This window comes from Hesperophylax consimilis, chromosome 28 (assembly GCF_061612785.1).
Source record: "Hesperophylax consimilis isolate HC1 chromosome 28, BYU_Hcon_1.0, whole genome shotgun sequence".
Classification (NCBI taxonomy): domain Eukaryota; kingdom Metazoa; phylum Arthropoda; class Insecta; order Trichoptera; family Limnephilidae; genus Hesperophylax; species Hesperophylax consimilis.
This window is the reverse complement of record NC_142863.1, coordinates 12,468,801-12,540,889: the sequence shown is the minus strand read 5'-3', so window position 1 is coordinate 12,540,889 and position 72,089 is coordinate 12,468,801. Positions and strand designations below refer to the sequence as shown.

Here is a 72,089-nt window from a genome sequence, read left to right as displayed (position 1 = left end):
CCAGACTTTTTCCAGCCAACGAAAAAAATGTTTGTCTACATTATTGAGTTCTGTGATTTTTTTCAATATTTTTACAAAAAAAAATTTTTTTTTTTACCATACGGTTTTCAAAATATTTCATGTTCCTGAGGAAGAACATTGGGGCTTAGGGGGTGTAAGTCAAAGAACGGGTAGTACAAAGAGCATAGATAATTTTAAAGAGTTTTTAATTGTTTAAATAGAAAATAAATACACAAAAATCAATTCTATTAATCTGTAAAGGCAAGCATATTAAATTGCAATTTAATATTATGCTAAAATAATTTTAGTAAAAAAGAAAAAATCAAAATAAATATATTTTTTAAAAAACGGACCATTACCCTACATTAACGTAAGAAAAACAAATAGAACAAAAAATAATAGTGGTGAAATAAAACAAAACAATTTCTTTCTCTTTGGAGACACACACCGACATTCGTGCTTTTGCCCGTGTAAATTTTAAAATCATAGACGAACCCACTGGCTCCCGCTCGGGAGAAGACTTTGATGTCTCACTTGTGTGGCTTGTTTTTAATATATTGTTTCAAATTACTTCTCCCTTTGAACGGTATCATGAGCTCGTCTACAGAATTGAATTCCTCAGGTTCGATCTTGGCCATATTTTCAAGGAGGGCATTTACCATCGGCATTATTTTAAATAATTTGTCGTAACCCTCTTGTCCTCTTGGAATCAACGAGCTATTGTCATTTAAATGAAGACACCAGCGTAACTTAGTGAAACGATTTCTAGGCATGACATCAACGATGAGAGAAAGCCTCGTATCATTGGCCCAGTAAAGGTGGAATGCCGGATACTTAAGGATACCCATCATGATGTGGTGTTGACGCTGGTGCTATTTTCTTGAACTGAATACAAATTTATCTGCTCAACAATATTTTTTATAATATTTTCATCTATGAAACATAAAAAATATTGTAGAGCAGATATATCCAGTGGTGGTTTTGAGAAAGTAACATCACAGTAGGAGTCCACATGATCGACATCTTTCTTGATCCACCGTAGATCGGTTCTCCGTCTATGGGAAGCTAAGGCTTCACTGGGCTGTCCTTGCGGCACGGTGCAGGACTCTGGCTCGTCTTCCACTGACTGCTGCCTCTCTTCCAAAGTCTATAATTAAAAATATATACTTTATGGTTTCATTTAAAACCCAAATTTGTTCATACTTAAATCTACTTCAAACGCAATAATCGCTGTAATATAACAAAAAGAAATAATGAAAAAAGTACTTACATGGACTTCCACATCCATTCCAAGAGCTTGGCTCAATGCCTCCACATTGGTTTCCTCTGCAGCATACTGGAAATATTCAACTGACCAGCTCTCTTCATCTTCATCTTCCAACTCCAACTCCACGTCAGAAATATTTCCTTCCAGCATCACGGTGATCTCCTCATGTGTCAAACCACGAAGCTCCATCTATAAAAATAAAATAAGTTTAAGTCTACTGGAAAATAATAAAATAAATTAATATATCTTGAAAGAATCAAATAAAAACAAGTAAAACAATATTAAAGGCCAAAGAAAGATTTCTATGAAAAACATCCACGAACGACCAAAGTGCCAGCTCATGAACATGAATGTTATTACCTAAAACCAAATGAAAAACCAATGTTTTTGAATGGAAATCATATTTACATATCAGATTAGACATGTATATACAATATAATAATTATTTTCAACAGAAATATGCGATATCTTACCTTTTAAATAATGTTGAAATCCAAGAAATGTCAAACCGTTAAAAGCTGCAAAACACGCGTTTTTAATTCGAAATAACAGTAATATTATGTGTTTCCAGTACGATATTTGTTCTATTCCTTATAAGCAATATATTCCTAAAGCGATATGCAAAATACGGAGCTATTTGGTTCGTAAAATCAAGAGAAATAATTTTTTTTCCTTCGTGTTCCTCCAGAAGAACTCTGGTAAGGAAAGGGTTAATAAACCGATGATTCTGACATCTATCGATATTCCACGAAAACAAATATTTACGACAACACAATGAATTGATAAAATATTAATATGGTGTGGGTCTCGGCTGGGTAGTTTTCCACTCTAGCGGTGAAAAATGAAACATCCAATTACGTTTATTTACTTCGGGGAATTGAAAACTGAATTTGGTTTGATGTTTGTAAATACGAAAATCAAATAGAATTATATAATATTGGCAGACAAACCTTTTGAATAGAACATTGGCTTATTAGATGTTTGTATTATGATGTAACTAAGACATTAAAGACGTAATTAAATAACATTTTCATAAAAATAATTCAGTGCCTGATGATACATTTTTATGAATTTACTGTACAAATCAACTGACAGAAGCCAGTGCGTTTAAGGCATACCCAATTATTTATGAAATGTTGTAATGCTGAAGGAATTGCAATGTGGAAGAAGATGGAAGAGAGGAAGGATAAAAAAACTTTATTTTATTTTGTTTATTATTTAAACATCGTATAAGAATCCAACTACCTCTAACTGTCTTGGTTACAAATCAAATTGTGATCAACTGACAAACACAACAACATAAACGTTATGCTTGACGGATGATTGCAACTTGATCGAAAGAAGAAACGGGCTGACAATCGGCAATCGGCATCGGCAGGGCCGAAAATTCAAAATAAGGGATTCAGATAAATCTTATTTGATCCATTAAACGCAACCTTTTATTACATGTAAACGAACACATTCAGCAATATTTAGGCCCAAAGGTATTGGTTAACTATCTAACGATTTACTTGCGAAAAAGCTATTAAAAATTTACATTACATTTCCTTCTTTCCAAAGCCACCAGTCGTAATTGATTATTTTGCAGATGATTATCAGATATAATTCTATTGCTATTTTCTATGTTTTTCATTTATTTATTTTCTAATATTTCTAATGTAGTATCAAACTGGTTACTTGTGTTACTATTTTTAAGAATTAGTAAAAAGACTAACTACTCAGTTAGACCCGAGAATATTTCTCTACTAACTGGGTAATTAAATAAGTCACTTAAGAATGTTTTACATCCTTATTTAACATAAATAAATTACACGCTTAAAAATCTTTAAATTAAAAATTGATATTCATCTACTGCTTAGTAAGCGAATTGAACAAATCCAACGGGTTCCCACCCAGACTTCGCGGATTCAATCCCCCGCAAGCTAAAAAAAAATCTTGTATTCAATTTTTTTATTGAAGATTTTCAGGAAATCGGTGTAGTGCTCTACTAAACTGAAATTTCCCAACTTTACAGGCTAAATCGACAATAATGCTATTTTATTTAATATTAGCACTCTAGTACACTTAAAAGTCACGAGCCGCCACTGTCGCTAAGTCCTACATATTTACAAAAGAAAATAATTTCTGCGTTTAGTGATGGTAGTATGAGGAATTCAAGTATTGTCATATTTTTCGAAACCATGGAGAAAAATTTGGAAGACACCATAAACGTACGTATAGCGTAAATAAATAATGCTGCTTAATAAATAAAGTTTTAAATTTTTTTGGAGTTAAATATATTTAAATATCTTGCGAGGAACGACGTATTATTCGGCCAGACTCGTCAGCTCTTTCCGCCCGGCAGTCAGAACTCTGTGCGGTATTTTACTAAAATTGGCAAAAGATTTATTTTAAATCATGATAATTTTCTTATTTGTAACGTTAGTATATTTTAATAATCATAGTAAAATAATTTTTTTATTATAAAAAAATTAGAAGACTTATTGAAGAATTTTCACTTCCTGAAATCAAAATCAATTTCGATCTTTCACCACTGTCGAGCGTTTATTTTTTTAACGTAGTTACCACCTACATACATAAAAACAGAATCATAAATTTCGTAAGTGTGACGTTTTTCTTTATAAATCATCGCAAAACGCTCAGTGCTCACGATCTAAATCAAAAACATGTTCCGAAGATAAAAATCACTTCCAGTTTCAACGGGAAAGTAATATATACCAGACTATTGAAAACACATTATCAGATTGCCATAAAACATAACGGGTAACATGGGCCTTTAAAAACAAGCAGTATCCGTTGAGCAAACCTGCACAGATTATTATTCTGAAGTAAGATGCCCGGAGTTGGTCGGGTCAATCTTGTGACATCTTCAAAAAGAAGAAATATAGAACACATTTAAAATACATTGGAAATATGCAAAAACCTAAAGAGAAATTTCAAGTTTATACAACCAAAAATAGCTCAACAACCCTCTTTGACTATCTACCCTCTTATAAACTATCTAATGTGAATGTCTTTCCATGAACTATTTTATGTGAGTTTCAAATAGAATGTGTGATCGCAATAGGCGAATCAAGAGTGGACTGTAAAATATTAACTGTGAACTTTGAAATTAACACAACTATGGTTGGAGATGGTGAACATGGAGTAACAAAGGAATCCGATTTGCCCCTTTGATATTCTTCAAAGATGATGATGGTTGGTTTCACTCACAGGAGATATGATTTATTTCACGCACAAGCTTCCATAACATCCAGGTTGGATACGAAAGACAATGAGGGAACCGAATATGTTCACTGCACAGGCCTTCTACCCTGAGTTGATATTAATAACAGCACTGATCACAAATAGGTGTTCATCAAACAGGCTCCATCAATAAATTGCTTTGACAGTCACTTTTATTGTTGTAAAATGTCACACAAACACGTGAGTATTTTATTTTATTTTATTTGGGATACCAACAGTTTACATTAATAAAAGCATAATAATAATTGAGTTACAATAATTAAACGATTTACAGGTTTCCACATAGGTATTGTATACAAGTGTAGTGATTCCGAGATATTTACTAAGGAAAATTACATTTCAAGAGACAAGTTATTTAGGGGGGAATAGGGTGGGAGTAGGATGAGGGGGATCGGTTAGGTTGAGGTATAGTAATAAAAATTAATAGAGTTAATAGAGTGGTGGTTTTATTAGATGGTATATGTAGTTATTGTTATTGTAAGGTATCGAGAGAGTGTCTGTGGGATTTTAAGGAGTGTGGTGCAGAGTTAAATATGTCAAATTGTGAATAGTGTGTGTTAAAAGTGTTGGACGCACTAGATGAAAGAATTCTGCTTAGAATTAGTGTTGCATCGATGGAGGCTAAAAATCATGTTTGATCTGGTTCGTCTGTTAGGAACTCGTATCTGTATTCGTTCTAGGAGTTCTGGGCAATCAACAACGGACCTGGCTATTTTTTGAAGAGAGATTACATCGGCCGAGCTACTTCAAACTTCTTATGGTAGTATATTGAAGTACGCTGCTGAATCTTGGTGACGTAGATGTTTGCGGTAGCTGCGAAAATCCAAGTATCGTAAGAAACGATTTTGAACACGTTCTAGAATATCTACATATGATATGTATTGAGGGTTCCAAACTTGTGAAGCGTATTCTAGTAAGCTGCGGACATTTTTTACATGTCCTAAGAATGAATCCTAACATTTTAGAGGCTTTTGATGTGACTTAGTCTACATGAATATCAAAAATAAGCTTAGAGTCCAATGTCACTCCCAAATCTTTGATTTCTGTTTTGTTGATTAATATTGAGCCGTTCAGATTATATTCATTGATAATGATATTTTTATTTTGTGTGAAATTCACAACGAAACACTTTTCAACATTAATTTTAAGGATATGCTGTGTACAGTAAATATTAAGATGGTTTAGGTTTTGTCAGATAATGATAGGTTGTAGGTAAAAATGGGATGGGAAAATGCAAGGACAATGTTAAAGGAAGATTGATAGTTGCGTCAACATAATGGTAAGGCTGTATATATTTAACATGTATTTTTGAGTTATAGTTGTAAGTTTATTATTATCATTCTTTGTGGCTACATAAGATTTGTGTATTCCAACAGTACTCTTCCAGTAGAAAAAAACAAATTTAATATTTGAAAGAAACAAGCACACACACATTTTACTTATTATATAATTCAGACCAGTACAGAGCGGTAAAGCACCCCTGGTTTTGGATATTCAGTGGTCCTCCCAGCACCCATTGTGAGAACGGAACAGCTTATAAATGACAGAATTATGCTAATACCGTACTTTATCTGCAGGCGAGTTTGCCATTTTAATTTGGTATGCCACTTACATCCTTGCGGTTCTGGTCGCCCTGAAGGGTAGTTGACTCAGACTATAATATTATATTTTGAATAGATTGGTTTACAATAATGACAATATAACAATTGTTAACCCTAGATTAAAAACCTTCGTCGTTAATATTTTACTAACGACGAAGGTTTTTAATAAAATATTAACAACGAAGGTTTTTCATCAGCTGGGCGTTGATTAAAAACCTTCGTCGTTAATATTTAACAAACGACGAAGGTTTTTAATAAAATATTAACGAAGGTTTTTAATCACCAGGGCGTTGATTAAAAACCTTCGTCGTTGATATTATATTATTATTTATTTATTCATTATCAACGCCCTGGTGAGCTTTTACATGATTTATTTCATTATACAAAGACACAAAACAAAGTTTTAAATGTTTAGATAACAAAAAAACAAAGAAATCAACATAATACATGGCAGGTATAAAGACGTAGACAAAATACAAAATAAACTTGTTTCTAAATTGCAGATGGCGTAACAAATAAATTAAATAATAATGTTTTTATTTTTATTTATTTATTACAAAATAATATAACATTTCAAATTATAACAGTATGCAAGATAATTTTACTTTCCTAATTATTCTACGATTTTCTTATTTATGGGAGCAGTACGTACATTGTACATACAAAAAGAAAATAAAGCTTAAAAGACGATGTGTAAACATTTTTTGCCATTACTTATTAGTTTTTTTTCTATAGATACAACAAACATTATTTTTTTCCTTTTTTTAACTTTGTTTATAATACATATCAATATATTATATTCTTATTTATTTTTTATATACCTTACGAGTAAATTATTTTTCTGTTTAAGACTGATCTTAGTGGTTGGCAACAAACATGAATAATTGTATGCATATACAAATGTAAAATGTACACACTTACTTTATATTTGAAACTTGGCTTTATTTACAATATCAGGTGTAATCATTTGGATTTGATGTTAATGTAAGTATTAACATTTAATATTTATTTTTTGTATGTATTTATGCTATTTTTTATGTATTATGTTACACTTACATACATTAATTGTTAATTTTCGCTGTAAAAGCCCGATAGGGCGTTAAAAAATAAATAAATAATACTAAAAGTGTTATTAAAAAACTTCAAACGTAATTCAACATATAAATTGATTTCAGAAAAAATAATAACAATAGCCAATTTTTTTTTAAATGCTTGATAACATAGATTGAATGCGTATATTAAGGGTACAATATGTCATTATCCAATTTCAGGGAGTTAATTTGCTTTTTGAATTGTTCGTTTTTCAAAGTTTAAGTTACATTCATTCTGTTTATGAAACATAATATACTGTACCATCTCACGCCTAAATACAAGAAGTGGTGTTGATCCGTGGTCGTTCTTAGCATTGATATGGCCATTAAGCCATTTGTTTTGAATATCTAAGGGGTGAATGCTATCAATGAAATATTCTTAATTTATTTGATTAAAGGCATTTTTTTATCCAATTCTATGATAGTTATTGAATAAATAAAAATTTTAAGTGTAGGTTCATGATATATTTTTAAATAATTTTTAACAAATATAAAGAGTAGTGATTGTCGATTGAAGTACTTGCACATATTGAATTATTTGGCGGGTTTGGAATAAGCCGACGTAGTTCAGTGGTCCAGAGCACCTGACCACACATCAAGAGTTTGACGGCCGGCATAGTCCAGTGGTAACGCATTGGACTGCCATTCCGAAGGTCGCGGGTTCGAACCCGGCGTGCGCAAATAAATTTTATTTGATTAATTTGTGTTATTTCACAATTAATTAATTAAAATAATATATAGTATATTTGCGGCACGTTCCAGAGTGGAAGATACTACCAGTATCGCCCTGGTGTAAGACCACCATTCAGAATTGAAACGTTGCTCCAAATGGCTTTAGCCGTGTTTAGTGACTAGATCTGAATAGCCAGGTACTTCCCCACCTTCCTCTTTCCCTTCCCCACTTACCTTCAGCCTCACAACATCCCCCAATTGGGGATGCCATAGTCTCACTGGCTCCAGACGGGAGCAGTTGGGACTCTTGTGAGATATTCACTATAAAAAATAATAAAAAAAGAAGGTACGGGTTCAATTCCCGTCGGCGGCATTTTTCGCTTACTCGGGAGATATTTTCAATTTGTATGGATATTTCAAGCGAGTAATTAATGTATATAATAATTTGTTATCCTTTGTGCTATGCATAAAACCTTATCTCATAAACATTAGTTTAGCATTAAAAAATAATAATATAAAAGATATTACAATATTTATATGTAATGGCTCTTAGCGATGCTCCAAAATAATAATTAACATAAAAACAGATAAAACTTTTATTTTGTTTCCATGTGTATGAAGGCCAAAAAAGGGGCATGTGTGTGGTAATTAGTCCCGGAATTGTCGTATTTTTTTTACAGACCGCTTTGGTGTACCGGGTGCATCAGTTTAACGAAATAACACATTACCAAAGTGTTGGAAGAAACTTTGTCGAACCGACGAAGGCTTATAATTATGTTACTTTTCACACATGCATTTTTCAATTAATTCGATAATTAGAATTTATTTATTAGATAACGATTAGATAAAAATACAATTACAGAATAGTGAATCTTTGACTGTCCAATTGGGGAGGTTTTCCGTTTCAGGACAATCAAATTGTTAGGTTTAGTTCGTATGAAGTACGAGTAAATAAAGTAACACAAATACATGACAATAAATTCATATCATTGGAGAAATTACTTTTTACATAACATGGCGGATATTACTTTTATATTTACAATATAAGAAATATATTAGGTAAACATATTAATTTATTTCATTGTTTCTTTGATGTGTAATGTTTGATTTGTATTTGTGACAATGGCGGCTCTTGACTTTTAGGTGTACTAGAGTGCTAATATTACTACAAAATTGTATTATTGACGTTGTTGTAGCTGAAAACGATTTCGTAGACAAAATGAATTTCTGCAACACAACTGGGCCTTAAATTAATTATCTACCACTAGAGAAATATACACCAAAATCAAAATAATACCCAACTAATATGGTGTCAATGAAAAAAAAACTTTTGTTTTCCCTTAGTTAAATAAATTTTTTTAAAGTATACGATTCCATATAACAATGGTGAGTACACATACGAATTCCTCCTTTGTTTGACAAAAGCCACACAATATCATTATCATATAATGGAATAAATTGTGGCTAGAGTACCTCCAGTTTACAAGTTTTGTCTTTAAACTTCGACAATAGCGCCCCAAAGCATTAATTAAGTTTGTGCCACGATTTTGACTAGACACCTAATAACTCGTTTTGTTATTTTATATTCTTTTTAAAGCATGGAGAACCGTTAATCAACCCTAGATTACAAGCCAAAAACAAGTATATTTTAATAAAATTGTCAAAACACACGAAACACGCGGCTTTAACCAACGAACATAAAACCAGTACAACATTTAGACAGAGAAATTTAAAGTACTTTGCGACTAAAATTTACATTGATCTACCCGACAAAAGAAGACAATTAAGAAATATAAAAAAAATTTAAAATTTAGGCAAAACTTTCGATCATCAACAAAAGTCGTGCTTTAATTAGTCACGCAAATCTAAAATAAAAGTTCTTTAATCCCATTATTGTTTTCAAATACCTATTCCAACCAGAATTACAAAATTATTTTTAATTTTTTTTCTTCCAATTTCTCTAAAATGTACATGTCGTAATTCAATTTAAAAGTTACTTTATTTAAATTTTTTAAATACAAACATTTTTCTCTAACTGCCGTGAACTTATAAAATATCTTCTAAAACTCAAAAAAATGGTCTGACTAAAGAATGAACCTGCCTTCTCAAGGACTGGAATCAAGAGAGCCAAATCTCAATTGAGTAGGACCAACATTTATTTTGTATATTAACTGCTGTAATGTCATCCAATTTCAGAGAAATATGTCGTATATGTCGACGTACGTATGCGTGATTGTCATCGACAACGAGGTGATTGTCATCGACAAAGAGGTGATTGTCATCGACAACGAGGTGATTGTCATCGACAACTAGGTGATTGTCATCGACAACGAGGTGATTGTCATCGACAACGAGGTGATTGTCATCGACAACGAGGTGATTGTCATCGACAACGAGGTGATTGTCATAGACAACGAGGTGATTGTCATCGACAACGAGGTGATTGTCATCGACAACGAGGTGATTGTCATCGACAACGAGGTGATTGTCATCGACAACGAGGTGATTGTCATCGACAACGAGGTGATTGTCATCGACAACGAGGTGATTGTCATCGACAACGAGGTGATTGTCATCGACAACGAGGTGATTATCATCGACAACGAGGTGATTGTCATCGACAACGAGGTGATTGTCATCGACAACGAGGTGATTGTCATCGACAACGAGGTGATTGTCATCGACAACGAGGTGATTGTCATCGACAACGAGGTGATTGTCATCGACAACGAGGTGATTGTCATCGACAACGAGGTGATTGTCATCGACAACGAGGTGATTATCATCGACAACGAGGTGATTGTCATCGACAACGAGGTGATTGTCATCGACAACGAGGTGATTGTCATAGACAACGAGGTGATTGTCATCGACAACGAGGTGATTGTCATCGACAACGAGGTGATTGTCATCGACAACGAGGTGATTGTCATCGACAACGAGGTGATTGTCATCGACAACGAGGTGATTGTCATCGACAACAAGGTGATTGTCATCGACAACGAGGTGATTGTCATCGACAACGAGGTGATTGTCATCGACAACGAGGTGATTGTCATCGACAACGAGGTGATTGTCATCGACAACGAGGTGATTATCATCGACAACGAGGTGATTGTCATCGACAACGAGGTGATTGTCATCGACAACGAGGTGATTATCATCGACAACGAGGTGATTGTCATCGACAACGAGGTGATTGTCATCGACAACGAGGTGATTGTCATAGACAACGAGGTGATTGTCATCGACAACGAGGTGATTGTCATCGACAACGAGGTGATTGTCATCGACAACGAGGTGATTGTCATCGACAACGAGGTGATTGTCATCGACAACGAGGTGATTGTCATCGACAACGAGGTGATTGTCATAGACAACGAGGTGATTGTCATCGACAACGAGGTGATTGTCATCGACAACGAGGTGATTGTCATCGACAACGAGGTGATTGTCATCGACAACGAGGTGATTGTCATCGACAACGAGGTGATTGTCATAGACAACGAGGTGATTGTCATCGACAACGAGGTGATTGTCATCGACAACGAGGTGATTGTCATCGACAACGAGGTGATTGTCATCGACAACGAGGTGATTGTCATCGACAACGAGGTGATTGTCATCGACAACGAGGTGATTGTCATCGACAACGAGGTGATTGTCATCGACAACGAGTTTCAGCACGATAGGATGCCGGGAAGAAGGTTAGTTTCCACCTCCTAGATTCCAATTCATTCATACATTCATTCAAGAAAACAGAGGTAAAATCCAAATAGATAAAAAGTAAAATCCAAATAGATTTAAAGCGAAATCCAAATATATGTAAAGTGAAATCCAAATAGATGTAAAGTGATACCCAATTTTTTTTTATTTTTTTTTAATTAATAAAGAAAGACAAACATTCCCGGGTTACGAATAACCTGACAATATTTGAAAATCTCCTACTGCCACCATAGTAAGCTGAAAGTGTTGCTTGTGTTGTGATGGAGGACTTAGCCAGCCGAGGAATTGAACACACTACGCCTGAGTGGGACCCAAGCGCGATGTCAACTCGGCCACCGATCGGTCAAATTAAATAGATGTAAATTGAAATCCAAATATATGTAAAGTGAAATCCACATATATGTAAAGTGAAATCCAAATAGGTGTAAAGTGAAATCCAAATAGATGTAAAGTGAAAACCAAATAGATATAAAGTGAAATCCAAATAGATGTAAAATGAAATCCATATAGATGTTAAGTGAAATCCAAATATATGTACAGTACAGTGAAATCAAAATATATGTAAAGTGGAATCCAAATAGATGTAAAGTGATATCCAAATAGATGTAAAGTGAAATTACGAACCGGCGGCATCTGAATCCGTAGAGAAGGATCTTTACAACTCGGCCAGGGATGACTTTTGATAATTAATTTTATTATTTATTTATTCATTTTTGGTAAATCGTCAGTTTACATTTAATCAGTTTGTACATAAGTATTATATAGTAAAATAAAACCAATTATGGATTTTCTCCTTGTGACTTTAACTCTACTGAGACAGCATAATATGGAATAAGTAAATTAAATTTGTGAGAAAGGAATATGAATTAAAAAAATTATACCTAACAATAGATTATATAAAACGAAAAATTTACAAAACAATACATTTATAGCCATGGAGAGAGGTTGTAGGTATAAATCCAATCATAATAGAGATATAAACAATAGAGACATAAAAATTATTCACAAACCATCAGAAAAATATTCTTTTATGGACCTCTTGTATTTGGTAAGTTCGCAACTGAAAATATCAACCTTAGATAATACGCTATTATAATTATTGCATAGTCTATTCAGGCAAGAATTCTGCTTAGAGTTCGTAGTCGTACCTGTTCGTATTTTCCGGCTTATACAATGTTTTGGTCACCAGAACATAAGTACCTATCTAAATTATCTTAACAAATAAATAAATAAAAAAATAAATAAATAAATAAATGAATACCAGAAAATATTTCCCGCACGTGTTTATTTTATATTTCGTCCAAAGAAAGTCAACAGAGTGGTTCATTAAGTTATATTTAAGCTGGGTTCCATTCATTCACTAAGTATGCAAAATTTTCGTATTTCTGTATTGCTCTTTGTTAAGATATATCACAATAAACAAGATAAGAGCATTATGTTTTCCATTATAAGTAGCTCAACTGAAGTTGAGGCCAACAACACAATACGTACTTGTATTTTATGTACAAATGAGTTCATTTTTTTAAATTTAGTTTACAATAGGTTAAGCAAAGAAAATACAAAAATTATTTAATTCTACACAAGGTTTTTGCTTTTTTGTAATATCCTTGATATTAGTATATGAGCTCACACATACACGGCACTAAATTAGAAATAAAATAATATTTTAGGTAAGAATAAATTAGGTAAGAACCTCAAGGTTATATAAATATAATATGGATTTTGTATAAAAACCTTCCTGAAAAAATTCTCCAATTTTTGGTGAAAACTTCTTACCTAGTTTAGATAAACTAATCAAACAAACAGACAAACACGGATGGCGACTTTATTTTATACTATTTATAGATATAATTTAATTAAATTTAATTCTTAATAAAATTGCAAGTGTTTTATTAATCAGAGAGTTTGTGTGAAAACCCCAGAGAAAGAACAGTTTTCGTAACATTTTCCAACATGGAAACATAATATTGAGCGTTGACAGTCACAGTTCGTATTTTCTCATCAAACAAATTAGACTCATTCACACCAAATTTGGAAATCGCACACCACACGGTCACTTTTGGGGATTAAAGAGGTCTCTCGTGAAGTTGCTTTTGGTTATTTTCAGCCCAGTACCGAAAATTTTGTTTATTTTCCGCTCCACAAAGATGGAAGTGGGCTTCGGCACCCCGTGGTTAGCGATGAAAGAACGGCTATTTTCGAGAAACTTGCGGACGGCGACAATCGGGGTCGTCCGCACCAAACCATGGTAAAGACTGAAAACGGAACAATCCTTTTGACACAATGAGACCCTTTCCAGGTTCTTACCTCCACCACATGGGATGTACCGGCCATTCAAACTGCACTGTCGGTTTTGCTGCACTCTGTACTTCCGACAGCTATGTTTTTGCGAGGTGTCACTGGTAAACAGCATTTTGTCGTCTTGCTTGTATATAGATAGTATAAAAGCTTTCAATTTGTGTTATTTTTAAATTATAATATTTAAACCGATACAATTTATAGTGATTTTCTATTCGGCGATCTTTAACTATGATCCTTGCTATTCCTCTCTTTTCTACGTGCATACTCCTAGTTAAGGCGACGCAAGACTCTAATAACGGGGGCTTGCATGAAGCTCACATTTTAATTAATTACGACGAATTCCTAACGATAATAGATATATTTTAGAGGAATCTCTACGGATGTAAATTATTTACATTTAAGATTACTGAAAACAGTTCCTTAAAACATTTTTCAACTATGAAATTAGCAGTAAGTACAAGATTTTATTTTTCTAGACAGTGAATTGGTAACTTCCCGAAAGATCCCTCTATAAACATCTGAGATTATAGTTATAAGTTTATCAGAAATAATTAAAATAAAAACCCACAAAAAGATCAATTAACTAGACCTGCTAGGGCAAAGTCGACCGTAGGTCTGTCCATTACGCCAGGCCGCGCGTCGAATATTGTTTTTACACGACTTCATCGCTTTTGTCGATTTGTTCAAATGTTCAATACACGAAATATTTGTGCGCATGTCGTTAAGATTCTGACTTTATTTTAGGGTATTGTCTCGTCTTAAGGCTTTACGTTCAAAGCCTTAAAGGCCACAAAGCACTTGACACGAACAACCCTAAGTAGATGGCCACTAGAACATTTGAGAGTGTGTTTCACAGACATGACTAATCTTGCTGTGCATTGGGGTCAAAAAAGTAAGCCTCCTTACGCCCTTCCCCTAGCTTTAAGTGCCTTTCATTAATATCGGACAAACTTTATAGAGCCATTCAGTAATTATGATCACCTCAGGAGCGCTTTACTTGTTTTAGATTCATCTCATTGAATTTAGATATAGTTTTCTTGATTCTGTCTACTTATTAGTAGATGTTTTGTAGTAAAAAACTTTGTTTTTCATTGGTTTGATTTTTTGCCAGTGATTATAATTTTTTTAGATCATTGTAGATAATTTTCATTGTGCTTTGCCACATTGCTGATGATGGCAATAACTCTTCAAGTTAATTTGTTCGGTTTTTTTAACCAACATCCGTAGAGTCAATGTGTCTCATAGCAATTACTGTTTCTCCCTTATAGTCATAGTGAAAATATAAACTAAATGATTTTAGAAAGAGAAAATACCAAAAAACCTAACCTAACCACAGAATAATTCAAATGTACACCTCTCTGACCGCAATTTAAGAAAAAAATATGAGTTTTTAAAGAATATGTTTGAAAATAAAACGACAATCAAGTGAGGTGGAAGTAATATTTATAACTAGCAGTTAAAAACCCGCTCCGCGGGTTTTTGCTGCTAGGCCCTGCGGGCGGCACTTAATTGGGCTTCACCCAGTTTACTAACAACAGTTACATTTAATAAGTAGATATTAGATCAATCCGAGCGCGGACAATGAGAGGAACACCCTTCACCCCAACATAAATCTCGTCAATGAGAAAAATGTTTCCTCTCCCATACCACCGAAATGATTTCATTTTTAAATCGAAGTTAAATTGAAAAAAAAAATATATATATATATATATATCTGATATTATTAATACTCTAGCGTCTGGACGGTGTAGGCCCTCTCATTGGTCAAATTTAAATTGTCTGTTTCAGTTAAATTCCGCTAACTTGAAAATTAAGGCACGATTTGAAAATGACACGATGCTCATATAATTTTTGGATAATATCGAAGAAAATATGTTTTAGAAAGTTGACAATCCATTGGATTCCATTACATTACAGTAAAAATTATCCACAATTACGTATTAAAATTTGACGTTTATCATTATTCACGCCATATTCACGCGAAAGACAGATTGTCCAGTGTTGCCAGCGTATATGGATTTCCAATCATTGTAAAAAACTTTTATAGCCAGTTAGTGTCAAGCAATGTATGTTAATGTGAGATATATTATAATTATAAATAATAAATATAATTAAAAATCCACCATTACCACCATTTAAAGCCGGCTGCAAAAATAACCAGCTCCACTCGATACTTTACGTAATTAATTATTTTTTGATATTACAACACCGACCCCATGCGCTGTCATGTTTAATATCTAGGTAATTTCATAATTATTGACGTGCTAACCTAGAAATTTGTTTTAAAAAGTTCCTGTGAGTCACTAAGAATACATATTTTGTTTTCAGATTATTATTTCAATTTAATAACTATGGCTAAAAGGAATGTGGACAATATTTTACCAGAATTGGCCGAATTTCGGAATGTTCGAATGAGAGAGGGACGTTTACCGAGCGATCGAAGTGCCAGAAGACGAATAGAATATATGACTGATAATCAAATTGAACACAATAATTCCAGAAGGCGGTTTTCCACAGCAAATAGATGTAATGTATTCTTGAAGTGTGCTTTAATCAATAATCCAAATTATGTGCTTCCAGAACAGAATTATTTCGGCGTCATGTCAAAAGAATGTACAATCGAGCATTGCAAGGCGCTTCATTTTGAAGTTGAAAAAGGTAAACTGTTACATTCTTGCTGTCATAATGGAAAAATAATACCACAAATTTTAGCTTATCCTCCAGCACTTAACGCATTATTGACAGGAGATTGTAGTCAATCTAAAAACTTTAGGAATTTTATTCGTCAATATAACAGTGCTAATGGATTTGCCTCATTTGGAGCGCAAATAGCTAATATCCCAGGTAATGGTCCATATTGTTTAAAAATTTCTGGTGAGGTTTATCATTTGACTTCCAGAAGTATACATGTTGAAGGTGAAATACCTTCCTATGCTCAGCTTTATGTATATGATCCTGATGAGGCTGTTAGAGTGCGTATGAGTCATCCATCTAATGCCGATTGCTATCAAAATATAATGCAAATAATTGATAGCGAAATACGCCAAATAAGCCCTTATGCTCATCAGTATAAGAAACTAAAAGAAGCTGTCGAGGAAGAAGAATTACGCATTGCGGCTGACGGTGGGCAGGTGAGAGATATACGTCTATTATTTACACGTTCATCAGCTGATGACCAACGGAGGTACAATGCTCCAACCAGTTCTCACGATATCGCCATGGTATATGTAGCAGACAGAGACGGGAATTTACCATCGGGTATAGATATCGCTGTTTATCCTAAAAATGTTGAAGGACTTCAAAGGGTGGCAACTTTATCAAAGCATTTAGATCCTATGGTTTTCCCACTACTATTTCCATCAGGTGAATGTGGTTGGACCCCAGGCTTTCAGCATCATGCTGATTTCTGTACTGCTCAACGTCATACTGTAACTGCCATGCAGTTTTATGCAAGTAAATTAGCAGTGCGAAGAAACATATTTAATCCAATCCATTATGCGGGTAAACTTTTTCAACAGTATTTAATTCATGCTTACATTATTTATGAATCTGGTCGCCTAGATTACATAAGGAAAAACCAACGACAACTCAGAGTGGAATGCTACCAAGGTTTGCAAGACCATGTAAGAAATTTAGCCACTGATAGAGGAGTACGTGCAGGTAATATAGTCATTCTTCCATCTTCATTTACTGGTGGACCACGCCATATGAATAAACTTTATCAAGATTCAATGGCAATGGTACGTAAATTTGGTCGTCCTGATCTATTCATAACGTTTACATGCAATCCCAAATGGCCAGAAATACAAACCGAATTGGAACATTATCAATCGGCCGCGGACAGGCCTGATATAGTAGCCAAGGTTTTCCATCTAAAAGTCAAGGAATTTATTCATGATATGACTGAGAAACATGTTTTTGGAAAGGTAATTTGTTGGGTTTATACAATTGAACAGCAAAAAAGAGGACTCCCTCATCTACATGGCGTGTTTACACTTTGCAGCCAAGATAAGTTGTATACAGCTTCTGATATTGATAATGCCGTATCTGCAGAACTACCCCATCCGAAGAATTCGGCTTTGTACCATATTATTTTAAAAAATAACATTCATGGACCATGTGGCGTACTTAATCCAAGGTCAGTCTGCATGGTAAACGGTAAGTGCTCTAAAAAATTCCCCAAATCATTTAAAGATTCTACTGAAAATAATTCCGCAGGCTACCCAGAGTACAGGAGACGTGATAATTTTTCTGAAAATCACGTTGTTCGGGATATACGTATCGACAATCGATTTGTTGTTCCATATAATGCATACCTTAGCAAAAAATATGATGCTCATATTAATGTTGAAATTTGTTCCTCAGTGGCCAGTATTAAATATATTCATAAATATATATCTAAAGGTTTTGATTGTGCTAGAATCGAAATAAGACAAGAAGCTGGAAATTTGGAGAGTGCGGTTATTCAATATGATGAAATTAAGCAATATATCAATTGTCGATATGTAAGTGCCCCTGAAGCTGTCTGGAAAATTATGGAAAATCCTATACATGATCAATCTCACTCAATTTTACTTCTGGCTTTACATTTACCCGACAGCCAATCTGTGTATTTTGTAGAGGGGCGGGAGGAACAGGCTCTCAGGGAAGCATCTACAAGGAACACCTATTTAACAGCGTGGTTCCAATTGAATCTTCAAGATATTGAGGGACGCTCTATTCTGTATCAAGATGTACCAAATAATTATGTCTTTTCAGCTGGTAAAAAGTGGACGAGACGACAGCGGGGAGGTGGCAAAATCATTGGACGAATACCTTCAATTTCTCCTAGAAATATAGAACTGTATCATTTACGGCTGATTCTTATAAAGGTGGCTGGAGCTACATCCTTTGAATCTTTGCGAACTGTTGATGGTAATTTACTAGCTACTTTTCGTGATGCGGCGCGTGAACTGAAGCTCATTGATGACATAGGAGAATGGACGCAGTGCATGACGGAGGCTTCATTGTATTTGATGCCTAAAACTCTTCGACATCTATTTGTTTTAATTTTAATACAATGTATCCCTTCGGACCCGTTGCAGCTGTGGAATGATTTCAACAAATGTATGTCTGAAGATTTTTTTCATAATGGTGTTGCTGAAGAAACAGCTATTAATCTTTGTCTTTTAAACATACAGGATATGCTTATGAAGGAGAATTCATCTTGCAGAATGCAGGGCTTACCTGAACCTGATGAAAGTTGCAGTTTTGGACAAGTGACTGATTTTAATGTAATTTCTGAAAACACTTTAGGTGAATTGATGGCTGCCAAACTCAATGACGAACAACTTCAAGCATATAATTCTATTTTGAATAAGTTTTTTTCAGATGAAAATGATGACAATAAATGTTTCTTCATTGATGGCCCAGGAGGAACAGGGAAAACATACCTTTACGAAACTTTAATTCACACTCTAAGAGGAAAAGGTAAAAAAGTTTTATCAGTCGCTTGGACAGGCATTGCAGCTATCTTGCTTCCAGGTGGGGTAACGTGTCATACTGCTTTTAATTTACCCCTCAGTTTACAGGACAATACAACATGTAAGGTCACATCAAAGAACCGGAAAATTATAACAGAAGCAGATATTATAATATGGGATGAAGCACCAATGGCTCCAGGTGTAGCTTTAGAAGTAATTGAGCGTACTATACGTGATATCATGGGAAGTGATTCTGTCTTTGGTAACAAAGTTATTGTTTTGGGCGGAGACTTTCGTCAGATCCTTCCAGTGTGTCGACGTGCTTCACGAGGACAATTAATTGCCGCTTGCATAAAAAGCAGCATACTTTGGTACCATTTCAAAACTTTTCAATTAAAAACAAATGTCAGAGCTTTAGAAAGTGAAAACATATTTTCTAAATGGCTTTTGGACTTGGGAGATGGAAAACTTCCTCCCGTAGAAGGAACATTAGAGTCCTCTGTGCTTATTCCCAATGTAAATATTTGCCAAGATATTATTCAATGTATATATGGTAAGACACATACCACTGCTGATGCCTTAGTGATGAGTCAACGTACCATTTTGTGCCCCAAAAATAGTCATGTTTGTGCAATCAATGAGGATGTACTTCAACGATTAGAAGGACAAATGAAGACTTTTCATTCTGTTGATACCATCATTAATGAAGAAGGAAATTTAGATTATAACGAGCAGGCTAACTTTCCTGTTGAATATTTAAATTCTATAAACCCAAATGGCTTCCCACCACACATATTAAATCTTAAAATTGGTGCCATCATTATGTTACTTAGAAATTTATCTGTTGGTGATGGCCTTTGCAATGGAACAAGAATGGTTATTAAAAATTTCAGCTGTAACTTAATTCAAGCCGAAATCATTACGGGGAACAGAAAAGGTACAGTACATTTCATTCCTAGAATTTACTTAAACACTTTGTCTGATGTTACAATACAATTCAATATGTGCAGGAAACAGTTTCCAGTTAAATTAGCTTATGCAATGACCATTAATAAATCTCAAGGACAAACTTTTGAACGGGTTGGACTGTTACTTCCTGAACCAGTATTTTCTCATGGACAGTTGTACGTTGCCTGTTCCAGAGTACGAACGCAGTCATCGTTATTTATACAGATTATTGACGGTTCCAGACAAGGGCAAATTCTGACTGATTGGTATACGGACAATATTGTTTATAAAGAGATTTTTTCCTAATGAAAGTATATAATATTAAGTTGTAAATTGTAAAAAATAAAAGTATAATAAATTGTAGGTACTTGCTTACAATAGTTTGGTTTTTCAGGTCAATTTATCCCACATGTAAGGTTTTTCTGCCTAAGAATTTTTTCTTTGAAAAAGTTTTAAGAGAGTTTTGTTGTATGAGTATTTACTTTGACAATCTTTTGGTAAGAACGTAATACTATTTCACCCAAATATGTAGATTTTTAGGAATTATCCCAATAAAATAATCCTTTATATTTAAAAAAAAAATTATTTACTTTGACAATCTTTTGGTAAGAGTTTATTATTTCAGCAAAGTTATATTTAATATTGTAATATGTTGATATTTTTTATTTCCGAATTACATATATTATATATATACTAGCAGTTAAAAACCCGCTCCGCGGGTTTTTGCTGCTAGGCCCTGCGGGCGGCACTTAGTTGGGCTTCGCCCAGTTTACTAACAACAGTTACATTTAATAAGTAGATATTAGATCAATCCGAGCGCGGACAATGAGAGGAACACCCTTCACCCCAACATAAATCTCGTCAATGAGAAAAATGTTTCCTCTCCCATACCACCGAAATGATTTCATTTTTAAATCGAAGTTAAATTGAAAAAAAAAAAAAAATATATATATATATATAATATATGTAATTCGGAAATAAAAAATATCAACATATTACAATATTAAATATAACTTTGCTGAAATAATAAACTCTTACCAAAAGATTGTCAAAGTAAATAATTTTTTTTTTAAATATAAAGGATTATTTTATTGGGATAATTCCTAAAAATCTACATATTTGGGTGAAATAGTATTACGTTCTTACCAAAAGATTGTCAAAGTAAATACTCATACAACAAAACTCTCTTAAAACTTTTTCAAAGAAAAAATTCTTAGGCAGAAAAACCTTACATGTGGGATAAATTGACCTGAAAAACCAAACTATTGTAAGCAAGTACCTACAATTTATTATACTTTTATTTTTTACAATTTACAACTTAATATTATATACTTTCATTAGGAAAAAATCTCTTTATAAACAATATTGTCCGTATACCAATCAGTCAGAATTTGCCCTTGTCTGGAACCGTCAATAATCTGTATAAATAACGATGACTGCGTTCGTACTCTGGAACAGGCAACGTACAACTGTCCATGAGAAAATACTGGTTCAGGAAGTAACAGTCCAACCCGTTCAAAAGTTTGTCCTTGAGATTTATTAATGGTCATTGCATAAGCTAATTTAACTGGAAACTGTTTCCTGCACATATTGAATTGTATTGTAACATCAGACAAAGTGTTTAAGTAAATTCTAGGAATGAAATGTACTGTACCTTTTCTGTTCCCCGTAATGATTTCGGCTTGAATTAAGTTACAGCTGAAATTTTTAATAACCATTCTTGTTCCATTGCAAAGGCCATCACCAACAGATAAATTTCTAAGTAACATAATGATGGCACCAATTTTAAGATTTAATATGTGTGGTGGGAAGCCATTTGGGTTTATAGAATTTAAATATTCAACAGGAAAGTTAGCCTGCTCGTTATAATCTAAATTTCCTTCTTCATTAATGATGGTATCAACAGAATGAAAAGTCTTCATTTGTCCTTCTAATCGTTGAAGTACATCCTCATTGATTGCACAAACATGACTATTTTTGGGGCACAAAATGGTACGTTGACTCATCACTAAGGCATCAGCAGTGGTATGTGTCTTACCATATATACATTGAATAATATCTTGGCAAATATTTACATTGGGAATAAGCACAGAGGACTCTAATGTTCCTTCTACGGGAGGAAGTTTTCCATCTCCCAAGTCCAAAAGCCATTTAGAAAATATGTTTTCACTTTCTAAAGCTCTGACATTTGTTTTTAATTGAAAAGTTTTGAAATGGTACCAAAGTATGCTGCTTTTTATGCAAGCGGCAATTAATTGTCCTCGTGAAGCACGTCGACACACTGGAAGGATCTGACGAAAGTCTCCGCCCAAAACAATAACTTTGTTACCAAAGACAGAATCACTTCCCATGATATCACGTATAGTACGCTCAATTACTTCTAAAGCTACACCTGGAGCCATTGGTGCTTCATCCCATATTATAATATCTGCTTCTGTTATAATTTTCCGGTTCTTTGATGTGACCTTACATGTTGTATTGTCCTGTAAACTGAGGGGTAAATTAAAAGCAGTATGACACGTTACCCCACCTGGAAGCAAGATAGCTGCAATGCCTGTCCAAGCGACTGATAAAACTTTTTTACCTTTTCCTCTTAGAGTGTGAATTAAAGTTTCGTAAAGGTATGTTTTCCCTGTTCCTCCTGGGCCATCAATGAAGAAACATTTATTGTCATCATTTTCATCTGAAAAAAACTTATTCAAAATAGAATTATATGCTTGAAGTTGTTCGTCATTGAGTTTGGCAGCCATCAATTCACCTAAAGTGTTTTCAGAAATTACATTAAAATCAGTCACTTGTCCAAAACTGCAACTTTCATCAGGTTCAGGTAAGCCCTGCATTCTGCAAGATGAATTCTCCTTCATAAGCATATCCTGTATGTTTAAAAGACAAAGATTAATAGCTGTTTCTTCAGCAACACCATTATGAAAAAAATCTTCAGACATACATTTGTTGAAATCATTCCACAGCTGCAACGGGTCCGAAGGGATACATTGTATTAAAATTAAAACAAATAGATGTCGAAGAGTTTTAGGCATCAAATACAATGAAGCCTCCGTCATGCACTGCGTCCATTCTCCTATGTCATCAATGAGCTTCAGTTCACGCGCCGCATCACGAAAAGTAGCTAGTAAATTACCATCAACAGTTCGCAAAGATTCAAAGGATGTAGCTCCAGCCACCTTTATAAGAATCAGCCGTAAATGATACAGTTCTATATTTCTAGGAGAAATTGAAGGTATTCGTCCAATGATTTTGCCACCTCCCCGCTGTCGTCTCGTCCACTTTTTACCAGCTGAAAAGACATAATTATTTGGTACATCTTGATACAGAATAGAGCGTCCCTCAATATCTTGAAGATTCAATTGGAACCACGCTGTTAAATAGGTGTTCCTTGTAGATGCTTCCCTGAGAGCCTGTTCCTCCCGCCCCTCTACAAAATACACAGATTGGCTGTCGGGTAAATGTAAAGCCAGAAGTAAAATTGAGTGAGATTGATCATGTATAGGATTTTCCATAATTTTCCAGACAGCTTCAGGGGCACTTACATATCGACAATTGATATATTGCTTAATTTCATCATATTGAATAACCGCACTCTCCAAATTTCCAGCTTCTTGTCTTATTTCGATTCTAGCACAATCAAAACCTTTAGATATATATTTATGAATATATTTAATACTGGCCACTGAGGAACAAATTTCAACATTAATATGAGCATCATATTTTTTGCTAAGGTATGCATTATATGGAACAACAAATCGATTGTCGATACGTATATCCCGAACAACGTGATTTTCAGAAAAATTATCACGTCTCCTGTACTCTGGGTAGCCTGCGGAATTATTTTCAGTAGAATCTTTAAATGATTTGGGGAATTTTTTAGAGCACTTACCGTTTACCATGCAGACTGACCTTGGATTAAGTACGCCACATGGTCCATGAATGTTATTTTTTAAAATAATATGGTACAAAGCCGAATTCTTCGGATGGGGTAGTTCTGCAGATACGGCATTATCAATATCAGAAGCTGTATACAACTTATCTTGGCTGCAAAGTGTAAACACGCCATGTAGATGAGGGAGTCCTCTTTTTTGCTGTTCAATTGTATAAACCCAACAAATTACCTTTCCAAAAACATGTTTCTCAGTCATATCATGAATAAATTCCTTGACTTTTAGATGGAAAACCTTGGCTACTATATCAGGCCTGTCCGCGGCCGATTGATAATGTTCCAATTCGGTTTGTATTTCTGGCCATTTGGGATTGCATGTAAACGTTATGAATAGATCAGGACGACCAAATTTACGTACCATTGCCATTGAATCTTGATAAAGTTTATTCATATGGCGTGGTCCACCAGTAAATGAAGATGGAAGAATGACTATATTACCTGCACGTACTCCTCTATCAGTGGCTAAATTTCTTACATGGTCTTGCAAACCTTGGTAGCATTCCACTCTGAGTTGTCGTTGGTTTTTCCTTATGTAATCTAGGCGACCAGATTCATAAATAATGTAAGCATGAATTAAATACTGTTGAAAAAGTTTACCCGCATAATGGATTGGATTAAATATGTTTCTTCGCACTGCTAATTTACTTGCATAAAACTGCATGGCAGTTACAGTATGACGTTGAGCAGTACAGAAATCAGCATGATGCTGAAAGCCTGGGGTCCAACCACATTCACCTGATGGAAATAGTAGTGGGAAAACCATAGGATCTAAATGCTTTGATAAAGTTGCCACCCTTTGAAGTCCTTCAACATTTTTAGGATAAACAGCGATATCTATACCCGATGGTAAATTCCCGTCTCTGTCTGCTACATATACCATGGCGATATCGTGAGAACTGGTTGGAGCATTGTACCTCCGTTGGTCATCAGCTGATGAACGTGTAAATAATAGACGTATATCTCTCACCTGCCCACCGTCAGCCGCAATGCGTAATTCTTCTTCCTCGACAGCTTCTTTTAGTTTCTTATACTGATGAGCATAAGGGCTTATTTGGCGTATTTCGCTATCAATTATTTGCATTATATTTTGATAGCAATCGGCATTAGATGGATGACTCATACGCACTCTAACAGCCTCATCAGGATCATATACATAAAGCTGAGCATAGGAAGGTATTTCACCTTCAACATGTATACTTCTGGAAGTCAAATGATAAACCTCACCAGAAATTTTTAAACAATATGGACCATTACCTGGGATATTAGCTATTTGCGCTCCAAATGAGGCAAATCCATTAGCACTGTTATATTGACGAATAAAATTCCTAAAGTTTTTAGATTGACTACAATCTCCTGTCAATAATGCGTTAAGTGCTGGAGGATAAGCTAAAATTTGTGGTATTATTTTTCCATTATGACAGCAAGAATGTAACAGTTTACCTTTTTCAACTTCAAAATGAAGCGCCTTGCAATGCTCGATTGTACATTCTTTTGACATGACGCCGAAATAATTCTGTTCTGGAAGCACATAATTTGGATTATTGATTAAAGCACACTTCAAGAATACATTACATCTATTTGCTGTGGAAAACCGCCTTCTGGAATTATTGTGTTCAATTTGATTATCAGTCATATATTCTATTCGTCTTCTGGCACTTCGATCGCTCGGTAAACGTCCCTCTCTCATTCGAACATTCCGAAATTCGGCCAATTCTGGTAAAATATTGTCCACATTCCTTTTAGCCATAGTTATTAAATTGAAATAATAATCTGAAAACAAAATATGTATTCTTAGTGACTCACAGGAACTTTTTAAAACAAATTTCTAGGTTAGCACGTCAATAATTATGAAATTACCTAGATATTAAACATGACAGCGCATGGGGTCGGTGTTGTAATATCAAAAAATAATTAATTACGTAAAGTATCGAGTGGAGCTGGTTATTTTTGCAGCCGGCTTTAAATGGTGGTAATGGTGGATTTTTAATTATATTTATTATTTATAATTATAATATATCTCACATTAACATACATTGCTTGACACTAACTGGCTATAAAAGTTTTTTACAATGATTGGAAATCCATATACGCTGGCAACACTGGACAATCTGTCTTTCGCGTGAATATGGCGTGAATAATGATAAACGTCAAATTTTAATACGTAATTGTGGATAATTTTTACTGTAATGTAATGGAATCCAATGGATTGTCAACTTTCTAAAACATATTTTCTTCGATATTATCCAAAAATTATATGAGCATCGTGTCATTTTCAAATCGTGCCTTAATTTTCAAGTTAGCGGAATTTAACTGAAACAGACAATTTAAATTTGACCAATGAGAGGGCCTACACCGTCCAGACGCTAGAGTATTAATAATATCAGATACGTTTGTCTGATAAAATATGCATTTTTCTCGTTATTAGTAATTTTAGTTCAGTGTTTAGACGAAAAATCGTAAGGTGAGCCATTTTTAAAACTTTTTGTGTTTGATATCCAAGCTTTTTATGTTTTATATCCAAGTTTTTTATGTTTGATATCCAAGTTTTTTAAGTTTAATATCCAAGTTTTTTTTTATGTTTGATATCCAAGTTTACTTATGTGTAGCATCCAAGCTTTTTTGTTTGTTTGATAACCAAGTTTTTTAATGCTTGTTTTCCAAGTTTTTTTTATATGTTTGATATCCAAGCTTTTTTATGTTTGATATCCAATTTTTTTATGTTTGATATCCAAGTTTATTTTATGTTTGATATCCAAGTTTTATTATGTCTAATATCCAAGTTTTTTTTTATGTGTGATATCCAAGTTATTTTATGTTTGATATCCAAGTTTTATTATGTCTACTATCCAAGTTTTTTTTATGTGTGATATCCAAGTAATTTTATGATTGATATCAAAAAAAAAATATGTTTGATATCCAAATTTTTTTTTGTTTGACATCTATGTTTTAATATTGTAATAATTATGAAAAAAAAATAAAAATAATTTCATTTGAAGGCGTATTTCTTCACCTTTCAAAAAAAGTAATTAGTTTTCAGATACGTTCAGAAATATCCCATTTATTTGGAAGTTATTGAGAAGCGAAAATACACACCTCGTACTTATAATATACATACCTCGACTTTCTGATAGCATCATTAAAAATTGTGACGGTCAATAGACGATCAATAGAAGATCAATGACGATCAATCAACCAGAGGCCTGAAGGGTTAGTAAGCTAAAATTCTTTACGGTTAACACAACCCAAAAAGTTCACTCTTGTTAAAATAATTCTATAAATGCAGAAGTATATCTTTTAAAAAATCATATTAACTAGAGAACATGTCATCTGACTTATGAGCGCGTAGATAACTTGTTCCTACTTAGTTCCTCTTAGTTCCCAATTGGGGATGCCATAGTGTATTTATTTTAAGGCCTATAATGAGGCAGGTTATGTCCAACACGAATATAATATAGTATTCTCTCTTTATTACTGTGATCTTTTCTTGTACATTTTCTATTCTAATTTGTAATGTTCTGTAGTTAGTGAGTCCTTTATGTAGTGAATCCTGTGCGTCTTCCATAGTTAAAATATGATTCGTTAAGGTTTAAGAAGTTGCTGTATTTACGATAAGATATACAATAGTAGTATTCTTAAAGACTGACATCCTATTGTAGTGAGTTTCTTAATTATTCTGAGAACTGCGACAAGCGAACCGACCCCACGATCGGTTAAGTCCGGAAATGTTCGGAACCATTGGAATGTGCGTGCGTATTCGCGTGTTACCAGTGGCTAGCAATTTAAAATAAATGCAAGTACTTACTTATCTGGCACTAAACTATTCTTGTTACTAAATTTTAAAAATTAAATATTAGCTGTGCTGTGGAGACAACCTTAACAAAATATAAATTGCAATATATGTCTAATGTTAACCTCTAATGTTTTCTCGAATAGAATGTATGTTTAAATTCCTGTTTTGTTTTTGATAATAAACAAATTTTCAAAGCCTAACAACAGAAGGCTCGGCAGAAGAAGAAAAACCACAATTTACTACAATTACATAATAAGATGTTTCAACATAAATAAAAGCATAATTTAATCAACAGATTTGTCGTAGCTTAATTAAATTTTCGAAGTAAAGCACGACAACTGGACAAAGTGGAATAACTTCGAACAAAGATTACATTACACCAGAACTTAAAATGCTTTGTGAGGCAATAACGTGAAAGGAGGAACTTTATATAAAATGATTAATACAATAATCTATGTTTCGTGTCGTTTCGACATTAAGTTAATTGAAGTATAAAAGTTAATTAAATTATACTAAAATAGAGTCTCTATCTCCGTCATTCTGGTTGTGCGCTTAGTTCTTCTACAATACGTATTGAATTTTGATAGGCCTTTTACTGTCATTTAGTAAAATTTTTTTCGGATATTTTTTTTGTGTATTTAAAACATGCATATGATATTTATATAAGTAGAAAAAGGTCTAGAAACTCAGGGTACACAGTTTGACAGTCTTATTTTCTGCAATAATGGGTGTCTTACGCCATCTCCTTTCTTTCACCTTCAGTCTCGCAAAAAAAACCCGATTGGGCAATAGGCATGCCATAGTCTCACTAGCTCCATCAGTTGGGACTCTTATGCGGTTTCATGAGTAATTTTCGTTTTATTATCTGGAATTTTAAGCCCCAATCAGGAAAATATTTTCATCACGAAAATTCACAAAGCAATTTTTGTGCTCCTCTTTGTTCTATGTTTGGTACCGATTTTCGTACCAGAGGGTGTCACAAAAACGTATAGGTATACACTTTGCATGATTATAAAAACTGTTTATATTTAGATGTAATGTCAGCGCAAATGTTCAAATTGATGCCCTTTTTTATCCAAACGTTGCTGATGAAAACTCGACGAAAACATTTTATGTGGCTGAATAAGGGCTAAATACACTTTAAAATTGGTTGATAATTAATTCGCTTACGCTTAATATAAGCAAAACTAAATTTATAACATTTTCAATTAACTCAAAGGGCCGAGCAGTGAAAGTCAAGGCAGTAGGCAAATCAGTAACATTTTGACTTTATCTTGAGTAGTTGAACGGAATTGCATACATTGATGGGTATATCCTTCAAATGTTGAAGATAAGTTTTTCCAATAAAAATTTAATGTAATGTTATACTCTTTTAATTAAGAATTAAAAAAAATATATAAACTGATTTTTAAAAACGATCACAACCAAACGCCCCGGACCATCTATGCTCCGATCCAAAACTATTGTAACAAAATCTCTTGCAAAAAGAATCTGTAAGGATAGTTCGGCCCTTATGTATATAATTTAGTCCTTGTTTGGGCGCACATACACGCTCAAAACACACTTCAATCAGTTAATCTCTTCAGCTTATCTCTTTTTTGTATTCCACTTACAATTACTAGAATCACATACAGCTAATAATTTATAATATTGTCAAAATCTCGAACGATAAACAGTGATTTTAATATGCAAAATCTAAAGTAACTCTCGACTTATCAAAGGGATAATCTTTAGGGATGAATCAAAGAAGCATCCTAGCCAACCACCAGCCTCCTTCCACTTTCTAACCACCCTAATAAAGCCTGCGTGACTAAAGAGAGGTAACCATATTCTAATTTGACCCACTTTGCAACTACTTAAGTCAGTTTTATCACAGAGATAATAACACTTTTGAGAAGTTTAGATTAGTTAATTCGAAACAGTCTCTAGAGACGTTTTATACTTATGTTTCAAAGGCCTGCCTTTGATTAGAAAATTATTAATTCCTGGGAATATGTATTGACAGTAACGAATTAAATCTTCAATTTGGGATGCGGTTTTGGGTACCCTGGTAACCATTTATTGATGTGGCAGGGGTTCCCGGGTTCATCGGGTGACATGTGTTCAAGATGCGCCTCCCCACCAGCTGCGTGACGTGCCAGAATGGAAGAGGATGGTTTAGGAGACCTTTTGGCCTATCCAACTGATCTCTTTTGACTTGATCCATCGCCTTGCAGAGGGTCCTTAATAAGTCCGTCACTCCTGGACACACGGAACTCTAGATTTCTACCCACCCCTCATACTTGTGTGGAATTACAGCAAAAAAATATGGCCAGAAAAAATAAAGTATCAGGCTAACGAACCCCTTTTCGTTAAAAATTTTACCGTATAATGTGGAAAATTATATTTTTCAGAAAATGATCTTAAAAAAATTAAATATTTGTGCCTGAACTTCGCAAAATAAAATAAAACACACTTTTCGGCGATGTTTTTTCTTGAGTGAATCAAAGCCGGCAGCTAGTGTTAAGTGGGAATTTAAACCATATCACGATCTACATAAGGAGTGTTATTGTTAACGGCCTGATTTCAAATGTTAAACGGCGTGATGCTCCTTAAGATTAAATTCATTAATGTTTTTCCATTGTGTTAATTTACCAAATATCTGCGTTGTTCCCTACATCAACGGCATTTGTCTCTGGGTTTTTTTCTGAACGGAGTCTTTATTTCGTTTCTTCGTCTCATGTGTGTTAGAAATTTAAAAAAATATTTATATTATTTTTAGGCAATAATCATTAACCTAGAACATCTGATAAATTGAAAAAATCTTCCGAGAAAAAATACATGCCGCCGACAGGAATAGAATCGCCAGTCAGGTGCTTTACCAATTGCGATACATCCGATTATTCAAAACCCACCAGATTATTCAATATGTACTGGTATTTTTCATTCAACAAATATTGCTCATTATATTTTTCAATAGAAAACATCCATCTTTATTTTTGTAGAAAAGTCGTTGAAAATGCTAAATCTCCTACTAAATCTGACTGGCAACCATCGGCGGCATGTATTTTTTCTCTAGAGATTTTTTCAATTTAAATAGGTATAGCCTGAAACAATTACTCCTAAAAATAATACGTTATCTTTTGTGGTATGCATAAAAAACCTTGTTTCTTAAACCTTACATACTTTATCATTAAAATAAAAATAGTTTAATTTAAAGATAACTTTTAAAATTCATTTATCTTGGTAGCTACTAAAGGAAATAAAATTAACAGAACTAATAATATTTATGCGGCCACTGAGATGAAAAGAGAACTTTACTGGTCTTGAACAATGGGAATTTCCCCTGAGATTACATCACTGTTAGCTCGCATGGCTGTTCCTCATTGTTCAGGTTTATTCATTTGAATAATAATGCTGTGCATGGATAGTGTTCAGTCTTCAAACTAGCGATGGGTCGTTCATGAATGAGTCACACAATTGAACTAGCTCTTTTTTTATGAGCCGTATTCGTACGACTCCCAGTAAACCGTACTACGGCTCAATTGAACAGTTATGACAGATTGGTCCACAGAATTTGAACAAGTCATCAAATTTAAAGGTTTATTTTCAAATTCTGTTATTATATGATTGTTGGCCAGGTGTTTCGCAAAACTGAAATAATAACAGAATCTGAATAGAACCTTCACAGAACTTGAAAATAAAAGTATACAATATTTTTTTTCAGGAGATATTATGGCTGTTATGATCGCCATTTACCTTCAGCGATCTTGCCATTAGTTGATGTGACTCCAAATTAGAAATGAGAACTCCAATTGATTGAAATATTTAAACTATTGTTAATATAAAATTACACACACGATCAACGTAAATTAGTCAGAAGGAATAGGAAATAAGAACCAAACGAACTATCAACGAAAGCCTCTCGGCCAGCGCTTGGCTCTTAGAAGCAGTGTACAACATTAGACTCTACAACATTCTTCCAAACAATATAAAACAATGTGATTCACAACCAAATTTCAAAGACAATGTAAAAACTTGGATCGTAAATAATAATATGGCCTTTACCGGTGCATTCACCCAAACTCATAGTTATTGAAATAACCACATTATTGAGCGAATACATCTTAATACAAGTATTAGTATGTTCAAAGGTATTAGGAAAAACTTGAAAAATTCTGCCTCAACACAGGCTAGCCTAGTGAGGCAGTATTTGAAAAACCTCAACTAATTTATTTTTTTATTAGTTTTTTACCTTCATCAAATTATTTTTGTATTTTTCTGTTAATTTTATAACCTTAAAAAAAATTACAAATCAATGTACAATATACATCATAATATGCATTTTTAGTTGTAATGTGCAAACTTTCTTAAATAAAGATATTGGTGATGATCTGGCTTGTAAGCTACACAGACCATCAGGGAATAATTAATTCCCTATGAAAAAAAAGGTTGATTACAAAAGTCACTCTGCAGGAAACGTAACAACTTTTCATCCAGCTACCAAATACAAAAAAAATAGAGAACTCAACGAATATATCACTCGTATTAAGATTGGCAGCGATTCCTTAATCCTCAAATTCGGCAGCGGATGGCAATCAGCACAATAACACTTGCATTCGCACCATTAAATAATGATCTATCACGACAAGCTCTCAATGGAGTAGAATTTAGAATAAGATTGAATTAACACATTGTAATTCTAAAAGTACTGTCACTTTCTTGTGGAAAAATATTTAAATCTTTTAGTCTTAAATCGACCAAACAGGAATAGTGGTGACCTCTTTTGTCAAACAATATAATTCAGATGAATTGAGCTACTGCACAGATGACTGTATTTCACTATCGCTCACCTGCAGAGCAAAATCTTTACAATAACTGACCAGAGATGTCTATCCTGTCCACTATTTTTGATTTTAATTTTTAAAACATTAAGTTAAATAATTTTATGTCTACTGCTTTTCCAGATATATAGTGTGGCGATCCGTTAAATATTGCCAGTGGCAAAAAGAAATATTCCGGATAAATTATTATTGTTTGTTTTTATTCCCTACAATGTCTTAGAAAAACACCGCTGCTAAAATTATCCAAGTTTTACTTCTTATTACATACTCAGAGATGTAAATGACTTAAACATATGTACCTACACCAATTAACTACCTAGCATATTATTTTTCTCGTACTATCATGCATACGCTTACGCTAGGAGCCGTATCGGGGGAGCCGCAGAGGGGGAGCCGTAGAGGGGGAGCCGTAGAGGGGGAGCCGTAGCGGGGAAGCCGTAGTGGTATATTATTCTTATTGCTGGGAACCATTTATTGGATTACCAACACCTCTGCCACAGGTCACCCCAAGTGGTTCGCTACGTTTGGTGACTTAGCAGGGGTGCCCGGGTTCATGTGTTAAGGTTTGCCCAGGCCTTGGTGGCGGGTGCGTCGGCCCACCTTCTGCGTGGCGGGCCGGTTGGGAGATGTGGTTGAGGGAGACCCTTTACAACCGGTTACCGCTGTCCGGGCCGCTCGATAGTACAGGGGCCCGACCCTCAGGCTCACGACTAAGGGTGGGCTGCCCCATCAGCGAGTGAAAAAACCCCGCCATTGCTGTTGTGCCGGTTCGTGACCGGAGGGGACCCAGCAGCAGCGTTTGGGGCGCATTGGATGCCCTCTCCAGCCGGACTCTCCCAGCCTATCGCCTAGCACCGCAGTGGGTGGGGTGGAACCAAACGCTCATCACTCCTGGACAGCCTGAACCCCAGATTCCTACCCACCCCTCATACCTTTCCTTTCCAGACCTTTCCTTTCACCTCCTACCCTTATAAAAAAAAATAAAAAAAATTCATGAACATACAACACAACAATTTTAACATCGTTACAGCGGCGAGTAGCAGGCGTCCCCGGTGCGGGCCAAAACTGTTGGTAAATTTTGCCAACATTCGCGGCCTGCACACAAATTTAAATTTCGTCCATCACCATCTTTTGTACCAACGTCCCAACCTTCTTTTCCTATCCGAAACTCAGATAGCCGAGCCGCCAGACTCCTCCTATCTGGACTGCCCGGGCTTTACCCTCGCAAGCAAATTCCGACTGAAAGGAGGAGTCTGCCTCTATAGTCGAGCTGACGTCAACTGTGTGCGACTATTGAGTCTGGAAAACTCCAGATTCGACGTAATGTGGGTGCGCGTCAATCTTGCCAGTACGGCAAGATTCTACGCATGTCTATACCGCTCACCAAACCATAGCGAATCAGACACTTCCGAGCTTTTCAAACATTTGAGCGATACTATTGATGATCTCTTGCCCCGCTACCCTTCGGCCGAGTTTGTTGTTCTGGGGGACTTCAACGTTCATAACGAACCATGGTTGAAGTTCTCAGGCCCAACGGACTTGGCTGGCCGACAGGCGGAATCCTTTGCCATTTGCTACGGATTAGAGCAATTGGTTCAGGAGCCTACAAGGGTTCCTGATGTCCAGACTCACCGCACCAATCTGTTAGACCTATTCTTAACTACTGTGCCACACGGTTATAAGATTGACGTCACAGCGTCTCTGGGATCATCTGACCACTGCCTAGTGACGACATCAATCCCCGTTAGCCTCAGACCAACCAATGAGAGGCTGAGGAGAAAAGTGTGGCACTATAGGTCAGCAGATTGGTTCGGTATGCGGGCCCATTTCAACGCTTTTCCGTGGTCAGCTGTTTGTTTTCGGACTTCGGACCCTTCAAGATGTGCCCAGAAGATTGGTGAAGTCATCAAATCGGCGATGGATGGCTTCATACAATCGACTACTAAAGAAACTGGTGTGGGCTCAAAGCCGTGGTTCAGTCGACAATGCTCCGAAGCAGTCCGACGAAAAAACGCGGCTTACCGAGCCTACAACACATCTCGAACGCCCGAAAGCAGATCAGCATACAACAAATCGGCAAAGGAATGCAAGAGAATCATCAATAGGTCAAAATTCGAACACGACCTGCAGATCAGCAAAAAGCTGGCTGCCTGCCCGCATGGCAGCAGAGCATTCTGGTCGCTTGCGGGCTCAATAGGTCGAAATTTTTGCAAACCCAGTTTGCCACCTCTTACCAGACCTGACGGCTCACTAGCAAACACCGCCACCGAAAAGGCTAACTTATTAGGGAAAATTTTTGCGGAAAACTCGACCCTCGACGACGGGGGTGCTGTTCCGCCGTCGGTTCCTCACTGCGGCTTCTATATGAAAAAGCTGAGGATCCGGCATCGGGATGTACTCCACGTCATACGGGGGCTCGATGTGAACAAAGCTAGTGGACCTGATGGAATACCTGCCCTGGTATTGCAGAGGTGTGCTGCGGAAATAGTTCCAGTTTTGACAAAGCTCTTCAAAATGTCCCTGAAGTGTGGCACTGTGCCCTCTGGTTGGAAAAAAGCGGTAATTCACCCTATTCCCAAGAAAGGTGACCGCTCCAACCCGGCCAACTACCGCCCCATAGCGATCACATCAGTTCTGTCCAAAGTGATGGAACGTGTGATCAACGACAAACTGCTCACATACCTCGAGAAGAACAAAATTATCAACGACCGTCAATACGGATTCCGGCGGAACCGCTCGTGCGGTGATCTTCTCGCGTATGTGACGCATGTTTGGGGGCGGTGCCTGGAACGTCACGGTGAGACCCAAACGGTCGCACTAGACATATCCAAGGCCTTTGACCGGGTCTGGCACCGAGGACTTGTCAACAAATTGCCTTCTTACGGACTTCCCGCATCCCTCTGTACGTGGATTGCTGACTTTTTAAGGGATAGGTCGATTCAGGCGGTTGCTGACGGTTTCACCTCTTCCTCGCACTCCATAAATGCTGGCGTCCCACAGGGATCGGTTCTGTCTCCGACTTTGTTTTTGTTGCACATCAATGACCTTTTGACATGTGCACCGATTCATTGTTACGCGGATGACAGTACAGTTCATGATAGCTTTTTGTTTGACAAGCCCCCAAAGGGCACACAAACTCCAACGGCTCGGAGGGCTTTGAAGCAGAGAATGGACGGTTATCTCGAGAGTATTTCCTCCTGGGGTAAAAATAATCTCGTCGAATTTAATGTTTCAAAGACCCAATCCTGTCTGATTACGTCTAAAGGGGATCCAAATGATAATCTAGTCTCCTTCAACGGAAGCAATCTTCCGAACAGGCCTTCCATTGATATGCTTGGTGTAACTTTAAGTGACCAGCTCAGGTACGGGGGCTCCATCGAAGCCAGAGTAAAGTTGGCCTCTCAGAAGCTGGGCTTACTGTACAGGGCCCGCAGATACTTTAATAGTACACAACTGCTCACCCTGTACAAATCGCAAGTGCGCCCTACTGTCGAATTTGGCAGCCATCTCTGGTCTGGAGCCCCAAAATACCTGAAAAAAACCCTTGACTCTGTGCAGAAACGGGCGGTCCGTTTGATAGATTCCCCAATCTTAACAAACGGACTGCAATCTTTAGAGCACAGGCGTCAGGTAGGTATGCTGTCCTTGTTCTATCGGTATTACAATGGAAGATGCTCTGAGGAACTAGCGTCATTGATCCCTTCGGCACCGGTGCGTAGTCGGGATACACGCCAAACGCGCGCCCAACATTTGTACACAGTTGACACTTGTCACATGAGAACGGGTCGCTTCTACGATTCGTTCTTAAGTTCAACAGCTCGGCTGTGGAACGAACTGCCGGCCTCTGCGTTTCCTCCCTCCTACAACATGGGACTCTTCAAGACCCATGTTCACTCCTTCCTCTCCAAAAAAAGACCCTCCACACAGCATCCCCAAAGATGACATAGGCCCCGAAGGAAATTATTTTCTTCAGGGCCTCCTGTGTGGAGTAAATATAAAAAAAAAAAAAAAAAAAAAAATAAGCTCTTAGCTCACGGCTCCCGTTCGATTGAGCCCTCGTTCAATTGATTCGACTCTTTGAGCAGTACGAAAATATTCAACTTGTACTGTGGTTCCCGCTCTTAATAAAATGAGTGATAACCCATCGCTAGTTTCGCCTGATGGTCATTAGCAATAGAACTCTATTATAAGTAGAGTCGAATGAAAATGACCTTATAATTGAAAGGAAATAACACATCTGGCATAACAAAGAAATTTTGCATTTATTAAATTAACTCTTTAATATTTTTATCATCGTATCTTTTAGGATAGTTTCTTAGTACTTTTTTTAATTGAATACCGCAAAAGAGTCCCAACTGCTCCCTACCGCTTGTAGTCAGTAATATGTTGTTATGCTGAAGGTAGTGGTGAGGAGAGGGAGATGGGTAAGAGGAAGGTGAGGCAATACCTGCCTATTCAGACACGGCTAAAGCCATTTTAAGCAACTTTTCAATTCTGAATGGTGGTCTTACACCAGGGCGATACTGAGAGTATCTTGCACTCTGGAACGAGCCGCAAATGTACTATTTATTATTTTAAGTTTATGAACTGTGAAAAAACACAAATTAAGCATACAACATTTACTTGCGCACGCGGAAACTTGGAAAAATGAATTCCGCACAACGGTCCGAAGTGCTGGCGCCTGTGGTACTATTGCATTACCAATTAGAATAAGAGTTTGGTGTCGATGAATTGCAACTCTAAATTTTGGACATTCGCCGGGTTAGAGGGGACTACGGCCGAGATTTTTCCAAACCAGTTCTTTTTTAAGCTTTCGGGACCACGGGGTATGCAAAAAAACATTCAAACTCCTCTAAAATAATTTTTCTGTACGCATAATGAAATATGCGTAAATTAAATAAATTTAATAAAAATCGTAGGTACACGCTTGCTTATCTAAATTCACATCTGCCCTGATGATGGGCACCTGGATGCTGTCCGAAACGTTAAAAGGTGGTAATACAACACAGCATAATACTCCAAAAATAAATTACTATAATCTAAATACGACTAGTTTTAACGTTATAAAGAAAATTGCTGGTCGTGCCATATTTCAAGACACTAAAATAGGCATGACCACAGTTTTGTTTTCTTTTATCAGTGAAATGGTTATTACAATTATTAGGTATATTTAGACCACCAAGCTAGGCACACACCCCTATATTATATATAAAGTATATTAAAACACTATACCAAGTATAAAATATAGAAGCAATTAAAAGAAATATAAAATGCATTTAATTAATAATAAAATAAGTAGTATATAGTTTAAGAGAATATAAGAAGTATATAAATAAGGAGTATAGAGTTTAAGAGAACATAAGCGATATATAAATAAGGAGTATAGAGTTTAAGAGAATATAAGATGTATATAAATAATGAGTATAGAGTAGAGAATGTAAGAAGTATATTAATAAATTTTATATATAAATTAAATTTGCGAAATCAATGTAAGCACTAATAAGAGAAAAATACGGTTTATATTTTATATGTGCGAGTTAGTTTTTATGTGAAATACATTAAAATAATTTGAAAGAATATATCAAAAGATTGTAATATAGAGGAATTTTAAATGAATATAAAACATAGTAAAGAGTAAGGAATTAAAAAAAATTATAAGTATAAAAAGTTATTGAAATTATATATATAACATCAAAAGGAGTATTGTTTACTAGGTAAGCAAATAAGAAAAATTGGTAAACTGTTGATATTTAGTATATAGTGCGAGTTATACTGACATATGTGGATACATTATTATGCAATTTACCGTTCATTACATTACATGAGTTTATAAAAAAGAACAAGTGACAATAATTATATTTTATTTATTCAAACATCTGCTATTGGAACAGAAGTCGCAATTATTATTTAAAATAAAGATATTGCCGTCACATATTAAATTTAGAAAGACGTAATCAGAAATTTACTATAAAACCGGGCTCCAGCGTAGTAAACACATCAGTTTCACTAAGAAATATTCAGCTCCGCACTTGACAAAGTATTGATTCACTATGAAGTTTTCCATAGCACTGTTGGTTTTTGCGAGTGCACTTGCACTTGTGCAGGTAAGCAAACTTTTCTATTTATTTTTCGCAATAACTTTATTGAGTAAAACCTCAAATTGTAATATTTAATTATTGAAGATAATATTAGCGATTTCTAAATCTGAAACAGAAAAATCAGAAAAGGATACGGTCACATCTAGGACTCGAACCCAGGACCCTTGTCTTTCCGGGACACCGCTCTACCACTGAGCTAATGGGACCTTATCCCCCTCGGTCACTTTTAACTGTATCATACCTAGTATTTTGTATAGTTTAGTGATAATTGTACCGTTTAAACAATATATTCGCAGTTCCAAAAACCTATTTGGGTGTTTACGAGTTAGAGAATTTAGGTCGTGAGGCTTCTTGTCTGTGCTAATACCGGGGTGCTCGATTGGAGATTGATAGTGGTTGTAGAATATTGTAGAAGAAAATCCTTCTAGGTTGTAGGGTGTTGTCATAGAATAAAGAAGAAAACTAGATGTGACATCTATTCAAATTAGAATGGAAACAAATCATTCATTTAGCCCCGACATCTCCATCCCATTCGAATTTCATAAACACAATTGGTTGATTTGGAAATTTAAGCTTCGATTAAGCAAATACAAGTTGACGTTTACCCAGCATCGCTTGACTTTTCTCTTCTTTCTATTAATATAATAGACTAGTATTGTATAGATAAACCTTCCGGAAGAAATTCTCTAAATGATATTGAAAACCCTCTCAAAATCCGTTGCGTATTTACGAAGAACTATCACACAAACAGACAGTCTCGGATAGCAACATTGTTTTTTGCTATTTAGAAATTTGGATTACGAAACACGGCGACAAGACATTTTTTATGTTCTTCTTAATTATATGGGTGCAGGTGTCTGTGGCCAGCTAAAATGCCATAGTCGTGTTTTAGAGTCATCTTCAATATATCAGCAATGGATAACTAGAGAGACGCCGAGCGTATGCACTTCATTTATATTCGTTTGACATTCACCGATAGATAACGGATTCATTATACAATCAGCTAAACGACTTACCAACTGTTTTTTTCCCTACCATCACATGGATCTATCAAAAACCTAGGTTCACTGCTGGTTTTCCGTAAATGCACTCTCAGCTTAAATTTCAAAATGTTTAATACCCCTTGACGTAAGCTCAAATGTTACAATGTGGAGAAAATATACTGTTGGTGGTCATCAAGATATGTAACCGTCAAGCGTCAGCTTAGTAACATGATAACTGCAGCGACAGTATAACGATGTACAATTTTCACGTGCTATACCAGTTGCACTAAGCAACCCTCTTTTCTTTCCTCCCACTCACCCTGGTTGTACGCTTCTGAGAAGCATTTGATGTATCAAATATAGAATCCACTCAAATACTTATTTCCTAAATTGTAAATGGTGTTTTTTTTTTAATAAAACTAAGATTTTTATCCACTTTATCTATTCTATTTAACCAAATTAACGTTGGACACATCTTTTGCAGATGCCATAAAAATCATCAAAAACTAACGTTAAATCTTCTAATTCAAAAAATACAATAAGGGATGTTAATTCTTGTGTTTGGACAGTCTTCAATAGTTCTTTGTTTATTGTTGTTCCAGAGCCAGAACTTGTTCCAGTCCGCCGCCATCAAGGTGGTGCGTGCTTACTGCGAGGCGGTGACGCTGCCCAACCTCCTGCTGGTGCTCAAGGTGCGCGGCGGAGACTTCACCGTGGATGACGAGAGAGTGAAGAAATACGCCCTCTGCGTCTACAAGATCCTAGGCATTGCCACCGCTGAAGGAGACGGAAACCTTGAGGCCGCCTTAAAGCTGATCTTCCCTCCAACCGACCCGGAAAAATTCGAGGCAGCATTCAAAGCATGCAACAACCAAACTGGCACCTCTCCCCAGGACAAGAACTGGAAATTCCTCGTCTGCTACAACAATGAGTACCCCGGAGATATCGTCGCCTTGTAAGATTTCATTATCAAACTATAACATCAACCTGCTATCTAGGATATAATTACCATTTTATGCCAACCAGATACAAACAATAACCTACAAAACCAATAATGAAAATCGTTTGATTTCTTCGTTCAATTGAATTAAAATCTAAATGCTGTTCATAATATTATATTCAATAAAATTTCTTTAACCTCGTCTGAAATTCGTATATTATTTATAATTCCCATTGACAATAACTTATTATTCCTGTTAACTTTTCTACTTGCAATTCTAAGATGCTTCATGTTCTGGCCGTCTCCAAGGAACCCCTAAACCAGTGTCATACTTACCCCTTGTTCTATTTCATCAGTTCTTTATGTCTCGATCTTCGCTGTTTACCTCCACTCCAGCGAGTTACTTAAGTATAAGCCTCATTAGATAATGCTACATGATCAAAATTATCTTCAACCTACAGGTTGCTGTAGGGAACCACCTAATGGAACTGAACTAAAAACCAGTCAAGTAGATATCGACGTGTCTTTTATGCAACGGAAACCATATGTTTTCGATCAAGAAATCGATTAAATGCACTAAAAACTGCGACATGTGCATTGTGCAAGGAGTACCCAAGTTTGTGTTTAAATTGGCAAATTATCTTACTAAGATACTCAATATCAAACGCGACCACACATCGCACGACCTACCCTTCAAAAGTTGCATAGTTGGACGATGAAATGTTGCCTTGTCCACTATACTCACCAGGCATCCCACCAACAGGTCACAACTTTAGCATTGTAGCATGTAGTATTTTGAGGTCATTTTATAATATCAACTTATCTTCGACAAACAAGCTTCTGCTAATAGAGAAACTATTAGATTGTTTACCGAATAGGAGAATAGGAAAGACATGTGAAATGGAAGGCAAGGCGATAAAATATTATACAAGTTTCGGCAGAATGATTTTACGAAAATTTTATTGAAATATGGACAAAAGAGTACACAAATTGTTTTATTTACGCTACACAAATTTAAAAAGTACAAAAATTGAAAAAACGGATAAATAAATGAATTATTTTAGCATTATTTTTATGAGTTGCAGCGACATTTTTGATTAATTTATTCACTTTATATAATAAAACTAGAGCGTACATTGGTCAAAGTGATGAAATAATTTGCAGACAAGAAATATTTCGTATTGGTTACCTGTGATATGTTTCCTTGTGAAGTCATATATAATTGCCAGGTTACGTGTGTAGTTAATAAGTTTGTGATTATGTTTGTGTGAGTGTGTGTGTATATTTATATACATTGGACAGCTTATATTATTGACATGATACTCCTTTTAAATGTGAGCAGTGAATCCGAAAAAATGTTAATGTTAGATTTTAGTAAAATATAAATGGACGACTAACTAACTAACTAACCACCACGCCGTTTCCCCGCAGGGGTAGGCAGAGAGGACGGACCACCAAGCAACTTGGTCTTGGCACACACTCCTTGCCTCATTCACATTCATACATCGTCTCATACATACCTACTCTTCACATGGCCCGACTCAAGTATCTGATTCACTTGGTCGTGCCATGTCTTCCTCGGGCGTCCCCGACTTCTGCTACCTAATGATAAAAACCATAAATGGATGAATAAAGAGTAATATAAATTGGCGAATTAGATGCTACATTTGTTTTGAAGTTAAGCGTGTGGAATAGCGCTGTATGTCGTAACAATTATTTCAACAGTAGCAATTTGCAAGAAATGTGTAGAATTGGACATTGACACCTTACAAGGCAATAATATCTCCGGGATAAGCTTTGCTGTAACAGATGAGGAACTTCCAGTTCTTGTCCTCAGGGGTGGTTCCAACCTGGTTGTTGCAGGCGTCAAAGGCTGCCTCGAACTTGGCCGGGTCTGTCGGAGAAAAGATCAGTTTCAGGGCAGCTGCCTTGTCCCCATTGCCGTCGGCGGTGGCGATGCCCAGGGTCTTGTAAACGCAGAAAGCGTAACTTTTCACCCTATCGTCGTTCACGGTGAAGTCTCCACCGCGCACTTTGAGGATCAGCATGGGATTGGCGAATGTCATGGCATCGCAGTAAGTTCGAATTACGTTGATGCCGATCGATTTGATCAAACTCTGGCCCTGCGTTCAAATTTAAAAATATGTATATTTTATGTAAATGTAAATGAGATGACTTGGATATGATTTAAGACCGCTGAAGACCAACTTATGTGAAAAATACCATTAAAATAGATAACCAATGCTGCTCCTGGAAAAGTTATTGAAAGCGATGCAAACAAGAGACGTGGCCTATAAGGAACGGAGGACAAGGACGCCTGGAGACACTTTATCGAATAAATTTAAATAAACTTTATCGACACTTTAAAAAATAAATAAAAATAGAAACGAAAAAGTTTTCATCTTTTGGGATGCATGTCATCTTTCGGGATGCTGTGTGGAGGGTATTTTTAGGGAAAGGAAGGAGAGGATGGGTAAGAATCTAGGGGTCAATGTGTCCAAGAGTGAGGGACGTATGGATCTATCCCTCCCACTGCGGTGAAAAATGATGGGTCGAGAGATTCCGGCTGGAGAGGTCAAAAAGACTCCCTCTACCAGTCTCTCCCGATCCGGCCCGGTCACACAAACGTGCAGAACTACTTGGAGTGACATATGGCAGGGTTGTTGGTTATCCAATAAATGGTTCTCGGTGCAGCGGCAGCCATAAGCGCCTGCCAACTTGAAGTCAAGCGCTTAAATAACCATTATTCTTTTAATATTTTAGAAAGATAAGATAGTCTGCTTACGGTGTTACATTTTGAAAAACGCCGATTCAGCTGTCATACAAAATCAACGTCAAAACCAGATGCATACGAGATGAACTTTAAAAAATGATAATTTCGATAAAAAGTATCAAATTAAACATAATTATTTCCATAGTCTGTGTATCCTACTTAACTCTAAGGCTGGCCGCATACATACATTTTCCGTATTCAATTTCCCAATTCGTTTTCCGTATTCGGACATCCGAATGCACGGAATCAGTAGAAAATACATTTACTGCCGCACACTTTCGTTTTAGTTCCGAACGGAACAAATTCCTTACGCACGTTCCGAATGCGAGCCGGCGCGTTCGGAGAAACCGAATGGAAAAAACCTAATGACGTCATGTGGAACGCAGCTCTTGCATACATTTTGTTTGTGCCGACGCAAACGTTCGGAAATTTCCGTTCAGTAATTCAGTGTTGCCAACGGATCTTGACCTAATATCGCCGTTTCTCATACATAAGGTAGCGTAAAGTAGTCGAATTTGCTGTTAAGTGGGGGGTATGTTTAAAATTGATGTTTTTACGTGAAAATAAAAATTTCGTGGGGGGGGGGGGTGGCTAGAGAATTTCAAAAAAATAAAATTTGTCCCCAGAAAATAAAAAAATTCTTGGGGGGGTGGTAGAGAATTTCAAGAAAATATAAAATTTGTCCCCAGAAAAATAAATTTCATGGGGGGGGGGGGTGGCTAGAGAATTTCGGGACATGTTTAAAATAAAATTGATGTTTTTGAAGTAGCTTAATTGACGCCTTTTACATTTTACATTTTTTCGGCGCCGATTCTCGCTCTGAGTAGCCTAAATGGCGATATAGCGCCCTTGTTGGCAACACTGGTGCTGACGTTTATACATTCCGAATGAAGAAAAACGATCGTTTGCGCTAGTCTCACGGAATTTTGAATACGGAAAACGAATTCGGAAATCGAATACGGAAAACGTTTGTATGCGGCCAGCCTTATTCTAATTTAAATGCCATTTCCAAAATTTAAGCTGATTGTGCGAAGATTTCAGACAAGCGATAAATACTTACTTATAATAGAATGATCATTATTCAATCATCACGCAACAGAAAATTGTTTTAATTATTTTTTCAAAATGGGAACTGATTTGTCAATAATTCAGATTCAATTCAATTTAAAATATTTTCCACGGGTAGATTAAATAATATTTTTTGCTTTATAAAAACGAATAACGCGACCTCGATTAGCTTGGGTTCTCTTTAATATCACCACTAGACGCAGTCTTACGTTTGTCAAAAATCTTGATAAATCTAACCGAATAGAACTTCGAAATGCCTATACTCTTTGAGTGGGCTTAAGAAATATCAACATATTAATTCTCTACGCGATACAAATCGCAATGGGTATTACGATGTCCAATGTCTATGCTATCGAAATGATGGTAATAGGGATATTCGCAGGGATGAGGAAATTTGAACAGATGCTACCTTATGTAAGCCTCAGACTTTTGTTGTCTTACTTTAATACTAACAACTTAATTATCCCACAGAAAGTATCAGAGTTTTTCGCCGATAAGACCACTGGAATACATATATAGATGAGTAAATACAAGAATCAAAATCACGGTTGAAACTAAGTAGTGATTTTAATTGACAACTCCCCGTAATTTAACACCACGGAATATCAGGCGAGAGATTGCAACATTGATTGAATACAAGAAGGCGCTGCAAAATAACGCAATACCTTGGATCGATGATGTCCTCTCTCACCCTGCATGCCACCTGAAGTCCTGAAAACCTTTCCCGATGGATGGAAAGAGAAAGCTCCTCTGATTGCATCTCACTCCAGGAGTAAATGGAAACTTCGTCTCGTAAATTCTGGTCCTTCATCAATAGGATAAGATGCTTCAACAGCCGCTATTTACCCATGAGCTCATGAACTCATTTTTTGAGAGTTATGAAAACATCTTTTTACCAATTTTCAAAAAAAAATTATAATTCTACCAATATATATTTACACTTGACTTAAATTTAAACTAACCATTCCTCCATTGGGCACCATGAAACAGGCAGCTGCCTAGTATGGTGCTCAATGTATCTTCTCTAAATAAATGTATTAATCATGTAACATGTACTTATAAATAAATAAATGATGCATCGATGGGGGCTTAAAGAGTCGGCGATGTGTGAATGCGGTGCGGTGCAGACTAAACAACATGTGCTCAACGAATGCCCGCTCTATTTATTCCCCAGCGGGATTGATAAGGTTTACAGGGCGACGCGTGAGACCCTAGACTGGATCGCTGACCTAGATGTCCCCCTCTGAACCCCCCAACATACGAAAGAAGAAATTTAAAATTTGAAATATAGATAAATTTATTGATTGTTTATTTACCTGAACAAGTGCAACCCAACTGGCAAGGACCAAGAACAGGCTAACAGTCTTCATGTTAAGAATGATGAAATCCTATCCTGATGACTTCAACTGAGTAACTGATGATTTCACACTGGCTCATCCAAGTTTATAGTCCAATATGTAATAAGAGGAAGCCACAAATTATTTTGGTCTGCTGTACAGATTATCATATAATTTTCATAATTATTCGTAAAAATTCGGAACATTTGTCAAATTTTGATTTTAAAAGTACCTGAAATGGATATAACAGTATTTAGTGTATCCAGGTACTTCCCATTCTTCCCCTTATCCAACTCCTTCCCTTCCCCACTCACTTCAACCTTATAACAAGTATTAATTTTAAGTCGATGCAAATAATACAGTTGTTTTTCAAATGAATGCAAACTTCTGTTCACAACGACAAAAAATGAATTGTAAAAATTTAGTGTTTTTTATGTTACAAATTTATTGATAGCTGGACTCTCTAAATAGTAGCTGGACTCCCTTATAGTAGCTGGATACTAATTGTACCTGGTCTAATAGTAGCTGGAATCTCTAATAGTAGCTGGACTCTCTAATAGTAGCTGGACTCTAATAATAGCTGGACTCTATAATAGTAGCTGGACTCTAATAGTAGCTGGACTCTAATAGTAGCTGGACTCTCTAATGGTAGCTGGATTCTCTAATATTGTATACGAATCAGTTTGTGGACTGTTAACAATATTTAACAACTATTGGAGTAATTGTTTTTCATAGTCAGAATCGGAAAAGGATTCTCACCTACCCTTGGTATTTTTTATTGATGTTATTTTTTTTTTTTTTTTTTTACAGTATTACCGCACAAGAGTCCCAACTGCTCCCGTCTGGAGCCAGTGAGACTATGGCATCCCCAATTGGGGTATGTTGTGAGGCTGAGGGTATTGGGGAGGGGAGGGAGATGGGGAAGAGGAAGGTGGGGAAGTACATGGCTATTCAGATCTGGTCACCAAACACGGCTAAAGCCATTTCAAGCAACGTTTCAATTCTGAATGGTGGTCTTACACCAGGGCGATACTGAGAGTATCTTCCACTCTGGAACGTGCCGCAAATATACTATATATTATTTTTAAATTAATTAATTGTGAAATAACACAAATTAATCAAATAAAATTTATTTGCGCACGCCGGGTTCGAACCCGCGACCTTCGGATCTGTAGTCAAAAGCGTATACCACTAGACCACGCCGGCCGTCATTCGTATGTACTTGAGGGACACTGCTTGGTCATCACTGCACAGGTTTCTGTAGTAGACTAGATTTAAACTTAATTAAGCTAAAAACATGATCACTGCACCGGTTTTCTTAAAAGACTGGTAATGAATAAAAAATTTGTTGCAATGTAACTGAATGTAGGTACTCCAGCCTGTCAGACAGCCAGGATAGGTAATTGGGTAGAGGAATGCAGGAACATATGTTACATTCAAGATATAACTGCATTCGCAAATATGACATATGCCCTGAGGGAAACTATTTTCCCCGGGGTCATGTGTTGAGCTAGTTTAAAATATATATTAGTTCACTTTTTAAAATTCAAATAAACTATTGGTTCCTTTCAAAATTCACCGATTCCAACCATTTTCTTTCAATCTATTATAAACGGTAAACACTCAATAGCCAAAAGAGGTTTTTGAGTGTTCAATTTGATCAAACATGTTTAACTCAAATAAAGTATTTTTAAAATTATTAATAGTATTATCCACTCTTTTTTTATTAAATTTAGTTTGGTAAAAAATAAGTACGAGATGATTGGGCAATTCACATTCTCAAGGACACGGTAATTTGTTGAATTATTCACTTAAAAAAACATGGCATAACAAGTTACATTCTGTCATAACAATTGCACTCTGTCATTAATGCAGGCAGCAAAAAAATATTTATAATTATTACAGTAAATGTTAAAAAAAAATGTGTACTACTCGACCTTGCACTTACATTAACTTCACAAAAGGGGCCCTGGGCAAATTAATTTCCCTCAGGGCATATGTCATTTTACGGGATGCTGTGTTGAAGTTATTTTTAAGGAAATGAAGGAGAGGAAGTATTGGAAAGGAAAAGGTATGAGGGGTGGGAAGAGTCGTTTTTTTTCAAGTTTCTTTTATTTATTAATTTTTGTTTTGTTATCTAGTGTATATCTTTTCTTAAACAATATTCTATTAGCCACGTATTAAAATTTTAACTTCACAACATTGAGACATAAACCACGAAAGACTTCAAACTGTAGGGATCATTATGTTCAGGGGTGGAAGTGTGAATCCATCCTCCAACTGCAGTAGAAGGCGATAAAAGGGCCTCCCTCGACCAGTATCCTTCAATCCGTCCTGCTATGCAGGAGGTGGATAGAGCCAAAACCTAGATAATTCTCACCACGCGAACCCAGGCAACCCTGTTAAATCACCAAATAATTTGCACCCTGCTAAGTGATATATAGCAGAGTGCTGGCTATCCAATAAATTGTAATAATTGTCAAAAAGCCATTCCAATATAAATATCGATATAATTGTGCCATACAACTCTGTTTTTCACGCATCGCTTACTTTATTCGCATTGATACATCTTATGAAACCTTAAACTTTTATTTCTAAACTTGATACGACCTTCTTGCATTTCATTTTCATATTCGTGTTACGTCCAACTTCTAATTCCATCCTCTCATGCGCCGTATATTTTCGAGTGTATGCAAAGAAGTTGCGACGACATAAATTTTATTTATTCAAAAATCTTCTATTGACACAGATGTCATGTTTATTAATATATTTTTATTTTATTTTTTATTTTTTATTTTATTTCATTTAAACGCCCATAGGGCTTTTACATATAATAATGTACATCTTTATTTTTTTAGTTATACATTTTATATAAAAAAAAATACATATAGATTACATATAAAAATGTCAGATTTAGCAAAATATAGGTTACATAAAATATAAGAGTTTAAAAAATTAGGTATGATAGAGTGCAAATAAGTGCGACAAAAAATATAAAATTTGCCAAAATCCTCCAAATCAACGATAATGTTAATAAGAAGGTATAAAATTAGTTGATAACAATAGTTTACAAAGTATGTAAAAATAGTTCGCACATACTCCGTTTAAAGTTGGCCAAGTTCAAATTATTGTCAAATACATTTATATTATTTAAGTATTTGTTACCAAGACTGTGTAAACGTTGTATTGGAGAGTGAAAACTATAGTTGGAATGAGATGTATGTATGTAAAATGTTGATATTTGCCTAGTTGTTCGTGTAGGTATGTGTAGATTTATTAAATGCAGGAGTTCACAACAATTGAATTTAGAGTTCAATAATTTTAATAAAAAGGTTAGGTCGTTTATTTTTCTTCTGTTTTCTAATGTCGGAATATTTAAATGATTCAATAATGACTGGTAATTTATGTGTTCTAAAGGGATGTTAAGTTTAAAATTGACGAAGCGTAGAAATTTTCTTTGAATTCTTTCAATAATAATAATATATATTCAATAATATATAATTCAATAATATATATTATATTTACGTCATAATGGCTGGGAACAACACTTGATCACCCCCATATAGCCTTAACCTGCCCCCTACTAAACTTTTTCCTACATTTAAGGCTCCTTTATAAGTGTTCAACAAGAAGAAGTAGATTTCTGAAAATGGTTTGAACAGGAGAATATGTAAATACGAATGATGGAGGGAACATGTTAAGATTCAAACTTTATTGTATAGTACTTGACAGGGAAAATCCGACCGGAGGTCTATCCAATACACCAGGGCCGCGCGTCACATATTTTTGTACACGACTTCTTCACTTATGTCGTTATGTTTCCCGCTTTATTTGAGAGCCAGGGAAAATCCGACCATAACACCAAGGCCACGCGTCACATATTTATGAGCACAGTTTCTTCACTTACGTCGTTAAGATTCCGAGTTTATTTTAGGATATTTCTGTCGTTAATGAAATGAATTAATGATTGTAGTTGAATATACCACCTTCACTTAAAATGTTAGGTCAAATAAGAACCACCATATATGTGCGTGGGTATAATAACGAAATGATAGCAATCAACAGGTTAAAGCTTCGAAGTTGGAAATGTTACGAGAACCTACTTGTTAGTCTTAATTAACGGGACTACACCGGCATTAGCAGTTAAACATGAGCTTGGTAGAATAATAATATTTTCCTTGAGAAAATAGGTGGAAATTCAATCTTCTACGAAATACCTAAGGTAAATAATTAACATTTCCGAAAATCTTGTACAAATATTATTATTTTAGCTATTTACCTTATGGAAATGCTTTCATATTTTATCAAAGAATTCACTGTTTTTGTTAGAACAAGGCAGATGAAATTATTTTGTAAATACGAGTTACTCGTGAACCATCAAAATTTTTGATTAACATGTTTTTTTTTGTTTGTAATAATTTATATTTTAATTTGAAAAATTTGTACATAATTATTTAATCTATTTTTTTTTAAAGTTAAAACGAAAAAATATGTTGGCGAGTCCATCTGCTAAAGAAAGTTCTGTTTCTTCCATTGAAATTCCACCATCTTGAAACTGAAACGGAACGTACAAACATTTGAAATGCAAAAACGGCGAGTTAAAACAGGATTTTGCTACGCTTAGTCTGAGTCTGACTGTTATGCTTAGAAATATGATCTAAACTGTGTTAGAAAGAAAAAACACCACGCTTTATATTCACATATAGAAATTAACCACGGTAGAAAAGAAATGTGCACCTTTATGAAACCAAAGATACGAACGCAATTTGAAAAAACGTACGAGTTTTATTAATTATTTTTAAATAAAACGACAAAAAGTGACGTTACAGTAAATTTTGTAATGCATTAGTCTAATAAAATATTTTTTTGGTTATCAGTTATTTTAGTTTTAATGTTTGCAGTCAAAATTTAAGTGTTTCAAAAAATTTAATATATTTTTATTTATAATAATAAAATATGAGAATATATTTCATCACCTTTCTAAAGCAGTTTTTTATTTATTTTTGGAATGTTTAAAAATATTCCATTTATTTGTGTTTTATTGCAAAGCGGAAATACTCGACCGTCCGACTGAATATGACTGAGGCCTGAGAAATTAAAGAAACATTTTCCTTGGTATGTATAATGATGTTGGGCAAAATACGTGCTTGGTTTAGGTCATATTACTAGGCATATATATATATATGCCTAGTACAAGTTTCATTTATGAATGAAAAATTTCAAAGATAAGTTTATAATTGTAGGAACTTTATATTTGATTATGTTGTTTTAGTTTAAGTTTGTCCTGGTGACAAGACTACCATTCGGAATTGAAACATTGCTTGAAATGGCTTTGTCCGTATTTGGTGACCAGATCTGATTAGCCAGGTACTTCCTCTTTATCATCTCCTTCCCCTCTTCACTTCTTTTACCCTCACAACATACCCCAATCGGGGATTCCATAGTCTTACTGGTTGCTGATGGTTGGAAGCAGTTAGGACTTTTGTGCGGTTTTTACATAAAAATGTGAATATAAGTAGCAAGATTCCCAACTGTCAGGAACCAGTGAGACTATGGCATCCCCAATTTGGGGATATTATGAGACTGGAGGGAGTGGGGAGGGGAATAAGATAAAGGGAATTTTCTACCAGTTGACGGCATTGGGAGTCATATTATGATTCAGCATCCCAACGTTTACTGTGTCAAAAACATGAAACAACAATGAAAATAAAAACAATAGTTATGATAAAAAACAACAAAAATAAGAAACAACAATATCAGGAAAAATCAAAAATAAAAAATTTCTCTGAATCAATAAAACTACAAACATTGTTGTAATGCGTACAATAAAACACTTTTTTATAATACACAGAACGTAATTCAGATATATTTTTTGGTAACTATGTTCATATTTACACAAAATAAATTTAACCTTGTTATGTCATATTTTTGTGAATAATTTTATAATATTTAGCACAATAAAAAGCGAAATTATTTTGTGCGTACATCTTTTTTGCACTACTTAGCCACAAGGCATTAATGGAAAAATACGAGTGGATAACTTCCATTGGCCATTTTATTTCTTGTTAGTATATTATATTTACTTGTAAATACTACAAAAAAAGTTTTTACGATACCTCTACATGAGAGAGTTTGGTTATTACCCATGGCTGTTTCCAACAGCATTTATCTCGGGAATGCTGGGTATATGCAGCCTTAGTTCCAGAAGGGATGTTGCATTACTCCTGATGGCGTATAAGCTACTAAACGGTTTAGTATCAATACCAGACATTCTGGCTAAAATAGGATTTTATGTCCCGGATAATTTCGCGCGAGGCCGCCAACACAGGCTTTTGATTCTTCCTAGGTGCAGAACTAACTTACCAATGGTGATGCCCTTGGGAAGAATCACTAGGTTAATTAACTGCCTCGCAGGAAATGTGGATATTTTCCACATGTCCTACAACGTATTTAAACGTGAAATATTATTATTCAATACTTAAAATTGTAAATCTAAATTTGAAACTTTTTTCTTTGTCCCACTTGTAAATGTACCTATTTGTTATTCACTTTTTTGTAAATGTTAATTATCGATATTGCAATGTTCTGGTTCATACTGTTTTTGCAAATAAACAATAAATAAATAAATAAATACTCTCAGTAACGCCCTCGTGCAAGACAGCCATTTAGTATCGAAACGTCGCTTGGAATGGAATTAGTCTTATTTGGTGACCAGATTCGAATAGCCAGGTGCTTCTCAACTTTCCACTATCTCTCTCTCTCTCTGTCTCCCCCCAGTCATACTCCTACTGGCTACGTACAGTTGGGACTCATGTGCGACGTTTTTTTAACACACAAAACATATCTACTGGGGAATAAACCGAAAGAATTTTACAGTGGGCGTGTGCATGTGCCGGAAATAACTCATTTTTAACTTAACTCTTCTTTTTTTGAATAGAAAGTGAATTTCAGTGTCTTCATTCAATATTCAACAAATTATCATTAATAGACCAGTTAGACAATCGTACAAAAATACCAGAAAAACTCCGACGGCAAACACAAGCTTTAGACAAAGACATCACAAATATCTGGCGATAAAAACATTAAACATTAATTCCCGTATATTACTCATATACGTATACATAGTATACACAATGCCATTACATTGTAAATATCATTATATACAACCGTACGTCATATTATCCGTTTTTTTTTTGTTTTTCTTTTTTTCCCACCTTTTTTTATTGTATTTTATTTCAGTATTATCTCAGTTTTTTTTATTATTATTTATTTTTATTGAATATTATTCGATTACCCAGTGAGGCCCACATTATAAATAATGTTTGAAAATATGTAAATTTATCGAATCTGATAAAAAAAATACCTTACATTCTCCATTAAGTCATATCTCATGATTTTTTTTATAAATTTTATATCTATGGAATTAGCAAATAATAACAAAAATAATACGATTACTATCCTAAAATGCTAATACATTATGGGCCACAATAATTTGTCTCTTCCTCTTGTAAAAATGATTAGTTTATAAACTAGAAGACAACTACGAAATCATCAGTCACTCATTTGAAGTCTTTGGGACCTACTTTGGAATCCTATGCCAAAAAAAATTCTAAATTGTTAATAAAATCTTTTCAAAATGAATTCTACAAGTCTTTTGTTGGTCATCGAAAGTTTGGTTGCTCTTGGGCAGGTAAAATATCAATAAAATGTACAAATATTTATTTTCAAAATAATACAGGGTTTTCCAATAAGAGGTGTTATTTTGAATAGCCCGCTATTTCGGTAGATGTTACTTTTAAAGCTGTCATTTTTTAACATTCGACAAGTAAAAACTACGCCATTGATATAAATGGAACGATACACGCTTCAACAACGCATTGAAATTATTAAAATTCACTTGAATTAATCAAATGCAAATCATCTTGAGTGATGAGGCCCATTTCCACCTCGGTGGCTTCGTCAACAAGCAAAATTGTCGCATCTGGGGCTCGGAAAACCTTCAAAAGTTATTGTTAAAAAGCTTCTCTATCCTCAACGTGTGACTGTTTGGTGCGGTTTGTGGTCCGGCGGAGACATTGGGCCTTACTTTTTCGAAAATGAGGCTGGAGTAACAGTTACACTGAATGGATTGCACTATCGAGAGATGATTAATGATTTTTTATAGCCGGAATTAGATGGTATTGATCTGGACAACGTTTATTTTCAACAAGACGGCGCTAAGTGCCACACAAGTAACGAAATTATTGATCTTTCACGATAGAATATCAAAATAACACCTCTTATTGGAAAATCCTGTATCTGTACCTAAGTGGATAGACTAACTAACTAACCATCACGCCGTTTCCTCGAAGGTGAAGGCAGAGAGGATGGATCGCCAAAAAACTTATTAACACCAGACTATACCCTTAAATATATCCAGAATCTTAACGATGTAAGTGAAGCAGCCGTGCACTAAAATTTGCGACGCGCGGCCTTGCTGTATTAGACAGACTTACGGTTTCCATTTGCCCTATCCAATCTCTAAAATAAAGTCGGAATCTTAACGACATAAGTGATGAAGTGGTGTAAAACAATATTCAGCGCGCGGCTCGGCCTAATTGACGCACATAGGTCGACTTTGCCCTAGCAGGCCTAGAAAATCGATCTTTCCGCGGGGTTTATTTTAATTATTTCTGATGAACGTATTACTAAAATCTCAAATTTTTCTAGAGGAATCCCTCGGGAAGTTACTAATTCATCGTCTAGAAATATAAAATCTCTTGTTTATAGCTAATTTTATACTTGAAAAACTTTTTGTAAAATTTTAAAACCGTTTTATTAATCTTAAATATAAATATCTTACATTTGTGGGGATCTCTTTAGAAACATTTGAGATTTTAGTAATACGTTCATCAGAAATAATTAAAATGTGAACGCGAGCAAACCCGCGGCATTAGAGTCTTATGTCGCCTTAACGGTCTTGAAACACACTCTTTGTCTATTCACAATCATACATTGTGTCATACATACTCTTATAGTTATGGTATCTGGATAACTTGATCGTACCATGTCTTCCACGGGCGCCCCCGACTTCTTCTACTATTCACATTTGCATTATAAAGTATTTTATATCAATAATAATACAATAAAAATATTACTAAATTAATTTGATAACTTATATCATTGATGTCGCTATTCCAAATTCCTTTAATATTCAAAGATCTGTTTCTGAAAAAATAAGAAAAGACACAGATTTTGTAAATGAGATTAAAAGAAATTGGCATTCTCAGACCATAAAAATATTACCATTTTTTATTTGGACTACTGGCATTATACCTAGCTCTCTCATTCAAAATTTAGGCGTATTAGATCTGTCAAAGAATTTATACATTAAAATGCTAAAATCAGTCATTTTAAATACATCTAGGATTACGAAAGATTTTTTAAATATTTATATTGAGGGATTCGAAGGATTTATAGGTCCAATTAAAAGTTCTACCGAGACGAACCCTCTGATAAGAACATATCTGGAGTCGGTGAATTATTTTCACAATTGATCTCTGGTGAGTTGACGTGTTGTTCTTGTATTGTTTTGTATTTATTATGCTTATATAATGCACTTTTATAATGTAGATTGACTAGATGATCATTTGTGGAAAAGTGTGTGGAAGGGTTTAGTTTTTCCTGTGGGGAAGATTTAACCCGGACATAAAGTCGGAAAAATATATTTCGATGATTTGTATAGCTTCGCGCAAAATCACCTCAAGGGCGCTGTACAAATATATAATACATTTCTACAATTATATATGTTATTACTAACTATAGACTAGTCAAACTACGATCAATGTCTAACAGATTGTATCCACCGGTTCGTCAATCACTAATACAAAGTTATACGTACAATGCATTTGATTGATGAACGTGATGCCAGAATGTACATGTATATTAAGTGTCATATTTTTCTTTCTTAAAAGTCAACATGAGTTCAATTTTTCTGTCTGGGACCCACATAAATGTACTACAAGCAATTGAAAAGACATAATATTTTGTTAATGATTTCTATGTTTTAAAATAAGTATTTGTTGAACTACAACACTCAGATAAATAACCTGAATATGCTCAAATTGTCATACAGAAGGATATACAATATACATATACACTAGGGTGTCCCAGGACATAAGGAAAAAAAAAATTCATTAATTTAAATATGCATACCCTCTTATTTTATTTCATTTGATTCCAAAAACTCATACAATAAATATTATTTTGATTAAACACCGGCAACCCGTGCCGACTTGATACCAAACATATGGTACAGAGTTAATATGGAAGGATTTTCAACATTCATTTTTGTCGGATAAATAAAATTTAAAAATGCACATATGTTTAATTATGTAGTATTTCATATTTAAAAATGGTTTATTGATTAAATTTTTACTTCATAGTTTGTTTTTTAGTCAGGATAAATCTTCCGGTGTTCCTGAACGCATCGTAACAAAAATTATTTTCGTTCCTCTTCGACCGTGAGATTAAGCCATGAAAATCTTGCATTAACTTAACAGTTCTTTCAGTTGATAAATTATTTTTTTTGGTATTTCGAGCATTTGTATTTTAGTTGTTTGATCCACAGCGTCGTCAAACAGCTATAAAATAGATCCTTCATCGGTAAAATACCATTACTGCTTACTGAACAGAAATAAAGCTGCCATTGAGATGTTTTCATCATTTTTTTCTTTAGCCTTTATCGATTTCAAAAAGCACAAGTCCTGGTAAGGTGCTTTAACTGCTATAATACATTGTAGCCATGGCTTGACATAGGATGTTACTATGAACAGGCAAACGTCTAAAAGTGCCGCCTTATCCTTACCGGTAATTTTAAATTGCGCACAAATTAATGATATTTTCAAGGAATAAAGCGCCTTTGCTATCCATCGAGCACCTGGAGGCCGAATATTTAATGTTCTCGCTGTATCTCCTCCTAAAACTATCACACACAGCTCTAAAAACTCTCAATAGTCATCTCCAAGTATTTTTGTTGTCAGTGCAGTACGGTAAAAGTCAAGCAAATCATCGATTTCGGAAGCAGTTAGGTGCAATGTGAGATTTTCTCTGTAGCACTGAATTTTATCGGGATCAACATTTTTACAGTTATCTCGAAACTTTTTGAAGAGTGGTATGTCAGGGCTTGTAGTCACTTGACTGATTTTTACTTCAAACACAGCTTTTAATACCAACTATGGCTATATTTGGTATATATTGACAGTTAAATTCACTTTCCGGATATTGTAGAACAAAATTTCAAGAACTTGTCCATTAGATGGCAGTTTAGAACCCGATATTTGGTGTTTTACGACTCCTATTAAAATATACTCTTTTTAGAAGTGCGTAAATCTAACAACATCTTGCCTGAACGAGTGATTTTCGTTTACTAACAAAATAGCAAGTTACTACAAGCTCATCAACACGTTTGCTCGCTGGCGTCTTAATGTACAAGTACTGACATCTTTCGATGCAAGTCGGCACGGGTTGCAGTTGTCCAAAGTAAACGAAATTTTTTTTATAAGTGTTTTGTCATTATTAAAACAAAATTAGAAGGTATGCGTTCAAAAATAACAACTTTAATTTTTTTGGGACACCCTAATATACACTGACGTCATAATTCTGTGTAAAATTTAAAACGATGCATATTATATTTCATATGGTAGTCCAGAATTGCTTGCATGATTAGTATCGAATTCCATTACGTAATATTAGAAGTCGTAATTAATTTTCGTGTGGAAATTTTGTGACTAACTTCTATGTCGTATTATGTTTTCCTCACTGCCCAGAATACTAATAGTCAGTGGATTTCTTCAATTCATAAGAAAATTCATATAAAAAATTGTTGCTATGTTAGTACTCTTATGTTTCAAAAATGCACTGTAAAAATCCATAAAAGGCGTTAATAAATAAATTGATTAGTTGTTTATTAAACAGTTTTCTTAAATGCAAATTAGTGCTACTGAAAAATATAAGTATACCACTATTTTTTTAGCTTTTAAAAGTTATTTCACATTTTTCCATACCGTGTACACTAAACCAATAATTTAGGATTAGGATTAGGATAATTAGAATTAAAACTGATTTTACAAATTTACAAATCAAATATTTTTACTTCTAGGATTGAGAAAGGCCGATGACAATGTGAATCTATTCAAGAAGGAATTTCGAAATTTGAAAATATGGATCAATTTTATAAGAACTAAGGTCAAATTGAACTTACGTTGGGCTCATAGATACACAGATAACACCCTTCTACTGATTTATCTTGTTTTGCACACTTGTATGAAGAAAAAATACATATTGCGGAAAGTGTCACTCAGCTCAACGTTCAAAGGTTTTCGTTGCTTTTACGATATTTTTGTTGCTTAATAGTTAACACTGGCTAAAGTCCCTGGCACTGTCCTAGTTTTTCTAAATCAGATGTAGACAATAACTTCTCCCTTTTTTGAAAGCCAACAAACAAACAGTTTGCAAAATTTCACCAATAAATATCGGTTGCAAAATAGGGTGGGAGTGGTTTTCCAAAATTTCGTATAGACGGTAACCTTCCTTCTGTTTTGAATATCAAGTGTGCAAAATTTCATCAATCTGGGAATGAAGCTGTAGATTTTTTTGCACGCCATCCGCCACAGTCAGACATTCTTCTTCATAATATATATTTTATAGTCAACTGCCCATTTTTTTTTTATTTTGATTGGGTAAAGATCATAGGCAACTGGATAAAACAGAATAGTCATAAAACAGAATCAGATTAAGTAATTATTGGTTGGGTTAGGTTCGATTAGGTTAGGTTAGATTAGGTGTGTGTGTTTTTACCGCACTTTTTTTCAATGGTCTGTTATTCCAGTAATCTATTTTATAATGGAACCACCATTAATGCGTCTTTGTTTTCAGGGTCAGAGTTTTATCAAGTCGATTGGTATTAGCGTCATCCGGACCTACTGCGATGCCACCACTTTTGCCAACCCCATGCTGATCCTCAAGGTGCGCAGAGGAGACTTCACCGTGGATGATGAGAGGGTCAAGAAGTACGCTTTCTGCGTCTACAAAACCATAGGCATGGCCACACCTGAAGGCAACGGAGACAAGGAGGCTGGACTAAAGCTGATCTATCCCCCTACCGATCCAGAGAAGTTTGAAGCATCTTTTGACGCTTGCAACAACCAGGAAGGTCCTACTCCAGAAGATAAACTGTGGAAATCGCTTGTTTGCTATAATAACAAGTATCCAGGAGATATCTCTGCATTGTAAATTACAATCAATTTATTTCTGAAAAAACTTCTTCCTCTACATTTAAAATATTTTGATATCATTTTGTCCTCAATCCTGTGTTTACAATTATTTTTTTGTCTAAGTCTCAATCCCTGTATTATTAACAGCTAGCAGATGGCCATCTATGCGTAACCTTCCGGAGTGCACTTTACCGTTAAACATCCTGTACATTATCCAAATGTCGAACTCTTTCATTACTCTAACAGCCCATTTATTATGGATATGTAAGTATTTTCTGTTAATATGTTCAATGTGTATGTACTGTGTATATTTTATAATAAAAATATATCGACTCGTATAAAAATAACTTTCATTTTATGTGATCACCGCACAAAAATCCCAACTGTTTGTAGTAAAACGTGAATTGACAAAAAATCTTCGAAAACCATTTTATTTTGAAGAATGGTTAGAAACATCTAAATTAAAGCTATCTTACTGGTGAGCATCAAATTGTGAAAATAAAATCCTCCCAGTCAGAAAAAATTAACGCAAAAAGTGGAGTCCCACAGGGTTCACACCTTGGTTCAATATTGTTTTTCTTGTATATAAATACTCAAATATCTCAAAATGTCAAATAGTCTGATTTTTTCGAATAAAAAATTCAGTGATATTTAATTAGAATATTAATAAGAATACGAGTACTATTGAGACGTTAACACAAATTAAAGACTTAGGCATTACTTCTCAGTCAAATCTTTCTATTGTTAACCACATAATGGAAATCTCTAACAAGGGCTTACAAATGTTGGGATTTATAACTAGTGTAACTAGAAATTTCAACAATATTAAGTAAACAATTATTTTTATAAGCAATAATTATTAGCCTGAAACACTCATCCACATTGAAAAATCTCATGATTAAAGATACATGACGCCAACGGGACATGAACCCGTGTCCTTTCGATTTCCGATCGACAGCTCTGACCACTGAGCTATGGCGGCTTATCTCTTATCCGCGAAATAATTCAATATATACTAGTGTTTCATTCAACAATTACTGCTTATTACCCGTTGGCGTCCTGTATCTTTTATCCCTGTATCTTTGTCCTGTTGGCGTCATGTATCTTTTATCAGGAGATTTTTCAATGTGGATGAGTGTTTCAGGCTAATAATTATTGCTTATAAAAATAATTGTTACTCTTTGTGCTATGCATAAAAAATCTTGTCTTAAACATTAGTTTACCAAAAAAAAAATATATATATATTAAGTGTATTAAACTGTTGTATTTTGCCTTTGTTAAAAGTCAACTTGAATACGATTCTCCAGTCTGGAACCCATATTACATATGGGTTATATGTACAAGCTATTGAATGAATACGAAATAAATTATTACGTTTTCTAAGTTTTAAAATGGTTATTGCATTAATGTTTTTGAACAAATACACCCTTGAACTAAATGAATTTAAATTAAAAAAAAAACAATTTACTTTGTTTTGAACCACTTTATGAGTTATATAGGTCGACCGGTTTCGGTTGCACTCAACCTTTCAGCACAATGGAAATATAAACTAAATTAAGTTAATTTCAGAGGACAATTACATTACCTTACTCCTCTACCTACCTACCCCTCCACCAGCCTATATTTGATGTTTTCTCCCTCTAGCACAAGCTTTCTCTTTTCATTTTCTTTGCATTTTAATTGTCCTCTAAATTTAATTTAGTTTAGTTTACATTTCCATTGTCCTGAAGAAGGTTGAGTGCAACCAAAACCGGTCGACCTATATAACTCAATAAAGTGGTTAACAACAAAACTTAAAACAATCATTTGTATAATTTCAAGCCACAAAGTCTTTCTTCGAAATTAATTAAATTAAATTATGTGACATAACAATTTACACTTACTAATTGGTATTTATAAATAAAATTCTGAATCATTCATTTGATAGATCAGAATTGCTTGCATTGATAAGTTTTCGGATTCCCTTAAGTAATACTAAGATTTATTTCAGTGCAGAAATTCAGGTACTAACTACCATATGTATTCCTCATTGGCCAGAATACTTATAGACGAAAATAAGTATACCGAGTCAGTGGACATCTTAAATGTATCACTTAACAAAAACAAAAGATTGTAACTGATGAAATTTAGTTACATATAATTAATATGTGCTAGATAATTATATCATTTTTACTATTCACATGTAAAAGTACCTAAAAAGGGCGTTTATAAATATTAATAATCTGTTATATATACATATTATTCTTGGTTCATCAAATATACCACAATTTATCACAAATAATTATTTGATTCATTTCTTTCTTGAGCGTCCTCGGTTTTTTCTACCAATAACTTACGTAGTAACATAAAATTCACATTTTTACCGTTTTTAAAACTACATTGTATCGACATTAAATCTCATTCCAGTGAAGAGATAATGAGTTAAGTATCTCTCGGACGTCCTGGACTTTTTACCTTACTATTAAAAAACTTAATTATATAGATTGTCTTCCTCGTAGATCCCCGACTTCAAAATTAGAAGTGGCTGGGTATATAACCATGTAGATAAGACTTCAGTCTCTTTTGGAAAGTCCTCGGCCAAACTGAGTTACGTATATATGTTATTAGTATTATATTCTTCTTCAATAAGTACATCTCTTCAACTTTTCATTTTACTTTTTTTTATTTTGACGTGTGCAATGAACAGCACGTCAATGTAATGATTGACAAATAAAATACAAAAATTATCTAAACGAGATAGAAATACGTGGGTACGAGAGGCAGATGGGGAGGGTATGGGACAGGTTGGAAAATAGCCAGTTCCGGTCATTACACGGATAAAGCGATTGTATACAACGCAGCTCCGGTATTATGTAATACATGATGAGAATATTATTATAACTCACAAACCACATTCCAATAAAGATAATGAATTTTATAAAAACAACGGCAAAGAAATTAATGAAGAGAATGTTTTAGAAATTAAAAGAGATAAAATAAAGAGAAACGATTCTAACCAAGTCCGCCTCAGCACAAATTCTCTAGAGGAGAGGACCGTGACAAACCCTTATATATTTTTTAAACTTTGTTGCATAGGGATTAGGTGGCAAAAATGAATAAAATTGGTTTAAAAAATGCTAACTGATGTTCTTTAAAGGATGGGGTTCTTTATAAAACAAAAAAAAAGCGTTATGTATTTCAGATTTGTATTTTTTAAAATGCCATTCTAAATTAAACTGTCTAGCAAAAAGTGGCTAGCTTAAAAATATATTGGTGTGATACAGATTTTTAACGTGGTTGAAGACAGCTCTCGGCTTGAATTGCAACAAATAACTTCGTGTTGTTTCTAGAATTACCTTAACAATCTTGTATCCAAGACAAAATCCCCTCAAAGTGCAGGAAAAGATGTTTTTCGATTACTTATCATCCAATGACGAACCTCCAGCTGTTTAAAATGAATTTTTAAAAGGATGTCCACTGCTGTGGGCTGTTGAACAAGAAATCAATCCTGCTTCGATTTGAACTCTTCAGGTTTTGTGATTCAATTGCAGGTGTGGCAACTGATGTATCCCAAAAACTACTGTAGGTGCCACACACCGAAACCATAGATATAAAATAAATAGTAAGATCTACACATCTAGTTACATATACTTTATATAACAACTCTTTAATTGAATGTCATAAAAAGTGTTCTATATTTAGTTATTTAAACTATAATTTAGATGTCCACGGGGAAGTGAGAAGTGAGGAACTGGTTGGGTTAGGTTAGGTTTAGTTAGAGTACCTACATATAAAACAATTAAAAACGTAATGCATTTACAATGCAGAAATATCACCAGGATACTCCTTGTTATAGCAAACCAAAAACTTCCAAAACTTATCTTCGGGAGAGTCCCCTGTTTGGTTGTTACAAGCGTCAAAAGCAGCCCCAAACTTGGCAGGGTCTGTGGGGGACGAGATCAGCTTCAGACCGGCCTCCTTATCTCCCAGACCCTTGCCTGTGGCCATGCCCATGGTGCTGTAGATGCAGAAGGAATACTTCTTTACTTTCTCGTCTTCCACGGTGAAGTCTCCTCGACGCACCTTGAGAATCAGAAGAGGGTTTGCGAGGGTTGTGGATTCGCAGAAGAGACGGAGACGAATTATTGCAGCCTTACTTAAAGCATCTTGACTCTGAAATAAATCGATTAATTTTTTAACATTCGATGTTATTTACCTAACGATTTGCTCAACACAGGAAGCCCTGAAGAAAATATTTTCTCTTGGGGCCCATGTCATCTTTGGGGATGCAGTGTGTATGCTCTTTTTACGGAAATAAATGAGAGGAAGTTCTGGTAAGGATAAAGGGATGGAATCTGGAGACCAGTGTGTTAAGGAGTGACTCATCCCACTGCGGTGCAAGAGGATGGGCCAATAGAGTCCTTCTGGAAAGGTCAAAGAGTCTCCCCCATCCGATCTATCCCAATCCGGCCCGCAACGCAGTAGAAGGACAGGCGCATCCGTCGCCAATACATATCAAACGTAGCTTGCCACTTGAGGTGACCTACGGAAGACGTTTTGGTTTTGCAATAAATGGTTCCATGGGCAACGGTACCGAATCCCCCTCTCAAATTGAATACCAGACTAAGGACGGGTTTTTTCGGAGTATTTGAACAATTCATCAAATTTCGACGTTTATTTTCAAGTTCTGTGAAAGATTTTTTCAAGTTCTGTTTTTACTTCAGTTTTGTCAAGCAACTAGCCTATAATGATATAATAACAGAACTTGAATAGGACTTTCACAGAACCCAAAAATGAACGTTGAAATTTGATGAATTGTTCAAATTCTCCGAAACAACCCATCCTTAGTCTCACAGCGCACCGCGTCGTTCCCCACTAGAAAATAAATATTAAACTTTCAAAAGAGCAAAACAAAGTATGAAATCAATTATTTTGACTATAAAAGTGTATTCAGACCTCCCCCTACAAAAATTTAACCTTTTCCACAGGTATCAGTAAGTTTTCCATGACAATATATTTTATTATTATTTTCTTTTATATCTGTAGCGGTTATGTCACCGCTCCTAGAGTCATCAAAATCATAACCAGACGGCATGTGTTAAAACAGCCGAGACAGCAATTATTCTTTCAAGACTTCAATAATAATATCGGTACCATCATACGTAGACTGCTGACTTGCATATAGGGTGATGCAAACGCCCAGACAGTAAACCGATTCAGCGGTCCTGCGAGTTCGAAGTCCAGACGCTATTCCAACCCGTGGCAGATGAGAACAAAGAAGTCGGCAGCTATATAAGCGGTGGAGGACTTGAGTACATCAGTCAGTCATCATCGGTCTTCATACCACATCACTCCAGTCAACAAGTTCCACGCGACATCATCCTACTCGAGATCTTCGACTCAGCGTAGTGGAGGAATCGGCCACCATGGCCGGTTCACCCCACGTCACGCTTCAATCCTTCTTCACCTCAAGTCAGTCAGTAGTCAGTAGTCAGCCAGTCATCAATCTGCCGCCAACGATTTACTAATCTCACGAGTGACAACTGGGGGGCCCCGCGCCCCTCCGCAAAGGACATCATCATAGCGCCTTGTCCGGATCGCCGTCCCTGGCAAGTTCTACTCGGATTACAAGCGCCCTGGTCCCAGCGTCTCTGACCAGCGCTTCTTCCACGCATCATGACCACCACGAGGACACGCAGCATCCTCACTGGTCACACCGCGCACGTTCAACCGCCTACAAGGTCCACCGCACCTTTGGCCGTCTCGTCAGCACTGGAGTGCCTGAAGACCTACGTTCTTCGCCAGTACCTGACCTTCATCCCGGAGTCCCGGTCACCAGCGCCCGGCGTCGACTCACTGACCCGCGCTTGACCACCACATCATCGCAGCAACCGGAGTATTCAACATCTGTCCTACATCATCTCCTCGTCACGGCAACTGACTCAATAAATGTATTATCCTGACTCTTAATAAACACTGCAACAACAACATCCATATCTTACATTTTCTCACTACCAATTCCCAAATATCTAACAACCTTATATACGTTTTTTTTTTCTTATTACAACAGTTTTAAAAGATATATCATCACAAACTTACAATCAATGATTCTTAGCTCAACAATGAACTTGCATTTCTAATCTTTATAAGTTGTAAGAAAACATAATTTTTAACAATTTTTATAAGTATAACAAAAAACAAAACAAATTCAACAACTCGTATTATTTATTTGTTTTTGGAATAACTTAATGAGTAAAATTCGAATTATTAAATTTTATTATTGAAAACAATATTAGCGATTCTTAAGAGGAAGCTACAAAACAAAAATGTATATATTCTTGGTATACCTTATATTGTAGGTAATAGGCATTAAACATTTCGCTTGACAAACGGAGTCTAGAAAAGTTGGAATTTCAAGAAAAAACCGGTTTTTATTTATTTTATAAATAATTTTATAAGAAAGCAAAAAAGTTAATCAAATCAAACTGTCACAGATAATCTTAACTATAATACGGTATTTTTTTAAATTTTGTTTCCTTTACGCGTTCATACGTTACTATTGAAAAAAAAATTGTAGTTTACATTTATATTTTTTTATTGAGTAATTTATATTTTTATTTGTATTCTACTCAAGCGAAGCAATATAAAAACCTTCAATGTATCTAAAGCATATTTTTTGGTATTCATAATGTACACCAATTCGTTGTCAAGATTAATCAAAATAGTGATTTACCATTTCGCTTCGCCTTAAACGAAAATTTGAAACAGAAAAAAGATTAGGTCGCATCTAGGACTTGAACCTTGGACTTACGCCTTGCCGGGGCGCTGTTCTAACAACTGAGCTAATGGTACTTGTATATCTATCAAATCTTTATATCTAAAATTAACATAGGACATTGAATCTTGTGATCATAATAAAGAGAACAGCCAATAAAAATGTGCTGTGAAGAAATGAATATAATATTGATAGTTCTTATTCGAAGTACGACAGATTTAAATATGACCGAAGGAGATAGGGTCTCATTAGCTCAGCAGGAAAAGCAACGTCCCGGAAAGGCGAAGATCCTGGGTTCAAGTCCTAGATGCGATAGTATCTTCTGTATCAAATTTTCGTTTAAAAATTGCTTATCTTGTCTTCAATAATTACATTTTATTTTGTACGATAGTGTTTCAGAACAATAAAATCATAAACAAATTGAATTAATTTCCTTACCTGTCCAAGAGATGCAAGGCTCACAAATACCAATAGAGGAATTATAAACTTCATTTTGTGAATAATTATTATTTCACACAAAAACAAAATTTAACTTCTGACCGTTTGATGAATTGGATTCGACTAGTCAATGATTTCACGAGATGAACTATTAACTATAATGTTTCTGCTTTTATACCACCGTCAATTACCGAAAAATGAACAAAACATTAAAATTGTAATATAAATGTAGGGTGACCAGGCATTTTATCAAGTGGGGTCAACATAATGGGAGGTTATAGTACTTTGCAAATTTAAAGTATTTTATACATTACGTTCGATTTACAGTGGTACTCAAATCCAAAAAAGAGTGTTTCTAATTTTTTCTTGTTTAATAAATCAAAACCAAATTTTCTACAAAATCATAAGATTTGTAAGTAGATACTTAAACATTTAACTGTTTAACAACAACATATTTTATCAAATTTATTTCAAAATTCAAATAAGGATTTTTTGTCCAAACATTCCAAAAATGTGAGTAAGGAGTCCAAAAATGTGAGTACTAAAATTACCCATCAGAACCTCCTCAAAAGATATTTTCAATTGTTTTGATATTCTAAATTTAAAACAAATATATGCCAAGAATATTTTAATACATCATTTTAAAAACAGAAAATCTCCTAATGAAACTCGGATACATGATACAAGAGCCTCAAAAAGGGATACACGAGATGTTCCAAAATTCAAGACAAGTTTTGGCCAAAGAAACCACATATATCTGGCATCCAAACTTTACAATATCCTTCCTCTAAGTTTGAAAAAGATAGAAAAGATAAATAAGCTTAAGGAAAAAATCAAAACATGGGTGAAAGAAATTGATGCAGACATACTAGAAAATGTACTAAAAACATCATAGAAACTAAATAACAGAAAATCAAAAAAATCTACCAGTCCGCCTCAGCACAGGACTACCTAGTGAGGAGGACTAAGAAGAAACTTTATGAATGAAATATTATAGATTTTTATATAATGTAAATCTCATCACACCTTATTAAATAGACACTAATAAAAAATAAAACATGATTTCACATTCGAAAAACGTTTCTTTACTGTCACCACTTGAAATAGTTACGATTACGTTACATACAAACAAATTTATAGACAGACGAAATGCAAAACTGTCGAGAAAACTCCGTTTCAGAGTGTCAAATGCCCATAGACGGTGGGACAATGGCATCGACAATTGGCAATGTTGTGAAGATGAAGGAATTGGGGAGATGAAGGAGACGGAAGATAGAAAAGTTGAGAAAAACCTGACTACTCTGAACTGGTCACTAAATAAGACATACTGATTTAGGCCAGACCACCAAAGATCGCCAACGCTGTTGGAACGGGACAACGTGTGCCACGTGATACAATTGGATTGGCCTTACGTTCTTGCAACTGGCCATGTTAAAGAAATATGTTTTATTTTAGGTTTCGATTCTAAAAAACTGCATCACCATTTTTTCTTAAGACGTGCTCGGAGATCGCTGTCTTTCAAGTACGTCCTATAATAATATTTTGATGATTTGTATAGCACCGTTTTTGTGCAAAATCACCTCAAAGGCGCTGTACTAATATAAAATAGATTTCTACAATGATCCATGTTATTACTAACTATATATGGAGATAATATACAGTACCATACTTACCTGGTAGATCATTTAAGATTTACATTTAATTAACACTAACTAAGTGTTTATTAGCGAAATTTAGATACAGGATTTAGGACATAATTGGAAAATTGGATATAATTGGAATTTCTCTCAGGAATGGTATATTTATATTTATGATAGCTTAAAAATGTAAGTTTTTAGTTTAGACCTGAATTCTGTTGGACTTGTTATGGATCTTAGTTCCGGAGGAAGTTTATTCCAACCCTTTGGCCCAGGTGCTCCGAAAGCGCGATCACCAAACTTATTATTTGGCTCGCGCTTAGGTTCCATCAGTCTGCCTACAGCTGATGATGTTGCTGATCTAAGAGTTGACTGCCTCAGACCAGTGTTTTCCGGGATGCATAGTTCAGATATGTAGGGTGGGGCCATTTCATTGATGGATTTAAACACCATCCAGCACAATTTGTACTGGATTCTTTCAGAGCACTTGAGCCAGTGAAGGTTACGAAGGTGTTGAAATGTGCGAATATTTAGAAACCCCGGTTATGAGCCGTGCTGCTGCATTAAACACCGATTGAAGTTTGTCAATTTGGTATTTTGGAGGGCTGGCATAAATGCCGTTACAGTAATCGAGACGTAAGAGTTGATAAGTAGTTTTGTTTCTTCTGTAACATCCTGTATAGTGTATATGCACACTTAAGTAATTAATGTAAATATTAATTTCATGTCAATGATCTAAGTTCAGTAAGCAAAAGTGTTTAAATAATATTTATTTTCGTTTAAGTGAGAACCATTTTTTAAAGAAAAATATTCATTTCTCAACAAGTACACACAAAAGATATTGTTGAAGTAATTACGCGCATTATTTCATGACAAATGTGAATAGTAGAAGAAGTCGGGGACGCCAAGTGGTTAGTTAGGAATTTATAAAATTTGTCCAAAGAAACGTTACTGAATGACAATATCTCCACAGTACTAAAAAAAAGCGAGTATGAAAGTCCAAAGAAAAAAGACGATGATTTTAAATTTTAAAAAATCTGTCCTGAACTATCGAAACGACCACCATGGTGAAACAGAAAGGGAACGTACAAACAAATTTACAGGCAGTCAAAATATTGGTTGAAGAAAAGCATTTCATTATTGTGGAGTGTACGGTAAAGGATTTTGAACTAAGTGAGTTGCAACAATTAAGTGGCATATTTGTCACGAAAATTCTAAAGCTATTGAGTCAAGTTGTGCCATATCTGCAACAAAGAGTGACACGTCCCTACGTCCTAATAAAACTATTTCTATCGTGTTTTTTTATTATGGCAATATGTATATGCAGCATGCGAGAACGTTTTCTAAAATGTATTTATCATCAATATATATTATAAAAGTAAGTTTACAATGTTTGTGCCGCTAAAACTCAGAAACGAGTCCCGGTACAATCAAGGGAGTTATATGGTGTGATAGCACTCTACCCCGTCCATGAATAAGGTTCCCGTTTTTACCTGAAGGACGTGATTTTGAATAAGGGCTGGAAGTTTCACCCTCTAGAAATTTCTGGAACATTTCAGAACATTCTGGAATGTTGTGGAATGTTCGGGAATAGTCAGAAACGTTCGGGAACATCCCGGAACATTTCAGATCATAAGGAACTAAATTTGTAATCGTGACAATACATTGGTATCCATAAATATTATATAACAAAGTCACCATCCGGGTGTGTCTGTTTGTGCGCTTAGTTCTTCCAAACTATGCAACGGAGTTTGATGTGGTTTTCACAACCATTTAGAGAATTTTTTTCGGATGGTTTAAATGTATATATTATACATGGATATTATATTTCTATACTTTCATATATTTGTAATTAATATGAACTTAACCTAAGTCTAATTATATTTTTATTTTATATTTTGTATGTACTTGTATCTCCTACTTTTACATTCTTCTAGAGTTTGTATTAATTTTATGCTTTCTGTCATCATTTTACGATCCAATGCCACAATTAATAGTTATTTTCAAAATATATATTCCTAGTACTTGGTTATACTAATATTCTATGACATGCAATTATTGTTTATGGTATATTTATGCCGTGGATATTAAATAAATTTAAAAACCTTTTTTACATGTATATCTAATATGTGTTTTTGGTGAGTATACATAATGAGCCATTTGTAATAAGGCACAACAATTTACAAAGGTTCATTAAAATTAGATTGGTCTTAATCACATCGTTAGGATCACAAAATACATTTTGGTATTTGAACAAATTTTGAAAACACAATAGCAATGTAACCACAGTAAAATTATTATGTTTTTACGCTAATATTAGATAATATTTTTATTATGATCCTGTTAGAGCATAGTATGGAGTCAAACATACTAGATATTGGATAATGAATAAAATATTAAATATAAAAGCAGATAATTTTGGTCGTACGATTTGACCACTTTTAAATTTCGTTGTGGGTTATAGGTTAAAAATAAATATGTAATATGTATTTTACTATCCCGTATAAAGGTTCAGCCCATTGCTTTGAAAGGGTGAAACTAGTAGTTCTGTGAACAGGAGACCTTGCGCAATGTTGATTATACGAATTTGATAGCTAGTAACGCGCATGCAAAATCTGGAAGAATAAAATCGTACTCTCTAACACGGCTACCATGTTGACAAGATTAGCCGGATATGCAACAAGCAAACAAATTAATAGACAGATAACATGCAAAGCGGTCCTAGGAGAACCTGTACTGAGGTGTTCGCATGTTTTAGGTGAAGTGTTATTATGTGTTATTAGTGTTATAAGTAAAAATACAGCATCGTATTTGAGATTCCTCAATGAGGATACTGTGGTTTCACCCATGGTAGCAGTATTGTAAACAACTTATGTTGGTAGCAGTTAAAGTACCAACATCACAACTAAACAGTACTAAGTTCTGTCAAAAATAACTTAAGCTCGCATTGGCTGAAATTAACTTCCAGCATATTGCGTTGAAAAGCCAAAAAGTTTCATCTGCAGGATGAAGCTGTCGTAAGATTTCGTCGTCACAAACACTTCGATGGGCTTGACATGTTCAAACAATGCCAGATGACAGAACTTAAAAATTACGAATGGTTCCCCAGTGGAAGCAGACCAGGGAAAAAGTGCAGAGACTGTGTGGAAGAGGACTTAAGAGGATGAGAAGGACTAAGAACTGCTACTAAATAGTGACTAACCACAACCAGTTGAGAAAATTTTTGAAGAAGATGATGATTATGAAAACCAACATAAAGTAACTCTTGGAAACTGTGGTGATTGTGTGTTGTGGAAGAGACCACGTGCCGGAGGGAAATACCATGAATGGCAGTATAAATAGGACGTAAGTTGTCCATTGTCTCTTTCTTGTCTTGGATTTCAACGGAACAACAATCTTGCAGATTAAACAAACGTTTAAAGTTCCTACTTGTCATTATTATCTCGAAGACTAAATCTGAGTAATTTTTTTTTTTTTTTTTTTTTTTTTTTATTTATGCTTTAATATATTTGTTAAACAATGGTATAGTATATTGTCCTCCACGCTAGGAGTTCACCTGTGTTGTGGAGGACTTTTTCAATTGTAAAGTTATATAATTCTAAAACAATACAGTGGAGTTGGTTACACAGAGAAACATTAAAAATTAAAATATAAAATCGATTTTTCCATATGGCCATGACTCACAATTACTAAAACATCAATTCAATTAACTTATTGATTTTAACACATTACGAAATTGTTCACTTAAATGCATTTTTAAATTCATTTCGTCGGGAAAATTCTTACACAAAAATAAACAGTGGGTATATCAACTGAACTAGCAATAATCGAGTTTGTCTTTTAAAGGCAGCTTAATTTATAAATTTCCATATCCGAAAAGATTGAATTCAACAGCAAGATAGCTCTCCCCACAGGCATGACCAATG

General features: G+C 35.0%; 3 protein-coding genes across 3 annotated transcripts; 2 read left to right on the top strand and 1 right to left on the bottom strand.

The window, feature by feature from the left end:
* Window positions 1-38,878: 38,878 nt before the first annotated feature.
* LOC149410198 (uncharacterized) lies at window positions 38,879-41,105 on the top strand. The gene is made up of 2 exons (XM_089648696.1): window positions 38,879-38,986; window positions 40,566-41,105. The coding sequence occupies exons 1-2, from the start codon at window positions 38,933-38,935 to the stop codon at window positions 40,920-40,922; spliced, it is 411 nt and encodes a 136-aa protein (XP_089504822.1). The 5' UTR covers window positions 38,879-38,932; the 3' UTR covers window positions 40,923-41,105.
* A 3,972-nt stretch (window positions 41,106-45,077) lies between these two features.
* On the top strand, window positions 45,078-59,353 carry LOC149410197 (uncharacterized). Its single transcript, XM_089648968.1, has 2 exons — window positions 45,078-45,107; window positions 58,997-59,353. Exons 1-2 carry the CDS (start codon window positions 45,078-45,080, stop codon window positions 59,351-59,353), a joined length of 387 nt encoding a protein of 128 aa, XP_089505094.1.
* A 3,776-nt stretch (window positions 59,354-63,129) lies between these two features.
* LOC149410196 (uncharacterized) lies at window positions 63,130-64,889 on the bottom strand. The gene is made up of 2 exons (XM_089648966.1): window positions 64,848-64,889; window positions 63,130-63,486 (listed from the first exon to the last, which is right to left on the bottom strand). Exons 1-2 carry the CDS (start codon window positions 64,887-64,889, stop codon window positions 63,130-63,132), a joined length of 399 nt encoding a protein of 132 aa, XP_089505092.1.
* Window positions 64,890-72,089: the final 7,200 nt, after the last annotated feature.

Coding starts and splice junctions, on each gene's coding strand:
- LOC149410198 (XM_089648696.1), top strand. CDS start 38,933: ATGAAGTTTTCCATAGCACTGTTGGTTTTTGCGAGTGCACTTGCACTT. Junction 38,987..40,565: donor GTGCACTTGCACTTGTGCAG/GTAAGCAAACTT, acceptor TTGTTGTTCCAG/AGCCAGAACTTGTTCCAGTC.
- LOC149410197 (XM_089648968.1), top strand. CDS start 45,078: ATGTCCAATGTCTATGCTATCGAAATGATG. Junction 45,108..58,996: donor TCTATGCTATCGAAATGATG/GTAATAGGGATA, acceptor CTTTGTTTTCAG/GGTCAGAGTTTTATCAAGTC.
- LOC149410196 (XM_089648966.1), bottom strand. CDS start 64,889: ATGTCCTTTGCGGAGGGGCGCGGGGCCCCCCAGTTGTCACTC. Junction 63,487..64,847: donor GGGCCCCCCAGTTGTCACTC/GTGAGATTAGTA, acceptor GATTTATTTCAG/AGTCAAGATGCTTTAAGTAA.